This window comes from Panthera tigris, chromosome A1 (genome assembly GCF_018350195.1).
Source record: "Panthera tigris isolate Pti1 chromosome A1, P.tigris_Pti1_mat1.1, whole genome shotgun sequence".
In the NCBI taxonomy this organism is placed as follows: Eukaryota; Metazoa; Chordata; class Mammalia; order Carnivora; family Felidae; genus Panthera; species Panthera tigris.
Genome location: NC_056660.1, coordinates 195,989,541 through 196,048,236, shown reverse-complemented (window position 1 = coordinate 196,048,236; position 58,696 = coordinate 195,989,541). Strand labels below are relative to the sequence as shown.

Genomic DNA, 58,696 nt, shown 5'->3' with positions numbered 1-58,696 from the left:
AATGGAGAACACCTTCAGATCACAGAAAAGGAGACTCGGGGGGCAGGGAGACTGGCAGATTTGTCTAACACTGACTTCACGGGAGGCCTGGGTAAGAACCCAGAGGTCCTAGGCAGCGAACTCTCGGAATGAAATCGAGGTCCAGCCCTAATGTCCAGTGCTTCGGGCCGGGGCACAGATAATACAGATATTCAGTGATCCAGGGGTCAACATTCCCACCGGGTGGCCTAAGCGCTGGCCCGGGTGTTGGGGGTGCCGTGCCCCTGGCGAGAAGACGGCTGAACTAGAAGGCAGGGTGGGCGGGCCCCCGGGCGCGCTAGGCGCTCAGCAGCTCTCCGCGCTGGCGGCGGGCCAAGGCCAGGGCCACCCCGGTCCGGCCCGGCCGGGTCCCGGGCAGCGAGTGGAAAACAACCTGGCCGCAGACAATTGACAAAGGCGCGAGAGCGGGCCGCCCTTCCGCGGCGCACGCACGCGCGCAGCGTGGGCAGAGCCGCGCCCGCCCGCGCCCTCCGTGGGACCCGCGGCGCCGAGGCCCAGACGCCGCGCGGGGCAGGGGAGCCGGGCGCCCCTGGCGCCCCCGCGGCTGCGTCGCCGGAGGCAGAGATCCGCGAGGTGAGGGCTGCCGGCTATTGGGGCGGGGTGGGCGCGGAGAGGGGGGGCGCTCGGATTCAAGTGGGGAGGTGGGGAGCGCGGAAGCCGCGACGCCCGGTCCCAGGTGGCGCGGTGAGCTTTGTTTGCGTCACGGGTGTTACGGGCATGCTGGCAACCTGATCCATGTGACCTTTTACAGGTGGAAAACTAAGGCCCAGAGAGGTAAGGTGGCCTAAAAAAAAAAAAAAAACAAACTTAACCCCTGCCTGCTTCAGTGTAGGATTTGGGGTGACTTTTAATAAGAACCCATAGGTTAAAACAATGGAAAATGCAAACAATATTAAAGAATCTTTGAGAAGGAAAATATAATTGTGACTAGTCAGTCCAGGCCAGGGGAAAAGGGAAAGGAAATTTGCCTCCCTGCGGTGAGCCGCCTTGGCCAAGGAGCCCCAGAAGGTTGTGCCAAAGCTGGGACCGAGAGAGCCCCGGGGCTGTCCCGCTCCCCCTACAGTGCTCCGTGCACAGTGAGCGCTCAAAACTTGGAGGGGAGTAGAGAAACTTGACAGCAGCCTGCCCACATGCTTAACCTTCTGGGGATCCCCGACCCCTTAGAAATCTGAGTCTCTCCCCGCCCCAAGGTTCACACATAACCTTGCACACGGTTTCAGGTCTGAATGAAGCATTCTGCTGTAAGAAGTGACTGAAGGCTGACATTCAGGCTGTGCTGTTCAGAGCATTCTTTTGCTCCTTTAAAGGGAGGCAGCTGGGAAAGAAGTGAGTCCAATTAGACAGTCAGTCCAGTGTCCTGACCCTGCTAGCTGTGTGATCTTGGACCAGTAGTTTAACCTCTCCAGGGCCCAGTTTTACCTGTGAAATAGGGATAAGATTGTCTGCTTCATCCTTCAAGTTGTATTCAGACTTAAGAATGAAGGCTGAGCCCTTCTGTGCTGGTGCACAGAATCCAGTGGCCCGCTGCTGTGCCAGTTAGGAAAGGTGATGCTCTGGGAGAAATTGGGCTGTGTCTGAAATAATTAAAAAAAACTATAAACATGAAACTCTAAAGTGAACCCTGTTATGACTTAGAAGCAGCCGCACATGTTGTAATGACGATAGCCTAAATAAAACCACAGCAATGCCTGGCATCAGTATTTGGCCCAAGGTGAAATGCTGAGAGTAGAAGCTACCAGACATTCTTTTTTTTTTTAATTTTTAATTTTTTAGTGTTTATTTATTTTTGAGAGAGAGAGAGACAGCATGAGCAGGGGAGGGGCAGAGAGAGAGGGAGACACAGAATCCGAAGCAGGCTCCAGGCTCTGAGCCATCAGCCCAGAGCCGGACGCGGGGCTCGAACTCACGGACCGTGAGATCGTGACCTGAGCTGAAGTCCGATGCTCAACCAACTGAGCCACCCAGGTGCCTCTGAGAGAGAGAGAGAGAGAGAGAGAGAGAGCGCCCCAAGCAGGCTCCACACACAGTGTGGAGCCCAACTCAGGGCTTGATCCCATCAACCCTCAGGGATGATGACCTGAGGCTAAATCAAGAGTTGGACTCTCAACCCACTGAGCCCCTGGGGTCCCCTGAAGCTACCAGACATTCTAACAAGGACGGTTTATTGGGCCTCGCTTGCCTTTTTCGGATGGAGCCAACACCTGTATAGCTTGGTTTTCCATGAGAGGATAGAGGAGGGCATACATGAGGGCCTGGGCAACACACAGTCTTACCAGGTGATGGGGGCTCAGCTGAGTCCCTGCCAGGGGACAGGAGTTGCTGGCAGCTGGCTCTCATCCCTCTTCGATCAGCAGCTTGCCATGGTAAACAGTGCTTCCGTTGAGTCTATTCTAGATCAAATAAATGGCTTTTTATTTAACTCCCGAGGCGGGTGTTTGAGCGCTGTAACCGAAGCAAAATGGCGTTTGTTGAGCTTGATTGTCCAAAGCCTATTGGTTGTTCATTAGGAGTTTTAAAGTCTGTGGATCCAAAATTGTGAGGACAGGGCCTGGGCAGGCCTACTTACCTATAAAAAGAACTGCTCTTACAAAAGGCTGTGTGGTCTCCTTTCTCTACCATTTTAGACCTTGCAAATAGAGTCAGGGAAATATGGCTTAGGGCAAATAGCTGCTATTTAATTTGGATTAAGACACACACTACCTGTCTGGTGGCTTACATTCCTCTCTGGGTATTTATAAAGGAGAGTTTTTCCTCGGAAACAGAGAATGTGTATGTGTGCGTCTGGGATGCCTCTTGCCTCCTCTCTGTCTCACCTTCAGCCAGTCATTTCTCAACCTTTTTTTTTTTTTGCAAGCTCAGGGACTTTGGCAAGTTCCTTCCCTTCCCGGCTCCCTGGCCTGATTTTGTTTCACAGTAACTCTGTTACAAAGTTGTTTTTTCTCTTAAAGTAAGTGGTACACCCATGGCGAGGCTTGAACTCACAACCCCAAGATCAAGAGTCACCTGTTCTACCAACTGAACTAGCCAGGCGCTCCTACAAAGTTTTTTCTCTAAAAAAAATTTTTTTAATGTTTGTTTATTTTTCGAGAGAGAGAGACAGTGAGCAGGGGCAGGGCAGAGAGAGGGAGACACAGAATCTGAAGCAGGCTCCAGGCTCTGAGCTGTCAGCACAGAGCCCGATGCGGGGCTGGAACTCACAGACCGTGAGATCATGACCTGAGCCGAAGTCGGATGCTCAACCGACTGAACCACCCAGGTGCCCCTAGAGTTTTTTCTAATTTGACCTTTAGGTTCCAAACATTTGGTGCCCCATAGGACGACATCAGGCAAACGCGCTCACTCCCTCAGGCCAAGGTTCTTCCTTATTTGAACACAGCCCACGCAGGCCTTTCCAGACTGGCTGTCTTCATTCTTTAAACAGTTCTTTAGTAGGAAAAGCAGAATTTCTCAAGAAAGGATCTACAGACTACTTGCATCAGAATCACTTAGGGACTTGCTGAAATGAGCCATCCCTGACCTCCTGAATCAGAATCTTCAAGAGTGGGGACAGGGCACCAGGGTGGCTGAGTCAGTTGGGCCCTTGGTTTCGGCGCAGGTCATGATCTCATGGCACAGAGCCTGCTTGGCATTCTTTGTCTCTCTCCTCTCTCTCTGCCTCACCCCCACCCCCGCCCCTGCTCCTGCTCTTTCTCGAATGAACATTAAATACGTACATACATAATAAACTTAAAAAAAAAAATCTTCAAGAATGGGGGCAAGAATTTGCCTGCTTGACCAGTGCTCCTGTTGGTTCTTGTGCACCTTTGGTTATCAGTGTGTGTGTTGGAGGTGGGGATTGGTAATGGGGGACTACATATTCTTTATAACATTCCGCATCGTTTGTCTAAATTATGTAAGGAGTGAGAGCCTCTTTTGTAATTTGAACAAAGCGTAATGTCCAAGGAGGACATATGGGTGGCAAGTAAGCACTTGAAAAGATGCCGCAGATAATTCATCATTAGGGAAATGCATGTCAAAACCATAATGAGATATCACTTGCTACCTATTGGGATGGCTAAAAAAGACTGACTAGAGGATAACTGATGAGGATGTGGAGGAACTAGAAGTCACATACACTGTCGGTGGAAATGTAAAGCGGTACCACCACTTTTGAAAAGTTTGACATTTTCTTAAAAAGTTAAAGGGGCGCCTGGGTGGCTCAGTCAGTGAAGCATCCAGCTTCGCTCAGGTCCTGATCTCACAGTTCACGAGTTCGAGCCCCGCATCAGACTCTGTGCTGACAGCTCAGAGCCTGGAGCCTGCCTCAATTCTGTGTCTCCCTCTCTCTCTGCTCCCCCCCACCCCGTCCCGCCCCCCGCACTCATGCGCTCTCTCTCTCTCTGTCTCTCAAAAATAAATAATAAACATTAAAACATTGAAAGGTAAGTCATGTAAGCCAGACAGTACATCTCTCCATCTAGCTCTGTTGTAATAAATGGAAAACAACCAATTGTTTATCCAGTGTGATAAATAGAAAACAACCATTGTGCTGTATCCATGCAGTCGAATACCACTCAGCATTTAAAAAGTAATGAACTCTTGATACATGCCACAACATGGATAGATCTCAAAAGAATTTTGCTGAAAAGAGAAGAAAAAGGCCAGACCAAACAGAGCACATAGTCTATAATTCCACTGATATAAAATTCGAGGGGAGTTGCTATCTCTCACCTGACCTTGAGCTTTTTGGTGGCCCCTGAGAGTTGTATATGATTATGCTAGTCTGACTCCACTTGTTACAGTGCCATTGGCAATTTGATCATTATTCTGCTGGTTCATCCGCATCATTCATTCATTCAGTTAATTGAGCACTTACCATATGCTAGATCTGGAGTCGGCACTAGGTGATGTGTTGGAAAACAGATGTCATCCTCCCCCTGGCAGGGCTTACACTTTATTGAATGAAACTGTAAAACAAATAGAATAAGAAAAATACTTACTGGGGGGGAAAGGAGTAGTTTTTTGGAAGGAGGATGGGAATCAAGGGAAAGCTTGTCTGGGTTCCAAGCAGTCAGTTGCATGTTTTTGAAAGACGCTCCACTCTGGTGCTGTGCATCCAGTCAGGAGACTTAGCAGTCGTCCAGGAGAAAGGTGGTAGAGGTTTAGACTCAGGTGGTCTTGGAGATGGAAAGCACTGGAAGGACTGACAGCTGGCCTTAAGCAAACTGAGCAGATCCCAGAGGTTGACACTGATCAACATTTTTGAATTGTGTAGTTTTATCAGTTTTTAGTTCATATTATTGTCCTATGATTCCCCCCACCCTCCGTCCCAGCCTCCATCACCCTTGTCTTACTCCCTAGAGAGACTCCTTAAAAGGGGCACCTGGGCAGCTCAGTTAGGGAAGCATCTGACTCTTGGTTTCAGCTCAGGTCATGACTGCACAGTTCGTGAGTTCAAGCCCTGAGTTGCTGACAGTGCGGAGCCTGCTTGGGATTCTCTCACTGCCTCTCCCCTGCTCGTGCTCTCTCTCTCTCTCTCTCTCTCTGTCTCTCTCAAAATAAATAAATAAACTTAAAAAATATATAAATCTTTAAAAAAGAGAGAGAGAGAGATAGACAGACAGACACTCTCTAGAAAGATGTCATCACCTTGTGGGGCCAGTTACCCTAGCTTACAACATTCCTTTGATCCACTGGCCTAGTTGCCTTTCAGTAAGAGAATGAGGATAGTCTGGTATGACCTGTTACTCTGTTTTTGTTTTTTCTTAACCTATGCTGGCTCCCAGTGATCTCGGTTTCCCTTTCTAATGGCTGGCAGGCCATCTGTTTTACTCAAGTGGCAGAAGCCCAGCTCAGAGTGGCCAAGTCTGAAGAGGCATGGGGAAAGAAAATGTACTAGCTCAAAAAAAAATCCAAAGTCAATCAGTGTCCATCACGGCTGGACTGAGTAATGTCATCAAGGCTCAGTCTCACGATCCCTCCATTCTCAGCTCCATTTCTTTGGTGTTAGCTGCATCCTGAGTCAGGCTCTGGTGTATCGTTCCTATTACTTAGTATTGTCATCATAATCAGCTGTTCTTGCCGTCTGCTTGAATGTGACCAGCCAAGTGTCCTTAGACATTTCTTGATCCACTGGATCCATGGTGATGCTATCCTTTACAGTTTGACATTAAGAGTAACAAAAGCAACTGCTACAATTACTGATAACTTACCTTATACCAGGCACTCTGTTGAGACGCTTTACATGGATGATCTTATGAAACCTTATAATCACCCTACAAAGAAGGTTATATCATTATCCCAGAAAAGCCAGCCAGTTGATTGCAGAATCAGAATTTGAAATCAGGTTTCCCCGCTCCAGGGTCTGGGCACCAAGCTTTCACACTGACTGCCTCCTAAGTCCCTCTTTAGGGCTAAGAAGAGGAAAGCAAAGCCATCAAATAGTGTGCCTATTTCTTTCTTTTTCTTTTTTTTTTTTTAATTTTTTTTTTTATGTTTATTTATTTTGAGACAGAGAGAGACAGGGCATGCACGGGGGAGGGGCAGAGAGAGAGGGACACACAGAACCGGAAGCAGGCTCCAGGCTCTGAGCCATCAGCCCAGAGCCCGACGCGGGGCTCGAACTCACGGAACGTGAGATTGTGACCTGAGCTGAAGTCGGACGCTTAACTGACTGAGCCATCCAGGCGCCCCTATTTCTTACTTTTTCTGAACATGCATCTTAAAATATACGTGGCAGTCATAGTAGGGGCAGAGCTTTGGAAGTTATTCTTATAATTTTATCAATCCCAGCTCCTTCTGGGTGTTTAGAGTTTTGGAAGCTCTTTGTAGAGGACCTTCCTCTCTGACTGTCGTGTATGTCTTTGTAATTTTTTTTAAGTTTTTTTTTTTAATGTTTATTTATTTTAGAGAGAGAGAGAGAGAGCACGTGAGTGGGGGGACAGAGAGAGAGGGAGACATAGAATCTGAAGCAGGCTCCAGGATTATCAGCACAGAGCCTGACGCAGGGCTCGAACTCATGAACTGTGAGATCATGACCTGAGCCGAAGTCGGACGCTTAACCGACTGAGCCACCCAGGTGCCCCCCCCCTTTTTAAATTTTTATTGTGTGTGTGTGTGTGTGTGTGTGTGTGTGTGTGTATGTTTTTATAAACCAGGCACCAGGTTAGGCAGGATCCTAGCATGGCTACTCTTGGTTCTATAGGTGTTTCCTTCGTTTGTTTTTCAACAAAGTCTTTTGCTATCATGATGCTCGAACTGCACCTTTGACAATCTTCCATGAACCCTTATCTTTACAGTCTCAGACCAGATGCACACGTCTTACTTTTTTTTTTAATCTTAAGTATTGAAATTGATCTCTGTCTAAAACCTGGGGTGGGAGGCGCATGGATGTTGGACTTTCTCTTCTGTGACATTTTACCTTCTGAAAGAACTTTAAGGTGACAGTTTCCCTTTCCCCAGGGATCTACTTCTTCTGTTCAGTTCTTTGGACTGATCTGACTTACATATTCTTTAAATTATTTTTTAAATGATCTCTAAACGTGGGGCTCGAACTCACAGCCCTGGTATCAAGAGTCATATGCTCCACCAACCGAGCCAGCCAGGGGTCCCTGGTTAGAATTAGATTTGATGCATCATTTCCCCTTGTCACTTCTTCTGTCTTGAAAGGGATGAAATAATCAGGATGTCCATAACATTTACCTAGTTAGTCCTTCTGCTTTTAGTGGAAAGAAACTTGGGGCAAATGACCAGATGTTTTATTTTTTTAATTATTTTTTTTTAATCAATTTTTTTTGAGTCTGAACATTTAAATTTTTTTTTAATGTTTATTTATTTTTGAGACAGAGAGAGACAGAGCATGAGTGGGGGAGGGTCAGAGAGAGGGAGACACAGAATCTGAAACAGGCTCCAGGCTCTGAGCCGTCAGCACAGAGCCCGATGCGGGGCTTGAACTCACAGACCGTGAGATCATGACCTGAGCTGAAGTCGGAAGCTCAACTGCCTGAGCCACCCAGGCGCCCCAATAACCAGATGTTTTAAATACCTTGTCCTTATTGTAGAGCTGTTTCTTTTCTTGATCTTTATATCCTCAGAATCTAGGAAAGTGCTTGGCATAAGGTAGCTGCTCCAAGTATTTATTGAATGAACGTGTGCTGCAGAAAGAGCCGTTTTACACCATCCTGGAGTCTGAAGCTGTGGCTGCAGAACATTCAACAGGCATTTAAAAAAAAATTTGTTTTTTTAGTTTATTTATTTATTTTGAGAGAGAGAAAAAGCGAGCCTGAGTGGGGGAGGGGCACAGAGAGAGGGGGAGAGAGAATCCCAAGCGGGCTCCACGCTGTCAGCACAGAGCCCAATGTGGGGCTCGATCTCACAGACCGTGAGATCATGACCTGAGCCAAAATCAAGAGTTGGACGCTTAACCAACTGAGCCACCCAAGTGTCCCATGAACAGACTTTTTTTTTTTTTTTTTTTTTTTTTTTTTAGCACTGCCTGTATGCTAAACTGATGTTAGTTCTTAATTGGCTATTACAGGGCATGAAAGAGATCTCAGGAGTGAGCATGACTGGACTGTAAGAAAAGCCATGTTTTCTGAGCATGTTCTCTGAGACCAGAGTTCTTATCAGGCCAGACCAGGAAATGGAACAGGGACACACAGCCTGCTTTCCCAGGCTTTTGAGTTCCACTTGTCCAGAGAGAGTTGCAATGATAGTGGAAAACGTAAGCTATGTAATATTTTGTTTGTTTTTAACTTTTTATTTTGAAATACATCCAGGCAGGAATAAGGCATACAGGCTTGTTTAACGGCAAGTTGCAAGGACAGTACCAGGGTTTCTGTATGTCCTTGGCCAAGTTCCTCCAGTGGTTCTCTCTTATTGAAATATAGCACACTATCAAAACCAGGAAATTGGCATCGGCACACTATTTGTGAATGCTTGTTTTATGTTCTTATATCACATGGCAAATTTGTGTAACTATCACTTCGATTAAGACACACAGTTCTTCCTCGTGTTCTTTCTTTACAGTAACACCCCCATGCCCTTCCCCCTTGTCCCTAACCAGGTGACCCCTATCTGGCCTCTGTCTTTATAATTTCGTTTGTTTCATAAGTGGAATCACACAGTGTGTGACATTTTGAGACACAGTATAATACCTTCAAGAGCCATCCAAGTTATTGCAATGTATCAGTATTTTATTCCCGGTTCCTTCTGGGTGATCAGTGATATTGGATCTGCCACAGTTGTTGTTGTTTTAAAGCATTCACCTATTAAAACAACATTTTGATTGTTTCCAGTTTGGCTATTACAAATCAAACTTCTACGAGCATTTGTGGACAGGTTTTTGTATGGACTTAAGTTTTCTTTCTCTGGAATAGATGCCCTGAGGTATGATTGCTGCTAAGTGTTTCTTTTTCTTTTCTTTTCTTTTTTTTTTTTTTAACATTTATTTATTTTTGAGAGACAGAGAGAGACAGAGCACAAGTGGGGGAGGGGAAGAGAGAGAAGGAGACACAGAATCCGAAGCAGGCTCCAGGCTCTGAGCTGTCAGCATAGAGCCTGATGCGGGGCTTGAACCCGTGAACCGTGAGATCATGACCTGAGCCGAAGTTGGACGCTCAGCTGAGCCACCCAGGTGCCCCTGTGTATGTTTCGTGTTTAAAGAAACTGACAAACTATTTTCCAGAGTGGCTGTACCCCTTTATATTCCTGCCAGTAATATATGAGAGACCCAGTTTGCCCACATCCTTGCCAATAGTTAATGTTATTTTGGTGACAGCTTTATTGAGATATAATATGTATCATATAATTCGCCCATCGAGGATGCACAAATCAATGGTTTTTAGTATATTCACTGAGTTGTGCAACCATCACCACGATAAATTTAGAACATTTTCATCATCCCTAAAAGAAACCCTGTACCCCATAGCCACCAACATCCCTATCCCTTCAGCCTAGGAAATCAATCATCTGCTTTCTGTTTCTACAGATTCGCCTGTTCTGGACATTTCACATAAACCAAATCATAAAATAAGTGGTCCTTTATGACTGATTTCTTTGACTGACTTCTAGCATAATGTTTTCAAGATTCATCCATGTTGGAGCACGTATCAGGAGTACTTCCTTCCTTTTCATTGCCAAGTAATATATTTTTAAAGAAATAAAAGTGTGTTCCTTTCCATTACACAGACTATAAGAGATAACAAAATGCTGTTCCAGAGAGGTTTTGCCAGGCCTGCTTGGAGGTCTAGATTTCAATTAACCTAAGTGCAAATTAATGCCATTTTAAATAGTTAGCAGTTCTCTATAAAGTATTATTTGTGCTTTTTGTTTATTTAGCAAGAGTTCTGAGTAGTGGAACCTGAGTAGTTCTCCTGAAATCCTATTGGGATCTTTCTAGAGAACCTATGCTCTGGGTAGTGAGTGTCAGCGGATCAGGCCAGGGACAGGTCAGCAGGCCACAGGCAGTGTTCAGAAGCTGGAACAGAACTGTGCACCAGACAGATGCATTCCGAGAACTTTCTAGGCCCATTGCTCTCTGCAGTCAGTTTACATAATATCTGATGGCCCAGGACAGAAATTTCTGCTGCTACTCATGCCTCCCAAAGGACCACTGACATCCGCAAGTGTCTTCAGTATTGTGAGGCACGGGGGGGACACGAGGTGAATGGGTGTTTATCTTGTCTCTAAGTGCTTAGTGTCTAGCCAGGAAGATGAGGCCTGGTCCTAAATGACCCTAAACAACCAAGTGCAAGTTTAAATGGGATGTGTGCCATTTTAAATATTAGGAAATATTTTAACCATCCAGAAAAAAAAAACAAAGAACAGTGCAACAAATACCATGTTCTTACCATCTATCTATGTTTAATTTTAACATTTTTGCCATATGTGCTTCATTATTTTTAAGCAACTAGAACCTCTCAGGTCCTCATCAATAAAAAGGAAGGAACTGTTGATACATTCAACGGTTTACAGGAATCTCCAGGGAATTGTGCTGATTGAATAGTCAGTCCTAAAAAGCTTACACGCTATAATGATTTTGTTTACATACATTCTTAAAATGACAGGATTATAGAAATGGAGAACTGATTTCTTTTAATTTTTTTTTTTTTGATGTTTATTTTTGACAGAGAGAGAGAGAGGCAGAGCATGAGCAGGGGAGGGGCAGAGAGAGAGGGAGACACAGAATCCAAAGCAGGCTCCAGGCTCTGAGCTGTCAGCACAGTGCCCAACGTGGGGCTCGAACTCAAGAACCATAAGATCATGACCTGAGCCAAAGTTGGACGCTTAACCGACTGAGCCACCCAGGAGCCCCAAGAGAACTGATTTCTTGGGGGCCAGGGGTTAAGGATGGGATGGGGTTGGGTGAAAAGGGACCCTTGTATCAATGCCAGTATCCTGGCTATGAGATTGTGTTGCAAAATGTTACCATTGAGGAAACTGGGTAAAGGGTACATGGAACCAATGTATTACTTATTATAACTGCATGTGAATCTCTATCTCAAAATTAAAAGCTTAACTTAAAAAACCCCAAACCCTCAGATGCCATTAAGTCATTTTGGATACTGTCTTAAATTCTGTTTCTCTGCTTCCCTTTCCAGAGGTTACTACCATTTGAATTTATTGCTAATCACTTCCACAAAAATTTAAAAAAAATTTTTTAATGTTTATTTATTTTTGAGAAATGAGAGAGAATGTGAGCCGAGGAGGGGCAGTGAGAGAGGGAGACAGAGGAGCTGAAGTGGGCTCTGTTCACAGAGAGCCCACTGTGAACCCACGAACTGTGAGATCATGACCTGATCGGAAGTCGGATGCTTAACCGACTGAGACATGCCGGTGCCCCACTTCCACAAAATTTTTAATAGTGGTGTTCCATATGTATATATCTCTAAACACTATCTAGCATTGTTTTACGTATTTTAAATTTTAGAAAATAGTATTATAATCTATGTGCCCTTCTGGAACTTTCTTTCAACCCCACCCCCCTTCTAGAACTTTCTTTTTTTTCCGTTTCTTTACAGTGTTTGTGAGGCTATCCATGTTGATACATGAATTTATAGTTTGTTCATTTTCACTGTTGTTCAGAATTCCATGATATGTATATATTACAAGTTATTTACCCACTCTCCTGTTGATGGACATTGAGATAGTTTCTAATTTCCAGTCATTATCAGCAGTGCTAGAGTGAACATTCTTGTGTCCATTTCTTGTGTATATGTGAAGAAGTTTCTTGAAGACAGGATATATCTAGGAGTAGAACTGATTGGCCTGACACTGTGAGCATTTTTAACTTTTCTAGTCGTTGCCAAATTGCTCTTTGCAGTGGTTGTAATAATTTACATTACCGTATCAGTACGTGAGACTTCCCCATTCACCTACAGTCTCACCATTTTTATATTTTGCCAATCTGATGAGCATGAAATGGTATCTCATGGCAGTTTTAATTATTCATATTTGCCTAGTTACTAGGGAATCTTTTCTTCTTTTTAAAATGTTTATTTATTTATTTTGAGAGAGAGAAAGAGATTCCCAAGCAGGCTCCACTCTCAGCACAGAGCCCGACTCGGGGATTGATCTCAGGACTGTGAGACCCTGACCTGAGCTGAAATCAGGAGTTGGATGCTTAACTGACTGAGCCACTCAGGCGCCCCACAAGTGAGTCTTTTCATTCGTGTGTTAGGCATTAAAAAAATGTTTTTTTAATGTTTTTTCTTGAGAGAGAGAGAGAGAAAGGGAGAGAGACAGACAGAGCCTGAGTTGGGAGGGGCAGAGAGAGAGGGAGACACAGAATCCGAAGCAGGCTTCGGGCTCTGAGCTGTCAATACAGAGCCTGATGTGGGGCTCAAACTCATGAACTGTGAGATCATGACCTGAGCCACAGTCGGATGCTAAATGACTGAGTCACCCAGTTGCCCCGTGTATTAGGCATTTTAATTTCTTTTGTCAATACCTATTCACACCTCTATCAGCCGCAGTTTAGTTGGAGAGAACACAAGTCATTCTGTTTTAACCAGTCGGGTATTTAAAAGAGTGTATTAGGTGCTTACCATAGCAGCAGAGCGGCTGGACAAGCAGACCACAGAAATAGGCCACTAGGAATGAATCCCAAGGCCATGCTACAGGAACGCCCCTCCAGAGGCATTGCTACCCTCTGCAACAATCAGGAAATTAGAGAATTGGGATGCTGCTGGCCCTACTGCTGGCTTCAGAATTCCATGACTTTAGCCACAATCTTTTGCCAGAATTGATGACTTTAAACCGTGCAGTACCTGCCCCATTAAATGGATATCTCAAGCATCACCTCTCTTCTTACTTAGCTCAGTTCTAAACTCAGTGCTCACGTGAGACCATCTGATTGGTGGGGCTGAAAACGCGTGTTGGAATGTTAGCTGCAAGGAAGCTGGGGTTTAGCTGTCCAATTTCAGTATTACAGGATGACTTAATAGGAGGAGGTTAACATTGACATTGAATGAACCAATATATTGTATGTGCAACAGTATGCTTTGCTTTTCTTTTAAAATTTTTTTTTTCAACGTTTTTTATTTATTTTTGGGACAGAGAGAGACAGAGCATGAACGGGGGAGGGGCAGAGAGAGAGGGAGACACAGAATCGGAAACAGGCTCCAGGCTCCGAGCCATCAGCCCAGAGCCTGACGCGGGGCTCGAACTCACAGACCGCGAGATCGTGACCTGGCTGAAGTCAGACGCTTAACCGACTGCGCCACCCAGGCGCCCCTGCTTTTCTTTTAAATTGCCTGGCTTTAGTGATTCATAGAAGGTTCTTTATGTAGTGTAGATAATTCAACTTTTTGCAGGTTACATTCATCACAAATATCTTCTGGTTGGAGGCATCTCTTTTCCTTTTGATTGTAGAATTGTTTGATGAACAGAACATTTCAATATTACTGTCATCAGATTTATCAGTCTTGTCCAATCTTTTCTTTTGGGGTTTCTTTTATGTCTTGTCAAAGAAATCCTCAGAGAACATAAAAATATTTTCCTATGGGAACGCCTAGGTGGCTCAGTCTGTTAAGTGTCTGACTCTTGATTTCAACTCAGGTCATGGTCCCAGAGTTATAGGATCCAGCCCCGCACTGGGCTGTAAGCTGAGGTGGCGCCTGCTTGGGATTCTCTCTCTCCCTTTCTCTGTGGCCCTCCCCGCGGGGCACACATGTACTCTCTCCCTCTCTCAAAATAAATAAACAAAAATATAAAAATATTTTTTCTATGTTTTCTTCTAAGAATTTTAGAGTTTCATATTTGACCTTTAGGTCTTTAACCATCTGGAGTTTATTTGAGTGTGATATGGGATTACATTTGTTTATTTTTCTATATGGGAGGCCGCTTATCCTATGACCATCCTTTTCTCAGTGACTTATACTTACGTCATATAAAACGTTTCCATTTTTATCGTGGTCTATTTCTGGGCTGTCTAATCTGTCCTACTAATGTGTTTGCCCTGTATCAACACCATCGTTTTTAATTACTATTGGCTTTCAAGTAGTTCTAGATAGCTCATAGGACAGGTCCCCCACCTTGTTCTTCAGGATTGCCTTAGCCAGTCTTAGCCTTTTACTCTTCCATATATGTTTTAGAATTATCTTGTTGTGTTTTAGCAAAAAAGCAAAAAGTGAAACTCTGTTGGGAGTTTCATTGGAACTGGAATTGAATCTGGTTGGGGAAAATTTTTTTCGTTTCTTTGTGATATTGAGTCTTCCTATCTATGAACATAGTGTATCCCTACTTACAATTGTTTCTTCAATTCAGTAAGTTCAATAAAATTTTATAATTTTTTCATGAAGATCTTATATATCTTTTGTTAAATTAAGATATTTCAGAAGGAATAAATAATATTTGTCTTTATTATATTATCAAACCTTTTTATCTTTAAATTGCATTTAAAATATATTGTTGGCATATACAGTAATATGCTTTATTTTTGAATATTAATATCCAGCAAAATTGAGGAACTCTCACTTTTTCTTACGTTTAGTTTTTAGTTCATATTAAAGCGATGAAAGCATATAATCTAAAGAGATGGGTGGTTGTATATTTGTTATGAGAAACAGAAACAGATGATTCTCCAATGTTTATTATGAAAAACAGCTTATTCTATTTCCTTCCTGACCCAGGCATGACCAGGCAATTCCTTCTATCATTTTTCACTGATTATTTAAAACTTTATTTCCTTGTTTTTTTGTTTTGTTTTGTTTTGTCTTTTTACTTCCTTGTTTTTAAATAGCATGTATGTACTGTTAATTCTTGAGCTTTTGATTTAGGTATTGTTCTTTGACTTTCTGCTATGGAAGATGAGGATTTAGGTTTTTGGTTTTTGTTTTTACTCCCCTGCCATTACACATGTATACCCCTCCCATTATCGTATTCTCCCAGTATAGTTATACATAATATTAATTACATCACTTGTATTATAATGTGTGTAAATTGTATTTATAACTGAACCAGGCGGTAACATACAATTACTTTCATTTTTTCTGCACAGTTTTTTTTTAACAACTGTGTTGTATTTGTTCTTCGGTTTGCCTCTTAGTTTTGTATGTATGATCTATGTGATTATCCCCTAAAGAAACACCATACTCTCTACCAATTCAATACATCTATTCTAAAGATATTCTATTACTTTCTAAAATACTCTAATTTGAACTGTTTGCCATCTGCCTGTAGCCAACAGTCAATCCTAGGATTTTCCTTCACCTGTCTGCGGATTTCCTTGGCTGCTCTCACATTTGATCACCAGAATATCTTCTTTATCCATTCATCCATCGGTGGACATTTGGGCTCTTTCCATACTTTGGCTATTGTTGCTAGTACTGCTATAAACATGGGGGTGCACGTGTCCCTTCGAAACAGCACACCTGTGTCCCGTGGATAAATGCCTAGTAGTGCAATTGCTGGGTCGTAGGGTAGTTCTATTTTTAATTTTTTGAGGAACCTCCATACTGTTTTCCAGAGTGGCTGCACCAGTTTGCATTCCCATGGAGACATTAACTTTCCATGGGCACTCAGAATAGCATTGGTCTACAACTGTTTCTGTTAATTTCACAGCTTTGGGTTACTTGGACCACATGTGTAATATCACTTTGAACCTAAAGCCCAGTGAAGGCAGGGCTACTTTTACGAATTTTCAGAGGGGATTTTTTTTTGGTCTTCTGTTGGACCCAGACCAAGATGACCTCATCTTCTGTGTGAGTGGGAGACTTTTTTTTTTTTTTTTTTTTTGATGCACCATTTCATTGGAGTCTTTTGGTGTCCCAGTTCTGTGAAGAAGCTTGTCTCCTGCTCCGGCCTGAACACGAGCACCGAAGTCCCTGGTTCACCGAGTTTGGCTATGCCCTCTTCCCTGCCCACCTCTCCACTTTGGGCCCCAGCTGCTCCTGCTCTGGTTTCTAGTTCCCTCTATTTGGGGGTCCTGCTATTCCCTTTATTCTCTTGCAAGCCCCACCAGGCCATGAAAAGGAAGTTGGTTATACCTGATCCAGCATTTCTGCGTGTTTTGTAGTAGGGGGTTTTCAGGCCATGTTGTCCACAGTATTGCCATTTGTACTTTTAAACCTAGAGATAAAGGGGTCATGGGAGTTTCAATGAGGGAAATTCCATCTGGCTGGGAGTATCAGGAAAGGCCTTAGGGAGGATGAATGTCCAAGGATAGTGTCCTGGGAGGGGGGCACAGCAGGTGCAAAAGCACAGAGGCAGGAAGTGAGTGTGCACACATGGAGGAAAGCACGTAGCTCTCTTTTGCTGAGAATGTCTGTGAAAGGGAAAAAATGAGGTTGGAGCCGGACCCCAGAGCAGCAGGGAGCTGCTAAAGCCTCACAGCATGGAACGCCGTGATCACAAGCTTCGATTCAGGAAGTTTAAACTGGAAGCACATCCAGGATGAATGGGTGTGGGGAGCAGCAGGAGGGAGAGGGGTTTGGATTTGGAAAGGTACTCCTACCTAGAGGCTGTGGAGATAGCCCAGGGGATGGGTTGTGAGGCCTGAATGAGGTAGTGGGGGTAGAAAGGAGGCAATCCCTGGGATAGAGGGTGCGATAGACTTGGCTGAACCAGATAAATAAATCTGGGTCAAGAGCTGGGGGTGGAGGGGGGTGGAATAGAAGAAAAGCTAGGCAAGCACATTATCTGGATCCTGGAAAATGTCAACAATGATCTGAGCTGCGTTCTGCCTTTTAAGATTATTCAGATACTGCCCACAAATGCTAACACATAGTTCATCTTGCAGTATGTAAGCTAGAGATGTTTTTAGGCCACTTGATGAATAGTTGTCTTTGGATTAGAGACAGCATGTTCCAGCAGAGCTCCCGGAAGTGAGTTGGGATATGTTTGCCTTTCCTAGAACCTGCTGACATGGCTGAACATGGGACTGATGAGCCGTCCTCCAGTACAGGGAGTCCCGACGGAGAAGGTCGGGACTCTGGGGACAGATTGTTGCTGCATCAGAGGCTGGCTGTCAGAGAGCTCATTGACACCGAGGCCTCCTACCTGCACATGCTCCAGCTCTGTGCCTCAGACATCAGGAGCCGCCTGCAGCAGGTACCTGGGTGGGGCTGCACACAGCCTCCCTTTACAGGGGCAAACGTGGGTCCTGGCTTCTGAGACTGCACGTCTCTTCCTGGGGCAGGCTTGATGGAGGGGAAGGCGTGGCGGGCGTGAAGTCACCTGGATGTGAGCCCCGGTACTTCCCTTTATGCTGGAGGCCATGCTACCTCCAGCAAAGCCTTTAACACATTGAAGCCTCCGTGTATTCATCTGCTGAATGGAGAGGAGTAATCACCTCAGAGAATTAAGTGAGCTAATGGATAAAATAGCCCTTTATCAGATTTAGAACAGATTGCTTAAAGTGACCTATACTATTTTTAAAAAAATGTTTATGTGTTTATTTTTGAGAGAGAGTGTGTGTGCATGTGAGCAGAGGGGAGAGGGCAGAGAGAGGGGGTGGGGTGGGGGTGGGGGGGAAGGTGGAGTGGCAGAGAGAATCCCAAACAGGCTCCTTGCTGTCAGTGCAGAGCCTGACAACGGGCTCGAACTCATGAACTGTGAGATCATGACCTGAGCTGAAATCAAGAGTTGGATGGTTATCTGACCGAGCCCCACCAGGCGCTCCCAAAACTGACCTATATTCTAATTGTCTCATTTAGGAGATGGTAACCTGGAGAAGTTTTCACTATGATGGGTTTTTACATATTTTTTTCTCCTGATTTCAGAAATAATACAGGCTCTCTTTATAAGATTTTAAGAATCCCTTAGCATGTAAGCTGAGTTAGGGCAATGCCTGTTTAGTTCAATATATCCCCCAGTTCTGGACACATAAATATTAGGCTTCAGTTCATTTTTTCTTGAATGAATGAAATACTCAAGTAGGAAATGTGGAAGGTGAAAGGCCTCTCATATTTTACCCTCCAGAAATGAGGGTTTTTCTCTGTAGGCATTAAACAAAAAATATAGATTGTTACTTACTCTAACAAAAATAAGAGCCTACTCTAGATATTTTTCTACAGTTAGCTTTTCCTACTTGATTTTGCATTCAGGATAGACACACACACACACACACACACACACACACACACACACACAGTGTCCTGTATGTGCCTGTGCACATATATAGATGTTCTGCATTCTGTCTCACGGTGGTACCACCAGTTAATAGTGGCTGGAGTTCAGAATACATCTCAAGGTAATGGTGGTGGGGGCCAAGTATATCAGAGCTGGAAGGAAGTCCAGCTTCCCACCCTTATATGACAGATGGGGAAACTGAGAGCAGAAAAATGATAGCCGCCAGCAAATCTAGGGGGAAAAAACCCAGTTCAGCTTTCATTCCATGCTGGGCACTCCATCCCTTCCTGTTTTCCCAGAGTGATAAGAGGACCTAATTTATACCTAATTTATAAAATTTTTCTAAGCCTTGCAGACATTCCACTGGGGCGGTCTCCCCAAGAGTCATAGGCCCCTAATGGTGTGAATGTTCTGGACTGCTCTCCAAAGCCCGTGAATAGAGCCACTCAACCCAAATCCCAGAGACTCCTATGGCTCCTTTGTTTCTTCTAGCTGCCCCAGGGAGACCTGGATGTCCTGTTCTCAAACATCGATGATGTCATTGAAGTGAACAGCAGATTTCTTCACGATCTCCAAGAGACAGCATCCAGGGAAGACGAACAAGTGCACTCAATTGGTAAGCAAAAGACAAGGCAGCTGTCAGCCTCAGATTCCCATGGAATTGTCCTCAGCATGTGGGCATTGCTGAACTGCCTCCAGAATTCCAGGGAAATGCAGATCAATGGGAGCTTCTTTTGGGGATTCCTGAAACACAGCGTGTCAGAGCTGGTAGGACTCTCAGATAATATCCAGCCCAGTCCCATCACTTTACAGAAGAGAAGACCGGGGCCCAGAGACAGGGAGGAACTAATGGGTCAGTGGCCTGGCTGAGCTTTTCATTATTTACTAGACGCAGTTATTTACTGAGCACCTGCCGATTCCTGTGCTGTGTGCTGGCATCACAGTATCAACAAGCGAGTCCACGTTCCCACTCTGAAAGGTCTGGCAAGTTAAAGTGACAGAAGATAAACAGATAAATAAGAGAATTTTAGGTAACAATTTGTAATTTGAAGAAAAGAAACAGTTGTAGTAACTTTGGGGCATGAGAGCAGTCCTCCTGAGAAGGGGACATTTGAGCTGAGACCTGACTATTGGGAAGGAGACAGCTCTGAGATCTGGAGGGAGAGCAGAGAGAGTGGCTGTGCAAAGGCCCTGAGACAGGGACGAGCCTAGAATGTTTGGAGGACGGACGGAAAGAAGGCTGGCATGGCTCCAGGGAAATTAGTGAGGAGTGTGTGTTAGGGGATAAGGTGGAAGAGGCAGAGAAGGACCAAATCACGTAGGGCCTTCTAGGCCATGGTAAGGAGTTTGGATTTTACTCCGAGTGTGATGAGAAACCATTGGCCAGTTTTGAGCGAGAAGGTGATATGGTCCGATTCATGCTTTTCAAAGACCTCTTTGGCCCTTGTGGACAGTGGGTTGTGAGGGGGTGGCGACAGTGGAACCATGAGACCAGCGGGAGCCTTCCTGTCGCCCAGCTGAGAGATGGTGGGAGTGTACTCATTCTGGAACGGTTAGGATGACTGTAGGGCATGAAGAAGGAGGGACAAGGGGGTATAAACCTCACACCCGTGTCCCTCATTCTCTTCTCATCTGCTGCCCTGGGGTCACTTGACAAAACTTGTAGGTCAGGGGTTTTTGAGTGGAGTTGGGGGAAGGCAGAGGAGAGGAGGAGGGGGGGGACACCCAGCACCGTGACCACCCTAGTGGCCTTTTACATCCCCAATCTTCTACCCTTTCCTAGACATGATGGGGCTTAAAAATAACAAACATCCAATTTTTAAAAAATGTGTTTATAATTATTTTTGTAAATGTTTATTTCAGAGACAGAGTGTGAGGGGGAAGGGGCAGAGAGAGGGTGGTGGGGACTGAGGATCCGAAGCACGGAGAGCCCAGTATGGGGCCCGAACTCACAAACCGCGAGATCATGACCTGAGCCGAAACCAAGAGTCAGATGCTTAGATGACTGAGCCACCCAGGCGCCCCACAAATATACAAATTTTGTAGAAATCCTACTTTCTGAGTGTTTACTAAATGCTTAGCATTGTCCTGATGTACATGTATTAACTCATTTAATCTTCACAACCACCCCGAAAGGTAGCTGCTGTCATCTCATTGTGCAGTTGAGGAAACAGAGGCACAGAGAGAGGAACTAACCTGCTCAAGGTCATTTGGCTAATGACGGAGCCGCTATTTGAATTCGGGCAGTTGGTCTCCAGAGCCAGCGCTCTCAACTACTGCCCCTAATAGCTTCAATGTAGCAGATATGGGATTAAAGCCTGTGTGTCGCGTGTTTATTCTTCCCTTGAAAATAGAGTTCCTGGGGCGCCTGGGTGGCTCAGTCGGTGAAGCATCCGACTTCGGCTCAGGTCATGATCTCACGGTCTGTGAGTTCGAGCCCGTGAGTTCGAGCCCTGCGTCGGGCTCTGTGCTGACAGCTCGGAGCCTGGAGCCTGCTTTGGATTCTGTGTCTCTCTCTCTCTGACCCTCCCCGTTCATGCTCTGTCTCTCTCTGTCTCAAAAATAAATAAACATTAAAAAAAAAATTAAAAAAAAAAGAAAATAAAAAAAAGAAAATAGAGTTCCTTATTAAAACAGCAAAGTGAATGAGTTACTATTTCCTAAAAAAGAAGGATGAATACAAAATTAAAGAACAAGATTTTTTTTTTTTAAAGTACCTGGGAAGCTATTCTCAACTTTTATCATTTTGTCCTTGTTTCTGTTACTAATCACCACCTGCTTGAGTGGGAATCAGTATAGCCTCAGGCCAAAGACACTCTTAAGGGGCTGCAGACTCTGAGGTTAGGTTCTTCTGTTGCTATGGGCTTGAGGTTTGATGTGGTGCCTTGTTTAAGGGTCCTTGCCTGCCAGTCTCTGCCTTCCTGCTTGACTGGCAGCAAAGAGTCAGAGTCAGGATGTCACTTTGTTTCCCGACCACACCTGGTGACAACTCCATTCCCTGCCTTCCTAGTAGAGTCGCCAGATAAAATACATGTGCCCAATTAACATATCTTTTTTTTATACTTACATATTTATATATTTGAGAAAGAGGGAGAGAGAGAAAGAGAGCACACTCAAGCAAGGGGAGGGGCAGAGAGGGAGGGAGAGAGAGAATCCCATGCAGGCTCCATGCTGCCAGCACAGAGCCTGACGCAGGGCTCGAACCCATGAACCGTGAGACGACCACCCGAGCCGAAATCAAGAGTTGGGCACTCACGCGGCACCCCTACAGGTACCCAATTACATTTGAACTTCAGATAACCAGTGAGTAATTTTTTTTAGTATCAGGATGTCCCATGCAACCTTCGGGATATACTTATACCAAAAATTTATTCATTGTTTACCCGAAATTTAAATTCCACTGAAATGTAGTCCTATATTTTTCCCCCTCTAATTTGGCAGTCCTATTTCCTGACTGTAGAGTCTACACAGAATAGCCTCCTCGTCCGCTGCCCGTTGTGGTTAGCAAAAAAAGAGGCACAAAGAATCCATGTGGCTTTTCTTCTCTTTGGTGCATTATGTGCAGGGTCAAGACTGCCCTGGCTCCTGCCAGCTCTTTATTCCCAGTCCAGCCCCCACGCCTTGCTATGCTAGGATCGCCTTTCTCGCAATCCTGTAGCCACAGCATTTTAAGAGAGTTTGGGCCTCAAGCATGACTGTCTTTAACAGGCTTTTTTCCTCGCAGATGACTTAGGTCCCCTGTCATTACGAACGATTCCAACGCAACTCTGACGTTCCCAGGGGGCCCTCCCAGGGTGGTCTCACGACAGGACACCATGCTGTAGCTCAGTGCAGTCCAATAGAAATGTCATTCCAGCCACACATTTATTTGAAAACTTTTGAGAAGCTACATTTGAAAAAACTTGAAGAAGCAGGTGCAGTTACTTTTAACGATATATTTGATTTTATCCCAGTATGTCCCCAGACTAACATTTCAACATACAATCAATATAAAAATTATTCATGACATATTTTACTTTTTTTTTTTTTTTTTTGGTACTAAGCCTTTGAAATCGGTGTCTTTTACATTGACAGCACATCTCACTTGGGATCCTGAAATTTCAAGTGCCCAAAAGCCACATGTGGATGGTGACTGCTGTATCTGGGCAGTGCAGGTCTAACGGTTTGGAGTCTTGACTGGCAAAGCTGTGTCACCCACAAGTCCCTTCATGTCTCTGAGCCTCAGTTTTTGCCTCTTTGAAATGTGCCAGCCGCGACTCTGAGTACCTAACATGTACGAGCTCTTTCATTTCACGATGCCGTTACTTGCTGATGACTATTTTTATTGTCCCCATCTTACTAAAGAAGAACCTGAGACCCAAGTGACAGGGCTTGTCAAGGCAGAACAAGAGTCCTAACTCTTGACCATCCTGCCTCCCTTTTTTTTTTTTTTCCTTTCTGACTGATCCTAGGTCTCGGCAGAGTATTCTTTTGATACTGGGAGGAACTTTTTCACTACTGTGACTTCTTTGCAATCTGTGACCACAGGACAAGAGGGAAAGAAGTTAAGTCTTTACTTTCCTATTCCTGGCATTGCTGCTCCTTTGGCTAGCTCTGCTTTCTGGGAGTTTGCCTTCCTCTGCCATTCAGTTACTGGAATGCCCCTGTCCTGGTCACACTGGCTCTGATACGGTTTCTTTGCTCTCAGTCACATGCCTGCCGACGCACCCAGGTTCAGGAGAATGTGGGAACCGCCCTAGATTTTAAGGCTACGCCCAGGCTGTCTCTTTGCAGGGATGATCTCTGCAGTTGGCTGATCTCCCGGCATGCAGATTCTCCCTGGCTGCAGCTTTGTGTACTCTTTCCCCTGTTCCCCCTCCTTCTGGGGGTTCTCCTGAGGGAGTTCTCTCTGGAGATTGGCTGGACCAGCATTGGAGAGGAGGACCGGTCCTGGGTGGCAGTCTCACTGTGGGCGTCTTTGCCGAGGGCTGGACCACGCTGGGCTAGGCACCAGCCCATGTGTCCCCATGTGACCCCGTGGCGGGCTTGGTCGAGGTCAGGGGCCCGACCTGTACCTTCAGCAGACAGTAGGGTCAGCTGGGCTTCCTGTGGTCCACGGCTCCCCACCCACTTTCGTGGCTAATACATTTGTCTTCGTCCTCGCCACTTCCCCCTAGATGGACAACCAAAGACTCTTGTGGGTACTTGAGGTAGCTAGCGTTCTCACAGCCATTCCTATCACCGCTTTTAACTCCTAGTTTAGTCTCAACATACTACAGCTAGTATAGATCTTTTTTTTAATGAATAGACTTTACTTTTTAGAGTACTTTCAGGTTTGCAGAAAAATTAAGTGGAACGTACAGAGAATTCTCATATAGTCCCATTCCCCCAGCCCCAGAATTTTGTAGTTTCCCTGCTCTAAAAATCTTCCTATTCATCCCTCTCCCTCCCCTCCCCCCTGGGAAAAACACTGATCTTTTTACTGTCTCCATAGTTTTGCCTTTTCCAGAGTGTCCTATGGCTGGAGTCGTGCAGTACACAGCCTTCACAGAGTGGCTCCTTTCACTTAGCAATGTGCATTTAAGCTTTCTCCTTTTCCTGTTTAGATAGCTCATTTCTTTCCTTTTTCTTTTTTTAATCACTGAATGATATTCCATTGTATGGACATAGCACAGTTTATGCATTTACTTCCTGAAGTACATTTTTAGTAACTTCCAAGTCTAGGCAGTTATAAATAAAACCGTTATAAACCTTTCTGTGCAGGGTTTTTTAAAAATCACTTTTTTATTTTTTATTAAAAAAAATTTTTTTTAACGTTTATTCATTTTTGAGAGACAGAGAGAGAGACAGAGCATGAACAGGGAAGGGGCAGAGAGAGAGGGAGACACAGAATCTGAAACAGGCTCCAGGCTCCGAGCTGTCAGCACAGAGCCCGACGCGGGGCTTGAACTCACGGACCGGGAGATCATGACCTGAGCCGAAGTTGGACGCTCAACCAACTGAGCCACCCAGGTGCCCCATTTTAAAACTCACTTTTAAACTTTTTTCTATAGTGGTAAAATACACACAGCATGAAATGTACCATTTTACGCATATTTGAGTCCAATGGCGTTAAGTACCTTCACATTGTTGTGCCACCATAAGTACTGCCCTTCTCTGGAACTACTTCCTCACCCTGAACTGAAACTCTGTACCCATCAAATAATAACCAGCCCCTGGTCACTTCTAGTTTACTTTCTGTCTCTGTGAATTTGACTACTCTAGGTAACTCACAAAAGGGGGATCCTACAATAATTTGTCCTATCGTGTTTGGCCTTCAGCATAATGTCTTCAAAATTCTTTTTAAACTTTTTAAATCTTAAAAAATGAATCTTAAAATCAGCTTAGACTTACAGAAAAGTGGCAAAAATAATGCAGAGGTCCTAAATAACCCTCAATACAGCGTCCCCTAATTTTAACATCTCAGACAGTTACAGTACAGATGTTGAAACCAGGAAATTAACAGCATTGTAACACTATTGACTCTCCTAACCTCACTCACATTTTGACAGCATACCTATAAACGTCCTTTTTCTGGCCCGGGATCTAACCTAGGGTACCACATTTCATTTTATTGTGATGTTGCCTTAGACTTCTTTAGTCTGTCTGTCTTTTGGGACCATAACACTTCGGAAAGTCCAAGCCAGATTTATAGTATATCCCTCAATTTGAGGTTTTCAGTTGTTAAAATTAAAAAGATTTTATAGATTTTGTAAAATTTTATATATGTATCATTTATATTTTATAAATTATAAATATTTTATAAACACTTTATATTTCATTCTTAAATTGAGGTTGGACATTTTTGGCAATAAGATCATGGTTAACGTCCTGTCCTTCTTAGTGGCTCAGAACAGGGGCACATGATGTTTCTGTATGTTATTACTTAAAATATTGTTAATTTTGATCACATGATTGATAGAAGATAGTGTCTTCTGTGTTTTTCCTCTACAAAGTTACTAGTTTTCCCTTACAATTAGTAAATATGGAGAAAAACTTTTATATTATACAAATGTTCTATTTCATTTCAAACTTAATTTTAAGTAAGCATTAATTTTAGCATCCATCAGTGGTTCTGCCCTGCAGTAATTACTACTGGTGTTCTTGTGGTAATTTTCTATTTCCCTTATTCCTTCTACATTTATTAATGGCAATTTTTCTATAAGTACAAACTGTCCTTTCTTGCCCACTCATTTATTCAGTTATTTATATCAGTATGGGCTCTGGGACATTTACTTTATTCCACGAGTCAGAATCCAGCACCATCATGATTTTCTTGCTCAGATTATACCAGTGCTGGCCATTGAGAGCTCCTTCACATTGGCTCCTGTGTCCTTTCTGTATGCCTCCAACAATTTTTGAGTACACCCTTACTTTCGGACACCACAAGACGTTCCAGGTTCATCTTGTACTTCCCTGTCCCATCCTTGGAATCAGCCATTTCTCCTAGGAGCCCTGGTTCCCATTTTGGCAGAATGGTATTTAGACACCAAGTTCTAGGCTCTAGGTATGCTCATTGCCCCTGGGGTGTCATTACCCTCTCAACTAATAGAGCTGGGAAATATAAGTGTGTATACTAATGTGTGCATATGCACTTATCTACATTTCTTTCTATCTCTATCTTTTCTTTCTTTCTATCTATCTATCTATCTTTATATATTTAAGACCATGAGTTCGTACCGATACCTACAATTCCAGTCCATCCAGTCCATGTTCCCTCTCATCCCTACTATCCTATCCTGTTCCCTCATTCTTTCCACCCCATTCCATCCACCTGCTGCATTAACCAACCTCATAAATTTCTGATTTAAAAATTCGGAATGCTTCGCAGACTTGCCTTTTATTCTTGTGCATTAACCTTCTCCATATTATTCCAACTTTGGTATATGTCCTGCTGAAATTGAGCACTATAGTAATCTATTTAAAACAGAAAGCAGATCGCCCCTGTTCAGACCCCTCTGGTTGCTTCTTACCACCATTAGAATTAGAATAAAATCCAAACCCCTTATCCCACCTTACCTACTTACTTTGAGGCCCTCTGGGATCTGACTTGTGTTTTCTGTTTATTTTCTCTGCTTTCTGCTCTCGTTCACTCTGCTCTGGCTATTCTTCCCCCTCTTGCTCTTGCCCTTATGCCAAGTGCTCTCCTGCCTGAAGCCCTTTGGATTTTTTCCCCCTAAACCTGGATTGCTGTTCCCACCACACACTCCCAGGGCCATGCGCTTCTGGTCTCTGATAAGCATGCACATCTTCATGGAGGCCTTCCTTAAATAGCTCTCCTACTACTTTCTAATGTTTTGTTTTGATTCTTGGTAACAAGAATCAGTATAACGTCATATATTCAATGTGACGAATATAATATATTTATTTACTGTCTCTCTTCCCCACTAGAATATAAGCTCCATGAGGCAGGGGCTTTGTTTTGTTCACAGAGCTTAGAAGAGTGCCTGGCATATAGTCCATAAATAAGCAGTCGGTAAATATTTGGTGAGTAAAGTTTGTGTCAGGTGTTTTTACATGTGTTATTTGATTTAATCCTCATAAAAAGACAATTGGAAGTGAATGCTATTTTTATTCCAATCTATCGGTGAAAAAATGGAGGGTCCAGGAGGTCAAGTACTTGCCCTAGGGTATGCCCTTGGGGAAGGGTTGACCGGAGATCTGGCCCTCGTTCTCTCTGACTCCAGAGTCCATGTGTATGCTCTGCTTGCTATAGTGTGTCTTTGTAAACTGGGGGTTTGAAGTTGTACTTGCCACACACAGTAATTGTCAAGATACAATTGTAAAGCTGTAACACGAGTGTGTTTTATGAACTGTAAAGCACTGTACAGATAGGGGAATTATTAATATCGTTGCCATAATTATACCTACCATTTATTAAGACTCACAGTGCACCAGCCTGAGCCCTGTATCACCCTGTCACTTAATCCTTCTAGCAGCCTTTTGAACGTGAGATGAAAAAACGGAAGCTCAGGAAGAAGTGTGAACGTGCCCAAAGTGACAAAGCTGGTTAGGCCTGGCAGCCTCACTCCCGAGCCGAGGGCTTAGCTGTCTCTCTCAACACCTCCGTGTCCCAAGCAAGGGTGCGGACAGACATGCCTCTGAGGGTTTCTTGTCGCTCTTTCATCACCAGGCAACTTATTCCTGGAATTCCAAGAGGAGCTGGAGCGAGTCTATAAGGTCTACTGCGCCAGCTACGACCAGGCCTTGCTGCTGGTGGAGACCTACCGGAAGGAGCCAGAGCTGCAGCGAGAGATCCAGGGCATCATTGAGGCAGTGGTGTAAGTAGCACTCGCTTCCGCTGCCATTGACTCCAAGGTCAGGAGCCGTTAAGGTCTCACCCCTCCTTGGTGCCGCTCACGCTGCTTCAGGAGTGTCTCAGTCAGGCGAGGCTGCAGAGACAAAAACTCCCACCCCCCCACCCCCGCTCTTGGCGGCTTCAAACAGCAAAGGTTTCTGCCTTCCTTATGCGCCACTGCGGTTGACTTGAGGCCCTTGTTTGTGTCATCCTCACACTGGGGCCCAAGCTTGATGGGAGCCACTCTCTGGATTATTGCCAGTAACTGTGACAAAGGGAAAAGAGCTCTGAAGGGTCTAATGCTGGTAATTAAATGCTCCCGACCAGAAATGGTCTCTATCAGCTCTCGTGATCCGTGGGCCAGAACTAATCACGTGGCTTCATCCGACCACCAGGAGGCCAGGGCTTCTACCCTGCCATGTGTCCAGAGGTGGAAGAACAGAAACATGTGGCGAACAGCACTCGTGTCTACCGTAGGAAGGGCAGTGAGACGGTCGGAATTACGGGCTGTGGGACAGGATGGCAGTGGCATGAAGCTGGTTTGTATCACCCGGGAGGGCCTCTCTCCAGATAGCTGAAGACTGTCCCACGAAACAGGATCAGAACTGCCCTGGGTGGCTTCACTGCCCAGAGCTGGCCCCAGCGGGTGGAAGCTCTAGAAGGAAATATGTAGAGAACAAGTATTTTTTTTTAATTAAAATTTTGGATGGATAGCAGTTATGGTTCAGAAACTTAAAAGCATTCACATTTAGGCAGCCAAAAATTCTTCCCAACCCTGTCCCTTCCTCTACCCAAGTCCTACTCCCAGCCCCAGCGTTAAGGTAGCCACTTTGAAATTGCTTATGGATCTTTGCAAAGTTCCTATGTGCGAACACAAGCAAATACAAATATATACTATCATTTTACTGCCTTTTTAAAGAACGTTTGTATTTTTTTTCACTTACACTGTATCTTGGATAGCTTTCCATTTATTTGTTTAATTTTTTTTTAATGTTTATTTATTTTTGAAAGACAGAGAGAGACAGAGTGCAAGTGGGAGAGCAGCAGAGAGCGAGAGGGAGACACAGAATCCGAAGCAGGCTCCAGGCTCTGAGCTGTCAGCACAGAGCCAGACGCGGGGCTCGAACTCACGAACTGTGAGATCATGACCTGAGCCAAAGTCGGATGCTTAACCAAGCGGGCCACCCAGGCGCCCCAATATCTTTCCATTTCAATACATACACGTGTGATCCTGTGAATGGCATATCCTTCACCACATGGCTGTTTCCCAGTTTATTTAACTGGTCTCTGTTTTGTTTTGTTTTGTTTTTTTTATGTTTATTTATGTTGAGTGAGAGAGAGAGATGGAGTGAGAGAGCTCTGAGAGGGGGAAAGACAGAGAGAGAGAGAGAAAGAGAGAGAATGAATCCCAGGCAGGCTTTGCTCTGTCAGCACAGAGCCCGACACTGGGCTTGATCTCACAAACTGTGAGATCATGACCTGAGCTGAAATAAAGATTCAGACATTTAACTGACTGAGCCACCCAGGCGCCCCTAACTGGTCTCTTATTAACGGACATTGGTTCACTTCTTTTCTTTTGATGTTACAGGTAGTGTTGAGTAATTATTTATGAGCATATGTCATTTTACTCAGGTACAGGTATTTCTGTGAGGTAAATTCCAGACATGGGTTGCTAGGTCAAAGAAATTATGTATGGATAATTTTGATACTATTGCAAAATTTCCTTCTGTAGAGGCTACACCAAGTTGCATTCCCGTGACCAAGGTAGGGGTGTCTGTTTCCTCATAGCCTCACCAGACTGTGTTATTAAACTTTAGAATATTTGCCTCTGAGACAGGTGACAAATGGTGTCTCAGTGTAGTTTCATGTTGCATTTGCTTCTTGTGATTAAAGTTGGTCATCCCTTTGTATATTTCCTTGCCTGGGATTGTCCTGCTTCTTTTCGGTTTTACAAAGGCTTATGTCTTTCCCAGGACAAGCTCACCAAATGGAGAGAGATGAAGGTTATTTTCTGGAAATCAGAATAGTGCAGGAGGAACAAAGGTTATTACCATTTCATCTTGCTTAGATATTCCCTTTACACCCAAGAGAAACACAGTATATAGATTTAGATCTCTCTCTCTCTCTTTTTTTTTTTTTTTGAGAGATAGAGAGCAAGCAATAGGGATGGGTAGAGAGAGAGGGAGAGAGAGAATCCCAAGCAGTCTCCACATGGTCAGCGCAGAGCCCAATGCAGCCCTCGAACTCACGGACCATGAGATCATGATCTGAGCCAGAGTCTGGAGTCGGACGCTTATCCGACTGAGCCACCCAGGCGCCTCGATTTAGGTCTTTGAAGATGATGGTATCTCATATGGAACCTCCTGCTACCTCCCCTCCTCCTCTCTCTTACCTTATGCCCTCAACCCCCCTGAAGCCTTCTGTTCAAGTACCCATGTCCTAGCCCCTCCCTGCCCCTCAAAACCTACATTCACTCCCTCCTTTGATCCATCCTTCCACGGGTCTTAACAAATTTAGGCTTTTGCAACGGTCACTAAATACATTTCAGTAGGAGAGAGGCAGATAACAGAAATGAGGGAAGCAAGGTGCCTGGTGTGAGGCAAAAGGGAGCAGCGGAGACTGAGGCCAACCAGAGCCAACAGACCCTGTGGAGAGAGTGGTTGCAGCCCACCTTCCACTGATTGTTGCTCTATCAAGTAGTTTTTGCTATGTAGCAGACCATCCCAGAATGGAATGGCTTAAGACAAACATTTGTTTGGCTCACGTTGCTGCCTGTTAGCAATGTAGCCGGGCTCAGTAAACTGTTCTGCCAGCCCTGGCCGAGCACCTTCACGTGCCTGTGATCGACTGAAGCTCAGCTTTGCTGATCTTGGTGGGGCTCTGTCGTGCATCTGAGACACGTGAGCTGACTCAGCTCTGGCGGTACAGCCTCTCATCATCTGGCAGGTGGCCCAGGCTCGTTCACACGGTGGTCACAGGATAGAGAGAGGGAGAGAGCAGGAGGGAGGGAGAAGGACGGTGAGAGGGCAGGGCAGGCTAAGGCCTTTAGAGGTCTTGGCTGGGCGTTGGCATGCTGCGACAGACCCAAGGGGTGGAAAAATAGAATAGAGGAGCTTCAAGGTCATATTCAGAGGGTGTGGATACAACCACCACCACCACAACAAAGGGTGCAAACACAGAGAGTAGAATGATTACAGCCCTATTTTACAAACCGTCAGCCTCAAATGCCATGTAGGAATGAGATCCTTTGATTTTTCCAGAGAAGTCAGAAACTTTGATATAACGTCTCCCAGGCACCAAATGCTGGCATCTAGCTCTGACATGTTAGAAGCACTGTTGGGGGGCCGTGGTTGGTACAGAGGCTGCTGTTTGTCGTGCCTTCCACACTCTGGTCTTTCCCAGCCAGGCCAGTCCAGACTTTTCTCATGGGCTCCAGTGCCACACTGCCCAGTAGCGGACCTGGCTCTGCTCCTAACTCACCTTGGTGAAGCCATTTCATGAATCAGAACCTAGTTTCCTTACTTAATGGGGGAGTAATAACTACACCTCATGGGGACTCGGACTCATTGTACCCAAGTGACACTCTATGAACCCCAGCTCTCATCCTTGTCTTGGCTATCCTTGTCCCTTGAAACCACATCATGGCTCTCAGATCTAATGGTTCCAATGCTCCTTTTTTATAACAGACATTAAATTATTATCCTGAGGGGTGCCCGGGTGGCTCAGTCCGTTGAGCATCCGACTCTTGATGTCAGCTCAGGTCATGATCCCAGGGTCGTGGGATCGAGCCCCATGTTGGGTTCCACACTGAGCGTGGAGCCTGCTTAAGATTCTCCCTCTCCCTTTGCCCCTCCCCCCCATTAATATCCTGAAATATATTCTTGAAATCTACATATATATGCTACCTATATACAGAACTTAAAAAAAATCAATATAATGGCTCAAAATAAAAAGGAGAAGTAAAAGGAAAATAATGTCTAATAAAGTTAAATGTATTTCAGTGTGCAAATACTTGGGCACCACTACCCTAGAAAATCTAATGAAGCAATCAGATGCTGGCACCTACTTAAAATAAGTTTGGATTCAAGGAAAGGAAAGTCAGAAGCCATTCTGTATAAGAAAGAAGTATGGGAAAAGGAGAGAGCAGAGAATGTGCGTCCCCTAGAATGACAAGTAGCAACGATAGCAAATTTAACTTCCCTGTGTATGATATGAAAAAGAAGGAAACGACATAGGTGATGTAGGGATAACATCAGATCTGGGCGGGGGTCGGGGGGGGCAGTGGAAGTGAGGAAGTAATGATGTTCTTGCAGATGATCTGGGTCTTGTTTATGAAGGGTAGCATCGTAATAATTTCCAGTGTTCTGGTAAGTGACTAGATGGAGTTCAGATCTCAGTTCTTGAAATCACAGCACATTTTGAGGCATTCATTCAGTCTCTGAATGTTCAGAGGGACGTAGGAGACATAGCACTATTCTGCACAGTGTGGGACTGTCGTTGGCAGATGTCCCGCTTCCCTGGTCCCTGCCCACTAAGTGCCTGTAGCTGTCTGGTGCTCGAAGGTTTCCACAGTGCCCCTCGGGGAGAGCCTCTGGTCCAGTATTGCACCAGGGATGCCGTTCTTCCTGTCAGCATTGCTGTCTCCTCTCTCTTGAAACAATAATCCTGGCTTTCTTGTGCTTCTGCAGTCAAATGCTCTACCAATGAGCTATACCTGCTCTTGGCTTTCTTGTGCTTATGATCATGAGACTCTTTCCAGAGCTTAGCCAACCAGAATCCCCACACCGACCATAAGTGGTTCTTTCTCGTCCGGATAGGATGGACCATCTGATCAGATTCTTTGTGATTCCAAAATGCATGCTGTCTCCCGCCCTTTATTTGGGTGGGTGAGTGGGTGAGGTGTTCAGTTTATCCTGTCTCTTAATGCAGCTCCCACCTTGAGGGCCAAGGGGATCAAAGGCTCGCCCTTGCAGTATGCAGGAAGTTCTGCCTCTGACTGTACAGCTGTCAGCCGGGGGAGGCTGCCTTGCAGAGGCACGAAGCACTCAGAATGATGGCGGAGGCAGTTTGCAGAAGGCAGATAAACCTTCTTTGTTTTCCTTTATTGGCAATCTTGGTTTGTTTTATTTTTATTTATTTGTCTATTTTTATTTTTATTTTTATTTTAGACAGAGAGAGAGCACGTGAGCTGGGGAGGGGCAGAGGGAAAGAGAGAATCTTAAGCAGGCTCCACACTCAGGGCAGAGCCTGACGCAGGGCTCAATCCCATGACTGTGAAATCATGACCTGAGCTGACAGATGGCTCAGTCAGTGAAGTGCCCAACTTCGGCTCAGGTCATGATCCCACAGTTTGTGAGTTCAAGCCCCAGGCTCTCTGCTGACAGCAGGGAGCCCACTTCAGATTTTCTGTCCCCTTCTCTCTCTGCCCCTCCCCTACTCATTTTCTCTCTCTCTCTCTCTCTGCCCCTCCCCTACTCATTCTCTCTCTCTCTCTGTCTCTCTGTCTCTGTCTCTCTCTCTCTCTCTCTGCCCCTCCCTTGCTTGTGGGCACAGGTGCATGCACTCATGCTCTCTCTTTCTCCCTGTAAATAAATAAACTTTAACAAATAAATAAATATAAAAGCAATGTATGCTTACTAAAAAAAAAAAAGGAATATTTAAACAATACACAGATATATAAAGTAAAAGGTAAAAGTCCATTCCCCGTTGGTCTCACATTTCCCCATCTCTCCACCTCGTAGTTAACCTTTTCTATCCAGGTTTTCTTCTGTTCATTTAAAGACAGGCAGACAGACTTTACACGCAGAAGTCTAAGTGTTGGATGGATGGATGGATGGATGGATGGATGGATGGAAAGAAAAGTAATGAAGGAAGGAGAAATTTAAAGGGGCTCTGACTTACCTGCTTTTCTAGAACTTACTTTTTCACTTAACCACGGTCATGAATATCTTTTCACAACACTAGGAATACTTTTAGCATGTTCTTGTTAATGGCCCCACAGAGTTCCTTTCCAGGGCAGCTCAGACTGTGGTTTATTTAACCAAGCCCCTACTGATGGATATCTGGCTTGTTTCCAATTTTTTACTGCGATAAATAGAGTTGTTGGTAGCTCCCACCTTTATCTTTGCTCGCTTTAGTTGACATTTCTGTGGGCAGATATCTGGAGTAGGATCGATGGAACAAATATTTGTACATTTCACAAATTGCCAAACTGTTCTTCAAAATGATCTTACAAATGCTGCTACCACCAAGAGAATGTAAGCGGGCCTGTCTCCCCTTCCCACACCCATTTTCTTTTTCTTCCTTCCTTCCTTCCTTCCTTCCTTCCTTCCTTCCTTCCTTCCTTCCTTCCTTCCCTCCCTTCTTCCCTCCCTCCCTCCCTCCCTTTGGATTATCTTCCAGTTTTTGTTGCCTGTCTGAAAGGCTACTTAAACATTTTCTCCAGATTACCTTAGAAAAGCCATAAACATAAAAGTCTGCTGTGATTCTGTCATGACTGCTTGATAATTCTGGAGAAGAGCTGTGATCATTTCTTTGAAGACCCCCCCATCCCCTTATTTGTGGAGTGACAGCTGTCCCCAGGAGGCAGTTGGCCCTTTCCCATGGAAAGTAAGCTCAGAGGATAGAGTATTGCAAATATCTGGTGACTTTCTCCATCTCCCCTGCTCGTGGTCAGCCAAGTGCTAGGAAACCCGTGGCGAGAGCAGATGGTTAGCGTAGGCATGTCCTGACAGGTAATTCTACCCCTACCCACCCCCCGCCCAACCCCCTGCAGCTAATGAAGGGGCACCCACCTGCTCTGCCTATTCTTAGCCTCATGACTGATCTTTGCTGGACATTTGGTCTGGAAATATTTCCTTTGGAGGAAGAGCAAGAGGCACAGGTACCATGGAGAGGGGGGCAGAGAATGGCTGTGAGCAGCGTCTGTGAGTCTTCTTGGAGGAGGCATGCGTAGACACTGAGGCTTGAAATCCTCGCGAGCTTCTTGAAAGGCAGGTCTAAAGGCTGCTGGTCACGATCAAGGGAAGACTGTTGGAACCTCTTCCCAGATGCCATTGACTTGAGCATTCTTTCTGCAAATGCCAGACATCATCAAGGAAGGGACTAGAAATGGTCATCCATTCATCAAATAGTGCATCTGGAAGGGGTCTTGACGCCAGTTGTTCATGTGTTTTGTTTTATTTTTTAGCTTTTTAGTGAAAATTTTCACACCTGTAGAAAAATGGAAGAATGTAATAAACGTATGCCACTTCCTAAAATTAACCAGTGTTAACATTTTGTTTCATCTATCTTTATACTAAACTATTTAAAGACAAATGTAGACATTATGACTTTTTACCCTTAAATACTTTAAATGCGTCCTAAACATAAAGTGCCTGTGATTTTTTTTAAATCTTTTGACTTTGATTTTTTATTTTTTTAAGTTTTATTTACCAAGTTTTTATTGACAAATTTTGTAACAGCAATAACATGAGCTTATTTTAGTAAACCTGGGTAGAATAAATATTTCATATTTAATGTTGATGACTGTAGAGATAGGCCTTTTTAAAAAATGTTTATTTATTTTTGAGAGAGGGAGGGAGGGGCAGACAGAGAGGGAGACACAGAATCTAAAGCAGGCTCCAGGCTCTGAAGTGTATGCACAGAGCCCGACGTGGGGCTTGAACTCACAAACTGTGAGATCATGACCTGAGCTGAAGTCAGATGCTTAACTGAATGAGCCACCCAGGTGCCCCAAGACAAGCCTGTTTTAACTAAACTGATAAACTAGCTTTATTACCAAATCTTGTCCCAGATCACATAAACCTGAAATTCCCTTTGGTTGTTTTTATTCTATTTTTGAGAAATTTTAAAGAAGTTTTACTTAAGTAATCTCTACACCCAACATGGAGCTGGAACTCATAACCCCAAGATCAACAGTTGCTTGCTTACCAACTGAGCCAGCCAGGCACCCCCATTTTTGAGAATTTTTATGAATACTAGGATTATGTAAGTACTTAATTTTCTTTAAGCTGGTTAAAGAGAATTGTTTTACCAAGTAATTTTAGCAATACCTTAGAGGTAGAAAGTGCCATATATTCAAAATAGATGCAACGTACATAAATATACAGACAGATCCGGAGATTTTGTTGTTATTAGTATTTGTGAAGAAGGTTTTTGAGATTTGTATTTGTCCTTGGAAGAAATCTTGAGGATGAGGTCTAGAGTTTGGGCAAGCGAGTCTTTTTAGCAGTTCATTTTTAAAAAGTATTTATTTCTTGATTGATTGATTTGATTTGATTTTTTAAAATATAGTTCATTGCCAAGTTAGCTAACATACAGTGTATACAGTGTGCTCTTGACTTCAGAGATCGATTCCCGTGATTCATAGCTTACATACAACACCCGGTGCTCATCCCAAGAACTGCCCTCCTCAATGCCCATCACCCATTTTCCCCAAGTTTTATTTTTTTTGAATTTTCATTTATTTATTTTGAGAGAGAGTGTGTGCATGTGCACAAGCAGGGTTGGGGCAGAAAGAGAGAGAGTCCCAAGCAGGCTCCCCACTGTCAGCGTGGAGCTCGACGAGGGCTCAGATTCACAAACTGTGAGATCATGAGTTGAGCCGAAATCAAGAGTCAGATGCCTAACCGAATGAGCCCCCCAGGCGCCCCTACAACTTTTGATTTAAAAATTGTTTTAAATGTTTTATTTATTTTTGAGAGAGAGAGAGAGAGACAGAGTACTGGTGGGGGAGGTGCAGAGAGAGAGGGAGACACAGAAAACTTTTGATTTTTAAAGCAACAGAACCATTTTAATGAATGAAATATAAAATGGATGTCCCGCATACGGAGTTGTGCTTGAGACATTGCCAAGTGGACGTGTCAAGCAGGCAGTTGACTGCGTGAGTCTGGAGCTCTGGACAGAAGCTGGAAATGGAGATCTGGGTTTGGGATGTGCTTAAAGCCACAGGCCAAGAAAATGGCCCATGGAGAAGGAGAAGCAGGACAATGGGCATCTATGGGGCCAAAAGAAGAAACTGTTTTAAGAGCAAGGAGCAGGGGCGCCTGGGTGGCTCAGTCGGTTAAGCGACCGACTTCGGCTCAGGTCATGATCTCACGGTTCGTGAGTTAGAGCCCCTCGTTGGGCTCTGTGCTGACAGCTCGGAGCCTGGAGCCCATTTCTGATTCTGTGTCTCCCTCTCTCTCTCTGCCCCTCCCCCGCTCACGCTCTGTCTCTCTCTCCTTCAAAAATTAATAAACATTTAAAAAATTAAGAGCAGGGAGCAGTGAGCTGTGTCTGCTGCTGAGAGGCCAAGGAAGCTGAGGACAAAGAACTAACCGTTGCATTTAGTACAGATGGGGACTCAGGGCCCAGAAAGAGGTACAGAGAGAAGTAGCACTGCCTATCTGACATCTAGACCTCACGTGTTACAGATGAGGAAACCGAGGGCCATGGAAGGAGGGTGACTTACCTGAGAGCCCACGGCAAGTTAAACGGCAGCTCTGGGACCAGAGCCCAGTCCTCCTGGTGCCCGAAAGGGTGGGCTTTACCTACCTAACGCCAGCCTTCTCCCCCAGGCCACAAGCTGGGCCCTCAGGCCTCAGTTTCTTACTGGTAATCCCTCTGCAGAGGATTACCAAGTACCCATTGCTGCTGCAGAAAATCCTGGAGAACACAGATCCTGATGCCAGTGCCTACCCTGTACTTCAGAGGGCTGCCTCTGCCCTCCAAGACGTGAACACCAACATCAATGAGTACAAGAGGCGCAAGGAAGTGGGTAAGGACTGGGGAGATTTAGGGGCTGTTATCAATGAGAATGCTTCCAGATCCAAACCTCATCTCAGACTGTCTTCATTAATAAAGGGAATGTAGCAGCTCACGTAACCACAAGTCCAGAGATAATATGGGCTTTTGGTAGGGTTTAATCAGGGGGCTGGCTCCATTTCCCATAATTCTCTTATCTCCGGTCTTTACTGTGTGTCAGCGTCATCTTCAGGCTGGCCTCCCTCATGATAGTAGTTCCAAGACTCACATCTGCACAGCAAAGCCTCTAGGAGAAGACGGGGCCTTTCTCCCCTTAGTCATAAAATTAAATTGGAGCTTCATGCTGATAGGATCCACTTGGGTCATGTGCTCCCCCTGAACCAATCACCACGCTTAGGAGAATGCCATGAGCTGATTGGCTTGGGCCTGGTTTATGTTTCATTCTTGAGACCAATCACTGTGGCCAGGGGTTTGGGATTACATGAACTGGCTTATGCCCGTGAGCCCCCACCCCTTGAACTAAAGTGAGATCAGTCCCATCCGAACCAGGAGGCTGCTCTACTGTGGAGGAGACATGAATAGGGGGAGGCCAGGAGCCGTGTATATATACCTTGGGAAGAGCAGCTAGTGGGTGGGGAACTCTATCTCTCAGGTCGTTGGAACGGAAAGACTTGGAAAAGGAAGCAGTGTCCCAAGCAGGGAGAAAACGCAACCGCACGACCTAGATGGTACAGAGGTGCTAGTTTAGCCAGCTCACGTTTCCCAGGGCTGACCGCGACACGTCTTTCATTCATTATCTGGGCTGAGCCTTACAATCTACACTCCAAATAAAATGAGAGCGGACAGAGCTGGGAAGAGGCAGAGCTGGGTGTCAAACTCAGGCCCCGGGGCTGGGTGGCAGACCGGTGCTACACCAGGACTGGGGATGTGTGCGCCCCAGCCTGGCCAGGCTAGCACTGGCCACGGGGCCCCAGGCAAATCACCTCCCTCTTCTTTAGAAAGTGCCTTCAGACCCACTATCTTATGTGACCCTCCCAGCAATCACACGAGGGGGCTGGTCTCGTGTGCAAATGAAGAAATGGGCCCAAGAAGTGGCGACTTGCCAAAGTCCCACAGCTCCTGAGCCGGGGCTCACACCTTGGAGCGAGGGGCGCCGAGCCCTGTGCTCTTCCTCGGCAGCCTGCCATCCTAATGGACGTGACACTGATGTCTGAGAAGAGGGCTCTGGGTGGGTGCGTCAGGGATGCCTGACCAGGTGTGTCAGGGATGCCTGCTTTCCTGGGTCCGCTTTGGTTCCCATGCCTTCTCTGTCCTCTGTTGGTGCAGCCTCCAAGTATACCAAAGTGGGGCAGCTGACGCTCCGGGAGAGGCTGGCCCGGATCAACACGCACACCCTCTCCAAGAAGACCACCCGGCTGAGCCAGCTGCTGAAGCAGGAAGCTGGGCTTGTGCCCAGGGTGAGCTCCCAGGGCGGGGGCGACGGAGGAAGGGTTGCATCCCAGCCATCCCAAGGAGCAGGACTATGCAGTGGGTGGGGCAGGCTTAGACCCCTTTCGGAGATGAGGAAGCTGAGGCTAAGCGGGTGAAGGGAGTCCCCAACACGGCATAGCCAGGAGGAGGCAAAGGTGGTCCCCTCACGTGATTCTGAAGAGCCAGGGTAGGGCTTTCTCCCCTGCCTCCTGTGCTACTCTTTCTCTGAGTATTTTTTTGTATGCAGACAGGAGAGCTGATCTCTGGGTTTGGGCAAGGAACCAGCTGTGAATAACTATCAGCAGCTCAGGCTGATCGAATACCTCCTCTGAACCAGGCATGGTTTGATCCACCCAGTGAAGTAGGTGTTTTGATTACCCCATTTGCAGATGACAGAACAGGCTCAGAGAGGGTGAAACACTTGCCCAAGGTCCCACAGCTAGGAAGCAAGTGAACCAGGACTCATACGCTCGCTCGTGTATCGGAGTTCATGGTCTGAGTACAAATCCATTAGGCCGCACTCACTGCCTCTAACCGTCCCACTCCACTTTGGGGCCGTAGGAAGTGGCTCTGAGGGGCAGGGCTGGGCGAGGTGGTCCCCCGTGAGGATTTGGGATGTGGGTGTGGGTCTACACTGCCTCACTGCCTCCCCCAGGGATATTCTCAGCTCTCACAAACTCTCCTCTCAGACAGAAGACAAGGAATTCGATTACTTAGAAGAGAGGTTGCACTGGGTGTCGCTGTGTGTGACCGAGACGAAGAACAACGTGGCTGTTTACCTGGCTAATCTGGAGGTGAGGATCTTGCAGTTAATGACGGGTGGGCTGGGCTGGGCCCCCCAGGCAGGAGGCACGCAGGGCTAATCTAACAAGCTGGCAGAGGCAGCAGCTGCGGGAACCAAACGGAAGAGGTCACCTAGTCACTGGCTGTAGGTCAGAAGAAGGCCCTGGGCAAGCACTCCCCAACCCTTAGCTTCCAAGCCCATTGAGCTGCTAGGGAATGAGCTTGGTTAAAATTCACTGGCGTCCGAGCCCTCTAGAGGGACCCTGCCATTCTGGCACCTAGAGCAGGTGACAGACTCAGGTGCCTGAAGGAGTCAGGCAGGTAATATTACTGAGTGAAATGTGCAGGTGTTCAAGGCTTAATATCTAACAGGCTATTTATGAGACTTTTCAGGAACGTTAAATACATAATAATATTTACAATTTGACTGACTGACTGGATGGGCGGATGGTTCCAAGCTAAAGGGGTAGCTGTTACTTGGCTCAGGGAAGCTGTTGCTGTTTGGGAGTGTGGACCCAGAGTAGCCAGTTCTGATTTTAGGGGGAAAAAAAAGACAACAACTGAAAATTCAGACTTTTAGACGAAATCTCCTGATGTGTCCATGTGAACGACAAATGAAAATTTAAATGCTGTATAGGCCCAAGAAAAAATATTTCTAGAGGCTGAATTCAGCCTGCAGGAACCCCAGTTTGCATGCCTTCCGACACATCATTTGCCTCGTGCCCAAAGAGTCCTTCACTTTTGTTATTGATGCTGACTCATTCCATCCACTCTGTCCCTTTCCTGTGGTATCGCTCTCAGTCATGTCCATTGGTGCAAAGCAGTCTGGTCAGATGATCACAAGCTCTTCGTACAGTGGGGTTTGGGGTGGCCTTACGGGAAGTGTGTAAAATGAGGGAGGCCACAGTTCCCTCTGTGTGGGGCAGATCCCCCTGCTCATTCCTGCTCCATCCCGGGCCCCCCGGCGGAAGGATCCGGCAGCAGGATCCTGTCACAGTACAATGAGCTGGGTGCGGAAGGCTCTCAAGAAAAAGGATGGAGAGGCCATGAGAGAGAAACGAGAGGCATATGAGAGACACATGTGGCTCTGCAGGTAGGACAGATACTTGGAAGCATTCGGCTGCATTTCCCCAGACTCAGGCTTATGTGACAGACACAGCGTTGACATGCAATCCCATAACAAGCACGCAACTCCCTCTTGTCATCCCCAGTCCAGGAGAACCTTCTTTTGCCTGTGTGTCTTTAACACAGGCAGAGCGAGGGGCGCCTGGGTGGCTCAGTCGGTTGGGCGTCCGACTTCGGCTCAGGTCATGATCTTACAGTCTGTGAGTTTGAGCCCTGCGTCGGGCTCTGTGCTGAAAGCTCGGAGCCTGGAGCCTGCTTCCGATTCTGTGTCTCCCTCTCTTTCTGCCCCTTCCCGGCTCAAGCTCTGTCTCTGTCTCTCTCAGAAATAAACATTAAAAAAAACAAACAAAGATGGGCAGGGCAAATCTCGGGCTGGGAGCCTTCTGTAGGCAACGATGTCCAGACAGAACTTAACGACGTTGTTTTTATTGCAATTACTCTTACATGCCTATTTATGGCAGTGATGGCTGGTTTTCCTCTTATGGTAGTGTCATCAGTGGGTTGTTTTTTTTTTAAATACTTTGATACAAATAGGCATGGTTAGTTGATTTCAAGTGTTAATAGAATGCGTGGAACATGCACATGGCAGTAAAACCACAAAGGTGATCGGCAAAGGCATGAAGTTTGGAAAGCGCTGGAATAGGGAGAGAGATGTTGGTTCAGTCCAAGGAAGAACTTTCTAATCACCCAAGTTGTGCAAGGATTGACTAGGCTGTGTGCTTCCCTGTCACGGTGGGTGTGCAGAGAGCCTGGACAGTCTCTTTGAGGGTAGAGTTGGGGGGTGGGGATACAGGCGTGAGATGGCTGTGATGGGCCATGACTGACTGTCTCTCCTTTGCTCGGGGTCCAGGCTTTCCTCCGCTTCAGGCCGCGGGAATCCGAGCTGGACATCCCTGGGGGGCCGGTGGTGCAGTACTGCAGCCTGATGGGAGACCTCCAGCTCCAGGCCTTCCCAGACTTTGTGAGTGCAGCCTCTCCTTTCCCCTTGCTTTTCAGGCAGGCGGCAGAGCCTATTAGGAACGATATTTAGGGGGCGCTTCGCAGGCTCCATCGGTAGAACATGCAGCTCTTGATCTCGCGGTTGGGAGTTCGAGCTCCACGTTGGGTGTAGAGATTACTTAAAAAAAAAAAAAGAAGAAGAAGAAAAAGAAGAATATTTAGAAGTCAGGACCTTTACACGATTGTCACATCCGCAACCGCCCAGAGTTGTCAGCAGGGCAGGGATTATTATTAATGCATTTTACTGATAAAAATAGCCCCCGCTAATGTTTGTTGTGCCTTGCTGTCTGCCAGGCACATAAGCTGCTGAGCCCTTTACAGTCTTCATCGCATTTAATCTTCACAACGTGGCTCACGGGGTCGATGCTATTAAGAGCCCCATTCTGCAGATGAGAGCTGGAGGCTCAGAGAAAGTGACTTCCCGAAGTGACTCAGATGGTCAATGGCAAGTTGGGATCTGAGCCCCCAAAGATTGTGTTTGCGATCACCACTCTATACAAGATCTTTTCAGACCTGTGCACAGATGCTGGGAAGCGCCAGGCACTCTGCTAAGCTCATATGTGCACCGTCCCCGTTTTTCAGATGGGCACGTGGAGGCCCAGGAAGGTTACATAACACGCAAGAGGTCATGGCTAGTCTGTGGGGGCGGGACTAGAGCCCAGTCCTACCTGCCTCCAAAACCCCTTCTCCCAGGTGCCTGTCCTCTGCCACTTCCTTGCCCAGCCCCCAGCTCACCTCTCCCCACAGAAGCAGCGGCTGGAAGGCCTGGTATGGCAGCCATTGTGCAGCCTCGCTAAAGCCCTGAGTGGCCCTCAGAACCTGGTCAAGAAGCGTCTGGACAAACTACTGGACTTCGAGAGGGTGGAAGAGAAGCTGTTGGAGGTGGGCAGCGTGACGTACGAGGAGCAGGAGGCCAGGCACACGTACCAGGCCCTCAACTCCCTGTTGGTGGCTGAACTCCCCCAGCTTAACCAGCTGGCCATGCGGTGGCTGGGCCAGATCTTGCACACGTTCGTGGACCTCCAGAGGGACCTTGCAAAGCAAGTGCTGCAGAGGGCAGAGGGCAGCTTGGCCCAGGTAAGGCCTCTGTAGGATAGCCAGGCAAGGCCTCTTGGCCCCTTCAGTCAGCTGTTTGCGGGGGCTGGGATGGAATGAGATGGGGCCTTCCAAACAGGCCATCAGGTGCTTGGGAGGAGCCCACGGGGACCTTCTGGATCTCTCTGATGCCGGTTCTCCTTCCATTAATGGAATCAGATCATGTAAACAAGGGTAGAACTGGGACTTCAGGCCATTCCTGGGCTCTGGGATTCAGAAGCGGAAGAGGCTCTGCTGGGAAAATAGCAGACCTTGGGGCCAGGCCTTGGGGTGTATTGGACTTTGGTGAAAGAGGCCAGGACCCTTCTACACAATCAGGAGTGAATGTCCCAAGCCTCGTTCTGCTGCTACTATCCTTCTAGCAGCCGCCTCCTCGTGAGCACTTAGTGAGTACCTTCCGTGTGTTGTCTTACCTAATCCTCACAGTGGCCCTGTAGAGTAGGTGGTGTTATTGTCCTCATTCCAAAAGGAAGCCCCTGGCACAGAGGGGTTAAACGGCTTGCCCAAGGCCACCCCGCTGATAGCAGGATGCAAACCCCCATGCATTTTGTTGCATGAAATTTCCTCTAAATCACACATGCTCCACCTCCGTGGAGGCTCTGTGCCTCACTGCACCCCCGCAGCCCCTTCCAGCACACCTCTTCTGAGTGTGACCACGGCCCTTCGCACCGACTCCTTCCTTGGCCTGGAACACCCCTACCCCATCGTCCCTCATGCCTTCCACAGTGCCTGGCGTATGGTGGGAACTCCCCAAACATGTGAAGGATGAACAAGTCTCTCCATGAAGCCCTCCGAATCCCCTCTCCCGGCTGGGAGAGCCCATCTCACCGTCCTCTGCCCTCCACCAGCCCTTCGGATGTGCTCTGTGAAGCACTTAGCAGAGCCTGCCTTCTGCTGGGCTGCTGGATGAAGCTGTTTCCCCTTATTGAGGAGGGCTGGGACTGTAGGCTTTATTCTTTTTGGCCTTCCAAGCATTTAATACAGAGTTCTATCAGACACTCTTTTTGAATTTAATTAAGGCTGAACCATCTGCAAAAAGAAGCATTTCTCTTTCCTGAAGGCAGAGGGTAAATCTGATTAGATGATCTTGTCACTCTCTTCCCGCCCTCTAGTTTTCCCTCCAAGGCTGCCAGGCCCCTGGTGTTCAGACCGGGATGTGTGGGGCTGGGGAGTATTACAGGGTGCCAAGAGCGGGAAGGTCAGCTTTATAAAAGCTGAAAGGGGACATTTCCTGGTTGGGCCTGTCAGTGATTGGTGCCTGCTTCCTGTCTGTGGCCCATGGCCCCTCCCCCTGGACCGGTCCTGTGGAGCCCAAGAAAGGCCTGCACGGTGGAGCCTCAGTCTGTCCGCATCCTGGGGGGCAGGGGAAGGGCTCTGTCAGAGCCAAGAGCAGTGAGTTTGGTGACAAGCAGAGAGAGGACATGTCTCTGTTAGCTGTGGGGTCTAACTCATTCCTAGGTCGTGTGGTGAGAATGCTGGAGATGGCTAGCAGGGCCAGGGGCTCAGCGTGGAGCATTACTCAGAACTCCTTGGGCTCCAACCCAGTTTAGGCCTAAAGAACAGTGTCGTGACTTGCATAACTGGGAGGTGCCGGAGGGGATGAGCCCCGGGCAGGCTGCATTCAGTACAGATAGTGTTGTCTGGGCTCTGACTCTCGATCCCCCTCCTGGCTCTGTGTCCCTCTCCGGGTTGGCTTCATTCTCAGGCAGACCCTTTTCCTGCACGGTGGGAGAGACAGCTTCACATCTCAGAAGCTAGGGGAAACGTTATTCTGTCGTTCTCAGCCTTCACATACTAAATCTGCGGGAGGACTCCTCTGAGCCTTGCGCGGGCTGCTTGTCCAGTCCGTGGGCTGATCACGGTGGATGGGAGAAGGGTGGCCGTGCCTGCCAGCCGTGTGGCTGCAGTACCACGGTGGGCAATCCCGCGAGACCCTCCCAGAGGGATGCTTTCTTGAAGGCAGGCAAAAATGGCAGCCGACAAAGATAGAAAGACCCATTGTAACACATCGGGGCTGGAGTGTAGGCTGCCAGAGTCCTTCTGTCCCCTTTCTCCAGAGCGTGCTCTGATGACAGTGTCTGCCCCACTCAGCTGCCTCACCACCACCTCTCCGAGCCAGCCTTCAGGAAGCTGGTGGAGGATGTGCTGGGCCAGACTGGTCACCAGCTTCGCTCCTTTCAAGAGAACTTTGAGAAAGTGCTGCCACCTCCCACCATACAGGTAAGTGTCCCTCCTTGTCCTGTAGACCGTTCGGTCCTTCACCTGCCAGTGGGGTGCAGCTTTTTTTTTTTTTTTTGTAAAATATTTTTCTCTAAAATATAAGGAAAGGGTACCTTCCAGTCCACTTGAAGGAGATACACAGATAATCTATTTTGTTTAAAAAAAATTTTTTTTTTATGTTTTATACTTGAGAGAGAGAGAGAGACAGAGAGTGAGTAGGGGAGGGGCAGAGAGACAGAGACAGAATCGGAAGCAGGCTCCGTGCTCTGAGCTGTCAGCACAGAGCCCGACGAGGGGCTCGGACTCACAAACCATGAGATCATGACCTGAGCCGAAGTCAGATGCTTAACCGACTAAGCCATCCAGGTGCCCCTAGGTAGTCTGTTTTGTAAACAGAGCTGAAGTAGCTAAAGGAGAAAGAGTCCCCAGAGGAGGACGGGCCTGGATTTGAGGAAATTGAAACTGAGTGCTCAGTCGTACGTGGAATTGCGAAATTAAGGGTCAGGAGACAGTACCAGGATTCCCCAGAAGGGGGAAGGGGACACAGAGGGACAAGTAAAGGAGCCCAGCAGAGCACACCCATACAGGTGGCCTGGGCATGTGGCTGGAGTGCAGAGAAGGTCAAAGACCATCAGAGATGCATGGCCGTTCCGAGGGGTGCTGACTCCTACTTAGGCCACAGCCGTCCCCACTTCCTCCCCTACGCTGACACTGCCCCAGCAGAGGTCTCAAGGGGGGTGTGGCAGGGGCCCTGCTATGCGGGGAGAGGAAGGTGCAGAAAATCACAGAGCAGGCACTCGTATGGGTCCCGGGGCGTGGGAGCCTCCTCTCTCTTTCTACTTAAGACACAATAACGTTGTTATCGGAAAAGCATCCCAAGCTGATTGTAGAAAGAAGACACAGAGAAACAAAAAAGAGAAAACGAATGGGAACATCATAACCCCAGTATGTGTTGCAAGTCAGTAGAAGAGAAGGGAAGCCCCTTCTTTTCCACCTTTGTTTCTGCCCCACCGCCCACACTCCCCCTATGCATTCCAGACTTCTCTGCCTGAGGGTGCAGAACCCACAGAAGCAAGGTGGTCACCCAGGAGTGCTTCTGTCCCATCACTCCTGGTGATATTTTTCCCTGGCTCCCCTCGGCTCCTCCAGGGAATACTGCTGTTCTCTTCCTAGGGCCTCTCTCAGACTTGAGAAAGGAGGCAAATGTTTCTACACCACTGGCTTTTATAGTCGGGTTAACACCAGCATTCTGGGGCGGGGGTGGGGGTGGGGGCGCGGCGGGGAAAGCCACCCTGTCTCCACTTCCATTTAAGGGCCTATTTAGAAACACCAGGTCCTCCTGGTTCTCGATCCTGACTAGCGAACCCTCTGGAGTAGGGCTAATGGCAGAGTCTGTGCCCAATGCCCCTGAAGGGCACCTCTGCGTGTTTTCCCTACACCAACACCTCCTCTCCCAGAAATAACCATATAGAATATGATACATAGTCAGAGAGTATATGGTAGACCTATATTGAACACCTTAAACTTCTCCTTTGTTTTTCAAAAAGGGGACAGTCGTCCCCGAGTCCCTTCTTGCTGATACTTCTGGAAACCATGAGCAAGAAAACAAAGGCAATGCCAGGAGGCCGTTGGATGGGTGGACAGTGCCACTGAGTCATTCTTCCCAGCTGGGTGGCAGTTCGCATCAGGGCAGAGCTGTCTTCTGTGTTCCCACTACCCCATTCACAAGGCTTCCTGGGCCTTGGAAACAGTAGGTACTCAATGAACACTTGTGGAATAAAAGCACTCCCTTCCTTCGCACGTGAGGGAGGGTCTGTGCGTGTCACCCTGTGCTGGCTGTCACAGCAGCCACACGAGGAAGGCCAGGTGGCCGTGGGAAGCTCACAGCCCTGCTAAGAGCCCTGCCGGGCTTTTTCCTGTGGGATGATTCAGCTTGAGGCTGGGGCCAGAGTGTAGGGCCCAGTCCTAGAGTGCTGTAACTGAGAAATTTCAGAACCCGAATTAGGATTTTAGAAAATCCCAGAAGTGTAGACCTAGAGGGGTTTTAGGGGTTAAATTAGAGGGTTTTTTGTTTTGTTTTGTTTTGTTTTTTTCTGAGATCCCTTCGGCTGCTAAGAGTGTATGTTCTTCCTGTGGTCCAGCCATCTGTTGGCGAGGAGACTGTTGCCCGGCTGGGATGCCTGTCGGCAGCAGAGGTTGGATCAGCCCAGGTCCCCTGGCCATTGGCACGTGGGCAAACACCGCACCGGCTTTGACACGCCAACTCTGGCCCCTGTGTCTCTGTCTGTCCCTCCCTCCCTCCCCCTAGCCGCTCCTTCCAGGGGCTGAACGCCAGGTGCAGGCGCTGCTAAGCAGATATGGCCCGGATAAGCTGTACCAGGTGACAAGCAACATCAGTGGGGCTGGGACTCTGGACCTGACGCTGCTGCGGGGCCAGATTGTGGCTCTCCTTCAAAACAAGGACACCAAAGGCAACAGCAGCCGCTGGCTGGTGGACACTGGGGGTACGTGGGACTTCGTGGGCTCTTCCCCTTCCTCTGGGAAAACCACCCAACAGGAACCAGCGGGGAGATCCGGGCACTAGTGTGGGCCAGAGCCTGGTTGTGCAAACCCAGGATGGGGATTGGCACAGGGGAAAATGCAGGGCTTGGGGCACAGCCAGCTGGTATGGTAGGTGACATGCCAACAAGAGGAAGGCAGTCTCATGTTGCTGCGTCCGTTATCAAGCACCTACTGTGTGCTGAGCGCTGTGCAGAGAAGACAAGGACCCTGCCTGGGGACTTCACAGACCACCGGGGTAGACAGAGATGTATGGAGAGAACTCCAGCCTCTCTCTGAAAGATGTAGATTCGCAGACAGGGGACGCTTGGATCCCAGCCACATGGGAGACATCTGACATCCAGAATGAGGGAGATGTTGTCCTGTCTCCTGCGCACTGGTCCCGCCCTCGGGTGTGCTGCTCAGGTCTGGGCACCCCAGTGTAACTGGGCAGGAGGCGAGGGGCACTTTGAACCCAGGACAGGATGGCCTGAAATGTCTTCCAAAAAGGGGCACGTGACCCACGAGGTGAGGGTTACACAGGACCCGGTGGGGATCCACAGACAGCTTTTCCCCTTCAGACTGTTTATTGTAATTGTTACTGAAATGTTTTTCTGCGTTTGAGAAAAACTAGAACCAGTACAGAAGCCGATATTTTCTTCAAATTATTGATAGAACAGGTCTAAGGTTTAAAAAGTGAGCCTATCAAAAACTTAAGAAAACGATACAATCGAGTGGAAATCGTGAAAGGGCACTCTTCATGACCCAGCCGCCTGGGTGTTCAAGCTGGCCCCTGGGGTCAAGAGGACGGAGCCGGGATCCCAAGCCTGCCACTCTACTAACTGCGTGACCCCAGAGAAGTTACGGAGCCTCTTAAGCTGTGTTGGCTCAGCCATCAGATGGAGACAAGAGTACTGACCCGGAGGGTGGATGTGAAAGCTAGACAATCGAATGCCAGTTCTGGCACCCCGTGGGCCCTTGGGAAGTGCTGACCATGCACAGCCATAGCAGCGGGAATGGCACTGGAGTAGTTGTTCCTGAGCAGGAACTGGGGGCACTTGGAGAAGGGAAAGGCAGTTTCTGCCTCCTGGAAAAGGCCGTCCTGGGGTGAGGAAGCAGCCCTGCTCTGGGCCTCTGCTAGAGGCGGAGGGGACCCGTGGGCCCAGCACCGGAAAAGTAGTTTTCATACCAGCCCCAGGAAGAACTTTTTAATCTCTGTCAAAGCTGTTCAAAACAGAGTAGGCTGCCTCAGTAGGGAATGAGCTCCCTGTCAGTGAGGGTGTGCAAGTAGAGGCTGGAAACAGTGAGTGGGAGTGGGTTGGGGATGGCTTTGTGAGGTTCCTGCCATGACCTTTTCAGGTCCTCTTTAGGGCTGGAGAGCTGTGTCGGAGGTATTCACTTCCGTGAAATGGTGGTAACTTCCTCTACCCCTGAAGGGTGGGGAGGGCGGTCCGCAGCCTGATAACATTCTGCATGTCCTGTAGGGCATCGAGGGTACGTGCCAGCTGGGAAGCTGGAGCTGTACCGTGTCATCCCCGGTCAGGAGGAGGTCAAAGAGCAGGTGCAGCCTCCCAAGGACTCCCATCATCTTACACCAGAGCCCAGCCCAGCCCCAGTCCCCTCCGTCCCAACAGTGACCCAGGTGAGTCTGGGAGAGGGGTGGGATCTGTCTCTGCATGGCCACCTGGAGTGGGGCTTTCATTTTCCTCCTGTTCCAAGAGGCTACCGTCCCATGAAGCCAGGGCCTTGGTCAGTGGCCACACCGGTGTCCTGGTCAGGAATGGACCTGGAAGAAGGAAACCCCCATCCCTGCCACATCAGCAACCCCTTGCTCCCTATCAGCAGGACAAGTGGGATTCATTCATTCGTTCGTTCATTCATTCATTCAATATTTGCCAGGCAGTGTGCTAGAGGAGAGACCTAATAATGAGCACAAGTAAATCCTGGTCCTTGCCTTCCTCAGATTTATAATCTGAGCAAGTAATAAAATAATCATGTGGATAATTGTGAAGTTAAAGCAGTGATACATGCCAGGGCCCCAGGTGTGGGAGAGGTTCAGGAAAGGCTTTTCTCAGAAAAATGATGCTTTTTCTCAGACTTGAAGGGTGAGCGGGGACTGATTGGCTGAAGGGGGTGTGCTGGGATGTGGAGGGGAAGAGCTCCCCAGAAAGCGTGCTTCAGGAATGCAGAGGCCCAGACAGGGGCTCATGAGGAACTGACTAAAGCAGGTGTGGTCCGGAAAGAGGAGGGCAGGGGTGAGGCGCTGCTAGAGAGGTGGGCAGGGCCAGGCCAGCAGGGCCTGGTGGTCTTGGTGAGGGTGTCAGCCTTTACTTAAAAGCAATGGGAAACGTACATGCACGTTCACTGCAGCACTATCCATAACTGCCAAAAATTAGAAACAAGTGAAATGTCCACCAGTAGATGAATGGGTAAACACAATATGGCATATCCGTCCAGTTAATTATTACTCAGCCATAAAAAAGGAGGTGCCAATACCTGCCACCACATTCAGTGTGATACGAGAGGCCACGTGCTGTGTGATTCCGCTTATATGAAAAGCCCAGAACCGGCAAATGCAGAGACACAAAGTGGATCAGCGGCTGGCAGGGGCTGCGGTTGGGGGATGGGACGTGCTGCTGTCTGGTATGGGGTTTCTTTTTGAGGTGATGAAAATGTTCTGGAATCAGTAGTGAGGGTTGCTCAGCCTCTGAACGTATTAAGAACGATTGCATTGTACGCTTTAGAAAGATGACTGTCACGGTATTTGACTTATATCTCAAAACACAAGACAGTGATGGGAAGCCATGGAAGGGTTTGACTTTGCTGGGACAGAGTTCTGGAGGGAGAGCAGCTCAGTGGGGTCGCCGTGAGGGCTGGATGGGATAGGAAAGCCGGGAGGGCATATGTGAACCTCAGTAAAGGGAGGCCACGCTCCCAGTTAGAAAGGAGGAGCTTCACAGGTGACAGCTGAGCAGCAGAAAGGGCCTGGGGGGACAAGGGGTGGGGACCCAGAGGCTTGCAGTGAATAGCCAGGGGGTGTCTCGGGCCAGAGACGAGCCTGAAGTGGGCCGTGTGGGGGCTGCACGGAAGCCTGTGGAATCTGACGTTTGCGGCTTGTGGCGCGTCCCTGGGAAGGCTCCAAGGGCCAGTGCCTGGAGCACCAGCCAGAATTAGTGCATCAAGCCTGCCTCCTGCAGGACGTTCCCACCTATCAGCAAAGGACCCACGAGGATCTCACGAGAGGGCTTGGCCCCCCAGTTGAGTCCCTGCTCCACCCAGGGTGGGCAGTGTCTCTGGGTCCATCTTCCCAGACACATCAGCTGCCTCCCTGTTCATGGGTCCACACATGTGGGGTCCTCCCAGTCTTCCCTTGCTCCTGATTGTTCTGAGGCTTGGCCACAGTAACAGTAGGAACGGTAAAAATAATCAGAGCAGCCTGCATTTACTGAGCCCTTACTGTGTACCAGGCACGGGCCTTCATCATTCATTAAATTCCCACAGCCACCAGGCGGGGAGGATAATATCACGTCCATTTTGCAGATGATGAAACTGAGGCCAGGGAGGTGAAATATTTGCCTGATAAATGCCCTTCCCTCCAGTTTTTCCTCCAGCTCAGTGCTTTTCCCGAAAACATGACCAAGTCACCGAACCTCTTTTCTGTACTCCAAGCTGGGAAATGGGCCTGAGCAGATGACACCTTTAGACAGGGTGGGGTGGGGGGGAGGTGATGAGGCAGAGAAGGCCATGCCCTCTAGTCAGTGAGATGGCAGCAGTGGGCTGAGGCCAGACAGGCCTGGCTTCATTGCCATGTGATTTCTGAATAAGTTGTTTGACCCCTCGGAGTCTCAACTTCCGTATCTGAAAAATGGGCCAACTGGGATTATATAATTGTGAGCATCAACACGAGGTAAAGTGCTGGGACGGAACCTGCCACATAGTGGGTATTGGTGGCGGAAGTAGCAGAGGTAGCCTTCATCTGTAGCACACAGGATGTCCTTGGGAGGTGGTGACAGCCCAGCAGTGGGGACTGAGTCAGGTGGGAGGGAGCAGGACGAACAGCCTCTCTGGGTGGAGTCTGTCTGTCTCCTCCCCTCCCCCCATGTCACTTTCCATGTGTTTCAGGTGGTGGCAGCGTACCCCTTCATGGCCAGAAGCAGCCATGAAGTGAGTCTGCAGGCAGGCCAGCTGGTGACTGTCCTGGAGGCCCAGGATAAGAAGGGGAACCCAGAATGGAGCCTCGTGGAAGTGAACGGGCAGAGAGGATATGTGCCTTCCAGCTTCCTGGCCAGGGCCCCAAGCCCAGCTCCGTGGGGCTGGAGTCTGCCCTCTTAGGGTGCCCTCCTTGGAGCCCGTGTTGCCAAGGGATGGGGAGGCTTAGATGCCGTGATCCTGCGAAGGAACAGAAGCCAAGAGAAGGTGGGGCTGGAAGGGGGGGATCAGGCCAAGGTTGGGTGAAGGGCAGCCAGAAGAGGTGGGTGGACCTTGCAGAGTACCCGGCTTGGCTTGGGTGAGCTTGGAAGGCTCCAGGCAGAACCACTGTTATGCCTGCAAAGAAGGTGGTTCCCATCTGAAGTCACAACAGCCTGGATGGCAGGTCAGATTGATAAGGACTTGCTGTAGCTTATGGCCAATCTTACCTGTGCTTTCATCCAGCCCTGCCCATGGGAGTGGGTCACCCAGGTGAAGGGTACCTGCGTGCGATGGGGTTACGGGGACACACTGGAGAGGTCCAGGACGACCTGCCCTGACGGTTCGCTTCCTTCATGTGGCATCAGGAGACACCACAGCTGACCGGTCATCTTTTATTTCTCCACGCTGGGAGCTGAGCTATCCTGGGCATCGAACCCCTGGGAGCCCTCTCGAGCAGGGAAGCCAGGCCGTGTGGGGCCCGTGGGAAGGTTCTCAGGAGACCGTTGGCCGGCCTGGGAATGGGCGTGGCCACGTCACAGTTCTGGAATGTGTTTAGGCAAATTGAGAGGCTGTTCCGGGGAAGGGAGGGACTTTGAAAGCGTGTTAGGTGGGGCCTGTGAGACTGTTGCACACTGCCTTGTGTTCGCTGGATTAGGGAGCAAAAGGCTATGCAAATGGCAGAGGCAACTCTATGTAGCAAGTGGTCAAAAGCCTGGTGGGTGGGGGAGCTTAGGCATGGCTTGGTTTCCAGTTTCTGGAAGTTGGGAGCCAGGGGGAATCCCTGGTGGTTTCAGGGCCTGGAGGCAGCAGTGAATGTGAAGTCAGTTGGCCGTGGAGCCTTAGACACAGGACACAACCTGTTTTTCCCTCCCCGCCACGAAGATCCAACTCACAGGGTTGTGGTGAGAATGAGCTGAGGCTAAGGTTGGGAAGGTGCTTGTAAATTGCGAAGTGTGGTATAAATGTAAATTGCCTTTGGTAGCAGGATGTGCCCAGCATCACCTGACCCAGCTGCAGCTAGGAGCGTTCCGCTCCCCATTCCCCGGGCCCGGGCCAGACATTGTCAATCAGTGTGGCGGCCTTTTCCATAAACCCAGGGTCTACTTCAGGATCCTTCTCAACACTGCATTCTAGGCAGCCAGTCAGTCTCTTGAACTTGGTGAGATCAAACCCATTGTCAACCCTTTCTTGAACCTGGAAATTGAAAAACAGTTCCTGTTCAAGGAAGACTGGCCCACTGGGGCAATTTGGGGTGCAGCCACTGTTGAATCATCATCTCTGGGTTGTCACTTTGGCTAAGATAAATCTCAAGGTCCAAAGAAGGAGATGGTCCAGCGTGATCTTTAATGCAAATGATCAATTTTGGAACGAACCCAAGTTAGAGTGTGTGTAAAAACTGGTGGCAGTTTTGGCTTATTTCCAAGAACATCTCCATGTTATTATAACTGTAGGGCCTAACGCCGTTAGCTCTGGTTTGGGGAGGGCATTTGAGAAATATGCATGCCTGTGTGAGAGTCTGCACCTCACTCCTCGGCTTGTGAAAGCAGAAGATGCATAATGCAAGAGAAACTCAGTCCCCGCTGGCCCTTTCCCAGCACAAAATTCACTCTGTAAGATGCTCTCGGCTCATTTTCCTTTCTCTTTCCTGCTCAGGTTTCTAGTACCAACAGGAAGCCTAGGGGAGCAGATAATAAAATAGAAAATGCATTTGTGTGTTCCTCACTACCGAGAATCTGCCGTGGGCTGGAATCCTAGCTCAGGGCTTCTCAACTTGGCTATTTGCTGTGGTCCCTGGGCAACTTTCAGCTGTGACTGATGCCAGGATCCCACCCAGAGATTCTAATGGAATTCATCTGGGGTGTGGCCAGGGCCTCAGGAACTCAGAAAGCTCCCGAGGTGCTTCTGGTGTGCCATTGGGGCTGGACGAGACACTCCGGGGTGGACGAGAGGGGTGTGCTGTCAGAAGTGGTCACAGGCTATAAGCTAGGATGTACCCCATCGGAGCTTTGTCCTAGCTCAGATGTTTGGAATGGGCGGCTGTAGAGGTGGCTTGAAATAGGACAGCCTGTTCTGTCGGGTCCCAGAATGTATATTTATTAAGTGCCATTAACAGGGACCTGAACAAAAGTGGATGTTCTTGGAGGCGTAAGGGAGAAACCTGAAATACACTTGGAACCAAATCTATCTCGCGAGGGGAAAATGAAAATGTGTTCAGTAGCACATGGGTTGTGGTGTCTTGTAGATAAGAGGATGAGATTAAAAGTCACTGACAGGTAAGAAATTGCATGTCGAGAGAGAGAGAACGGCCTGAACTTTCTCTAGGGGACTCTGGGTAATGTGCCTTTCCCCCCCTAAATGCCTAGATCCATTACACTGTGTCTTATTTATTTCATGGTGGGCTCTCACCTATTAAACTTGCTAAGGTTACTTGCCTGTGAACCAAACAAGACTGATTCACGAGGGTAGCCCTTGCTCCCTGCGACAGAGTGGATCCTCCTTAACCTTTTGGGCCCAAACCCAGTTTTGAACATGAGGATAAGATTACAATGTCAAGGGAAGATGAATGAATTCTCGCGTACGATATGGAGGTCTGGCTTGGTGAATCAATGATGTGACCTGCTGAGAATAAAGGACTTCACCGATGAAAATGTCTCTGGGGTTTGTGGGACTCTACCCATTGGATAGTCGGATGCCACAGTGTGACCTGTGCTCACTGGATACCTGCTGTTCATAAAAATGGCGCCTCATCTGCTCCTGGGTTCGTTTAATGAGTGTCTAACACCCACCCCTTGGTGCCTCCAGGAGCTGGCCTCAGCTGCTGGGATCTGGCGAGAAGTCAGACGGATGGGGGCCCTGTCCTCCCAAAGCCCACGGTCTGGGGAGGGAGACAGACAAATCAGTAGTCAGTTACCGTGCAGTGTAAGCGTTCAGGTGGGGCAGTAGCAAGTGCCAGCGGAGGGGTCACCCCCGAGACTTGGCAGCTCAGGAAGGCTTCCTGAAAGAGGCACTGTCCGAGCTGAGGCTTGATGGGTAACTTGGGTGAAGGTGGGAGGGAGGGCACATGCCAAGGCCCAGGGGCAAGCATGAGCACGTTTCATCAGGGACCTGAAAGGCTGTAGAGCTAGGACACAGCGTGTGTGGAGGCGTGGTAGGTGTCGTGGGAGACGGCTGAGAGAGGGCAGCGTGAGAAGGAGCTCTGGGTTGTGTTCTGAAGGCAATGGGGAGCCACCGAAGGGATTGAAGTAGAGGAGTGACATACCCAGGGTTGTATTTAAGGATACAAGCTCTAGTGCATTCTGGAATTTCCCCAAGGTCCTGTCACACTGCTCAAGTAATAGATTTTCCATGCGTACTGCTTACATAAACATCCCAGAGGGGCTGGGAGGCCCTGCCTCCAGGGACTCGATCTCCCGGCCAGCTGGAGAAGCAGGACATACAGGCATCAGGCTGTTACCTGGTACCACAGGGCAGGACGCCGTCAGAGGGGTCCTATGGACCAGGCTTGCAGGTGCTCAGATAGGAGGGAGTTCTGGGGGAGTGGGGGGCTGAGGTGCCCAGGGAGGCTTCCTGGAGGATGCAGGGCAGGGGCCGGGCTCTGTGGGATAAGTGGGATTGGGGGACGCGAAAGGGAAAGAGAGACCCTCTCAGGCCTGGGGAGCTAGCGTGGTGGTGTGAAAAGCTCCTGGGCCTCAGAAGGTCTCTCTTTCCCTTTTGCTCGGCCTCAGGACTCCTGAGTTCAAGGTCTCCTTGACCACAGGCAAGTAGCAAGTGCACTTATCATGGTTTCTGCATATGAAGAAATTTGGTGAGGCCCCCCAACCAGCTGCCCTGTCCTCTCCACTCAGCCCCCAAAGTACTCATTGTTGAGTCCTGGTTTATCCCAAGGAGTCCCTGGCTCCCTCCACCGGGACCTAGCTTCCAGCATGGAGGTCACTGTAGGGCCTGTCATGACAGGGCAGAGCCTAAAGTACCCTGGACCGGGGTTACGGAAAAAATTGGATTCCACTTTGGCAACATCAATCAGGAAGAGCAGGTAACCCGAACAGTCCATTCATCTCACCTTGCTTGTCTGTTTTTGTTTGTTTTTTTTTTAATTTTTAAACATTTATTTTTGAGAGAGAGAGAGACAGAGAGAGTGGGGGAGGCGCAGAGGAGACAGAATCCGAAGCGGGCTCCACGCTGTCAACGCAAAGCCTGACATGGGACTTGAACCCACAAACCGTGAGATCATGACCTGAGCGGAAGTTGGACGCTCAACCGACTGAGCCGGCCAGGCGCCCCTCGTGTTCTTATCGTAATTTCTGAACTTGTCTTTTCTGTCTTCTCATCTGTAAAATGGGCCCAACTCCTGGTCTCACAGGGTGGTGGGTGGGAGTAGTAAATGGAACAGTCAGTGTGACGGCTCATGGGTCACACATCCAGGAGCCTCACTGCTGTGCCCTGAAGGAAATGGTGAGCTCTGGCCACCAGGTGGCAGCAGGGCTCTACCCGTCCGCTGCGGGTCCTCCCGAAATGCCCTCGGGCTGGGCAGATGGCGCAGTTGAGAGGAAGGACCGGGTGAGAGCTTAGGGAGTGGTGGGGACTGTGTGGGACCAGAGCACTCCCCCACGGTCCAGATTTGCTGGCAGCTTCTCGGCTGCAACCAGTGTTCCACAGAATGAGGGCCCAGCGATGCCAGACATTCTGATTCTTCAAGAGAAGCCAGAAACCAGGGTTGTGTCTGTTTTTATTTTTTGTGTGTGAAATCCGTGTGGAGATTGTATGGGCCACAACAAGCCCCGCTTTGCATCTTCTGCCTGAGTGTGGGTGGAGAGTCTCTTCTGGAGAATGAGTGTCATTTCTTTATAGTTCCTCTGAAGTGCCTTCATGTGTCCCCACTTTACCCAGACATTAATCCCCCTTCCTTGGATCTCTGGGAGCGTGGATTCCTTTCATACTCCTGTTACTATTGCCATCTTCAAACTTACTGGATGGTGTCCCATATTTTCTGACCCACCCATGAGGATCTCCACGGTACCTATCCCACAGATTTCTTTTAAGTTTATTTATTTATTTGAGGAAGAGAGAGAAAGACAGTGCCACTGGGAGAGGGGCAGAGAGAGAGAGAGAGAGGGAGACCGAGAACCCCAAGCAGGCCCCACGCTGCCAGCACAGAGCCCAGCTCGGGGCTTGGAATCACAAAACAGTGAGATCATGACCCGAGTGAAAACCGAGAGTCAGATGCTTAACCGACTGAGCCGGCCAGGCACCCCTCCCGCAAAATTCTTTTAAGGATTAAATGAGATACTGCTATAACACCACTTAGCCTGGCACCCAGCACATTAGTGCTCAACAAACACAGTTATCATCATTAAGGGGACCTCAGCAGAGACGGCATGACATGGGGGGACAGGTCCGTAGGGCCTGTCTTTCTCCCTTGTACGTGGGAGAGTGATGAGGCCTGCTACTTCCCTACGGGGAGGAAGCCGCTGATCCTGGCTCCTGAGAGCGTGGCTGTAGTTGGACACAGCCCCTCCCTCAGAGGCTGCCGTCACGCCCCAAAGGCATCCCTGGAATCTTCCCTCTTCTGCCCTCTGTGGTGTGGCCAGGGTGGGCAGGTTTCCCGTCCAGGGCCACGCTCGAGGGCACCAGTGGCCCGGATTCTGCTGCTTCTCTCCAACGGTATCCTTTCTGCTGTCCTGTGCCCGGACAAGTGGGACAGGCACCCAGGCAGCAATCAGCATCCTGATTCTGCCGGAGCAGCAACTCCGGTCATAGGCTTGGGGCCTTCTGCACCCGGGGGCGTCTTCTTGGCCTATTCTCTGGAACCAGAGCTTGCTGGGGCTCCCGTAGCAGATTAGGGAGCAAAGGTTTGTCCTCCCGGGCTCTGACTTCCGGCTGGGCTCAGGAGCACCGGCTGCTGCTGTCCGGTCCCTACCGAGGCCCCAGGCGGCCCCCGTGCTTCTAGCACATCTCAGGTGGTTCTGGGTTCTCCGTCTTGGGCCCATCCGCCTGTCCTCAGGGGACGGGGCATCCTTGGAGCCTGTGAGTGGAAAGGGGGCTCTAAACAGTAGCCCCAGATTTGGGACAGCCCTGGGCCGCGGGAAGTTTAAGCCGGAGCGAGTGATGGGGCCGCAGCCATCCCCTCTGGGCAGCTCGCACCTCCAGAGGTTGGCTGTTGGCTTGCTCGCCTTCGCCTTCATCCTCGGCCCTGCTCTGCTCTGTGCTGCGGGGAACTACATTTCCCAGGCCTCCTGCCCTCTGCTTTCCTGGCAGGGGTGAGGTGGGGAGAACCCAAGGTATTTCTCCCTCTCCGTCTCCATCACTCCTTGTGGCTGGTCTTCTCCATGGTTCCAGCCCCTACGGGACAGCCCCTCTCTCCCCTGTGGCCTCAAGTCTCGTTGAACAGACCTGGCCATGCGTCCC

General features: G+C 48.0%; 1 protein-coding gene across 4 annotated transcripts; it reads left to right on the top strand.

The window, feature by feature from the left end:
* The first annotated feature begins 526 nt into the window (after positions 1-526).
* On the top strand, positions 527-54,718 carry ARHGEF37 (Rho guanine nucleotide exchange factor 37). Of its 4 annotated transcripts, XR_006220731.1 has the most exons (14): positions 527-612; positions 17,372-17,568; positions 19,081-19,204; positions 27,740-27,887; positions 37,465-37,664; positions 38,978-39,108; positions 39,811-39,915; positions 41,880-41,990; positions 42,776-43,105; positions 45,215-45,343; positions 47,652-47,847; positions 49,366-49,523; positions 52,004-52,297; positions 52,535-54,718. XR_006220731.1 is itself a non-coding variant. In XM_042994496.1 (13 exons), exons 2-13 carry the CDS (start codon positions 17,383-17,385, stop codon positions 52,211-52,213), a joined length of 2,028 nt encoding a protein of 675 aa, XP_042850430.1. In that variant the 5' UTR covers positions 527-612; positions 17,372-17,382; the 3' UTR covers positions 52,214-54,718. The 4 variants fall into 4 exon arrangements, 3 of the variants coding, with proteins under 3 accessions (XP_042850430.1, XP_042850416.1, XP_007093436.2); XM_042994496.1 differs by having other exon boundaries at positions 52,004-54,718; XM_042994482.1 differs by lacking the exons at positions 52,004-52,297; positions 52,535-54,718 and having other exon boundaries at positions 49,366-50,095.
* Positions 54,719-58,696: the final 3,978 nt, after the last annotated feature.

Bases quoted from the DNA above. Each gene is read 5' to 3' on its own strand.
- ARHGEF37 (XM_042994482.1), top strand. From the start codon at position 17,383: ATGGCTGAACATGGGACTGATGAGCCGTCCTCCAGTACAGGGAGTCCC. The intron at 41,991-42,775 runs GTGAGTGCAGCC...CTCTCCCCACAG, and splicing joins TCCAGGCCTTCCCAGACTTT to AAGCAGCGGCTGGAAGGCCT. The intron at 47,848-49,365 runs GTACGTGGGACT...CATGTCCTGTAG, and splicing joins CTGGCTGGTGGACACTGGGG to GGCATCGAGGGTACGTGCCA.